General features: G+C 46.0%; 2 long non-coding RNA genes and 1 pseudogene across 2 annotated transcripts; all 3 read right to left on the bottom strand.

Moving 5' to 3' along the window:
* Positions 1–973: 973 nt before the first annotated feature.
* On the bottom strand, positions 974–4,576 carry LOC119959873. The gene is made up of 3 exons (XR_005459310.1): positions 4,259–4,576; positions 3,426–3,518; positions 974–1,031 (listed from the first exon to the last, which is right to left on the bottom strand). It is a non-coding gene; the product is annotated as an uncharacterized LOC119959873 (long non-coding RNA).
* A 15,670-nt stretch (positions 4,577–20,246) lies between these two features.
* LOC119959871 lies at positions 20,247–20,659 on the bottom strand. The gene is made up of 2 exons (XR_005459309.1): positions 20,531–20,659; positions 20,247–20,391 (listed from the first exon to the last, which is right to left on the bottom strand). It is a non-coding gene; the product is annotated as an uncharacterized LOC119959871 (long non-coding RNA).
* An 11,718-nt stretch (positions 20,660–32,377) lies between these two features.
* LOC119959869 lies at positions 32,378–52,680 on the bottom strand (annotated as a pseudogene).
* Between the last annotated feature and the right edge of the window lie 17,904 nt (positions 52,681–70,584).

Below are 70,584 nucleotides of genomic sequence, written 5' to 3'. Positions count from 1 at the left end.
TTTTTTAAAAAATTGGATAGAAACCTGAGAGAAATAAAGCTGTGAGGATACAGAGACAGAGCAGGAGAATGACTCTGACTGGATTGCTCCAGATAATAATAATATTTATTAGTGTCACAAGTAGGCTTACATTAACACTGCAATGAGGTTACTGTGAAAATCCCCAAGTCGTCATACTCCGGCTCCTGTTCGGGTACACAGAGGGAGAATTTAGAATGTCCAATTCACCTAACAAGCACATCTTTCGGGACTTGTGGGAGGAAACCGCAGCACCCGGAGGAAACCCATAACAGACACGGGGAGAACATGCAGACTCCGCACAGACAGCGACCCAAGCCGGGTATCACACCCGGGCCCCTGGCGCTATGAAGCAACAGTGCTAACCATGCTGATTAGAGCTAGCATGGACTCAATGGACCGAATGCCCTTCTCTGCCCTTTTTCTATTTTTTAAAAATAAATTTAAGGTACCCAATTCATTTTTTTCCAATCAAGGGGCAATTCAGTGCAGTCAATCCACCTATCTGCCCATCTTTGGGTTATGGGGGCAAAACACAAGCAAACACGGGGAGAATGTGCAAACTGCACATGGACAGCGACCCAGAGCCGGGATTGAACCTGCGACCTCGGCGCTGTGAGGCAGCAGTGCTACTCACTGCGCCACCGTGCTGACAGCTGACTCTGACATTTCTGTCTAATCTCGCTTTATAATTTAACCCTGGAGAGTTCAGATATCATTAAGGTAAAGCTGTGTTATACTCCCTCCGAGGCCATTCTATCCTTCCTCTGGTTTGTTGTCCAGAACTGAACACAGTTCTCCAGGTTTGGTCTAACCAGGGTTTGTGAATCTCGGACTTTTCCAGTCACACTGAGACCTGAAATCTTCCCTCACAGACAGAACAGACAAACCTTTTACCTTCCACACCCAGATGCTGCTGATATTCAGGTTCTGATGAATCGAGTGACTCTGTCAGATCGCGATGTGACATTTGGTTTGAGTTTCCCGTCTGTTAAACCTCCACTTCCAGTATCCTGTAAATTTACAGAAACCTCACTGTCAGTTTAGGATAGAAATTCACAACATTCTCTCCTCGCCAACTTTGATTAAATGTATTCCTGGAGGTTTGATCACATGACCTGCCCCCATCCTCCAGCCATTAATCAGTCAACACATCCATCCTTGTGACACACTGCCTTCCTCGGCCAATTGGGAAGCAAAAGGTGTCATTACCTCACAGGACAGTGTTTGACTGTCAGCCAAACATCCTTTATCCCAATTTCAATATTTTTATATCCGCTGAAGAGAAATGTTCAAAAGTCTTCTTTCCTGTCCCTATGATTTTCCAGAAATCCAGGTATGAATCTCACCAAGGTAGAAGGTAAAATTTGAATGTGTTGAAAATTTACTGAAGACCATGAAACCATTGTTGGTTGTTGTAAAGACCCATCTAGTTCACTCCTGTCCTTCAGTGAAGGAAATCTGCCATCCTTACCTGGTCTGGCCAAACCACAGCAATGTGGTTGACTCTTTAAATGTCTTCTCATCCAGTGGAAACATCTTCCACTTGTCTATCACATCAAACCTTTTCATAATCTTACAGGATCAGGCCATCCTTTATTCCCCTTTCCAGAGAAAAGTTTATGCCCTGTCCAATCCCTTTTGCCAGGTGTAACTTGCCAGTTCAGGCGTAATTTAAATATATTTGCCCGCATCGTCTCCAGTCCTTCTAGGTCCATTTTGTGATGTGGAGACTTTACTTAATCTGAGCAGCAAACTCACTGTTGTCCTCAAATGCCTGTATGTTGCAGTATTTTAATCATTTTACCATTAGCTGAATGTAAGATGGGACAGAAGAAGCAGATCCAACGAGTCTGTAACACTGTAGAACATCTACAAACTTGCCTCTTCCCCTCACTGCTAAACAGTTGACTTTTTCACTCTTAGCCTGTCAGCTATGGTATTAAGAATAATGTGTCAGAGAAAGACTGGATTTCAGCTCGGTGACACTCGGCCAGACTACATTTTCGTTCACAGGGTTGTGGAGCTAATGTCTCCATGTCATAAAATGGATCTGGAAGGACTGGGAAAGTATTCCAGAATGATGCCTGAACGAGCAGGTTACAGCCAGCAAGAAATGCAGAGGCTCGATGAGCCATATGGTCTCCACCCGCTTCCATTACTTGTGTTATTATGAACATCACTGTAAACATTTCCATGCAGACACAACAGATGCAACAACCACCAGTTCATCGCCTTCCCTCCCACATTCCAGGATTCCAAACACACTTTCCAGGTGACAGTGATTTACTTGTACTTCTTGCTATCCACTGTTGTGTATGCACTGCTCACGACTTGATCTTCCCTACACTGAGGAGATTAAATCTGGATTGGGTGACTGTGGAACATCACCATTCAGTCTGCAAGCATAATCCTGAGCTTCTGATCATTTTAATTCCCCGCCCCATTCCCACTCTGTCCTCAGCCTCCTGCACTGCTCCAATAAAGCTCAAAGGAAACTCGAGGAACAGAACCTCATCCTTGATCAGGCAATTCCTGACCTTCCAGACACAACATTCATTTCAGTAATTTCAGATTATAATCATCACTCCGATATTTTTAGACAGTTGGTGCTGGTAATGGTTCTGCTGTTGCCATTTATACCTCACCTGAACCTGCCTTTTATTCTCTTGTCCTATTAGTTTATTTACTTATCTCATTGTCACCCAGATTTATCTTGCACCATTATCCCCTTTGTCATTTCATCACTTCAGCCTTACATCCTCCCAAACTGCCCCCCTCTGAAATGGCCCAGCAAGCCACTCAGTTCAAGGGCAATTAGGGGTGGGCAACAAATGCCGGCTCAGCCAGCGACACCCACATCCCAAAACACATAAAGGAAAGTTGGCAGCTAGAAAGACAAATGCAATGTTCGCATTCATTTCAAGAGAGCTACAATACAAGACGAATGGGGATGAGAAACATATCAGCCATGATCGAATGGCAGAGCAAACTCCAAAACCTGATGGGCTGAATGGCCTAATTCTGCTTCTCTATCTTTTTTTTCAATGAGGGGATCTCATAGAAACATTTGTAAAAAAATTGTTGGAATCCATCCCAGACCTGGATCCAGATCAATTGATTCTTGGAGGAGACTTCAATTGTGTTCTGGATCCGAAATGGACTGGTCCAAGCTGATTCAACCACAACAAAAACATGAAAAAGGAATGAAACCAGACGGACCACCCGGCATCAACCCAGGCACCAGAAACAACAACGGCAACCCAGCAAAAGATTTTTATAAACTGTTCCCATCAGTAAATTGTGAAAAGGGACACAGATTTAAGATTGTGAACAAGATCTACAGGGGAGACAGGAGGTAGACATTTTATACAGTGAGTGATAACGATATGGAACTCAATGCTTACACACAAAGGTCGACAATCTCCAGGTCCCGGTAACCCGAATTTGATGTGAGGATTGGTTGTGAGTTTCCTGTCTGCGAATCCCTTTCTAAGCCCCTGTGAAAGAAGTTTACAAAGGCATCACTGTCAGTCCAGAAATGTAATTCAGGAAAGATAAACGTTTCGCATGGTTTGAGTTTGCTGTGTGTAAATCCTCCCCTACTAATCCCCTGTAAAAGGAGTTTCCAAAATTAATCACTGTCAGTCCAGGATAGAAATTCACAACATTCTCTCCTCCTGCTCCCGGGTCCAGGATGACTGCTCATGCCCCCCGCTGCACACTGACCCTCGTTGTCAGAGCAGTCCCTTGATTTGACAGTGACATCTACTCGGGGTTGTGAATTTCTACCCTGGGTCTTCATGTGGCTGAACAGGGCCGCAGAACTTTGGACACATGGGGCAGGATGTCCAATGAGACAGTGAAATCCGGAGAGCAGGATTGGCTTCCTTTTCTTTCCATCTCTGCCACCGCTTTGCATCATCAATAAGACATTGGGACTCAAAGACGAATCCAGTTTGATGGACAAGTTGTCTCCATTCTGAACAATGGGGAACAAGCTCCTCCCACTCATTGAAACATCGCCCCGACAAAGATGACAAACGTGCATGCGCCCTGATACACATCCAATAAAGGTGGCGGCCGTTAACCCGAGCCGAACATGAACTACAGCTCCGCTCGATACAAACTGGGTCCCGGAATCTCTTTTCCGAGGTTTGCAGCTTACAACAGCTTTACACAATGTTTCCGCCCACACCCGCGATCTCTCGCTCCCTGTATATTGTTAAACGCCTCTCACCGATTTTGGAATTGATGCAGAACGGAGAATTTGACACTCATCCAAAACTTCATTCACTGCAGCGGTGTGAATGGAGAATTCCGGCCTATGTTTCTGTCAGGATATTGCTGGGGTAAAAGAAAAGTTCGAATTTGAATTGTATTTTTGTGTTTGTATTGAGATCTTCTTTCTCCAATATAATATAGTTAATTTTTCTTTGATTCTTAGTATTAAAAGTTAGGGCAGCACCGCAGCACAGTTGCTTCACAGCTCCAGGTTCGATTCCCGGCTTGGGTAACTGTCTGTACGTCCTCCCCGGGTCTCCGTGGGTTTCATCCGGGTGCTCCGGTTTCCTCCCACAGTCCAAAGATGTGCAGTTTAGGTGGATTGGTCATGATCAATTGCCCTTAGTGTCCAAGCTACTGGGTTACGGGCTTAGGGTGGAGGCGTGGCCTTGAGTTGGGTTCTCTTTCTAAGGGCTGGTGCAGACTCGATGGGCCGAATGGCCTCCTTCAGCACTGTAAATTCTATGATTCTATGAAGAAGCCCTTCGACATTGTCATTACCCAGACTGCGCATGCTTCAATCACGACGGGTCCCGCCCATCATTCACTCCGACTGGTTGGAGGACCAGCTGCCCTCACTCGGTCCTCTAGACCTGCCCCTCCTCTTCCTATTGGTCCGGAGCTGCCGTCAATCACCCGGGCATTGTGACGGTTCCAGATGGTGAGAGCGGCACAGGCTCTGGCTGACTCGCTGATTGTCCAATAATAACAGTGAGAGTCTCAGTGGGACAATCAGACAATAATAGTGGAGATGGGGCCCAGAGGATAAACAGCAAAGGATTTACTCACTTTGAGAGTAACAAACACTGTGTTCTAATAAGAGTCAGGCTACAGTGTGTGAGTGAACATATCATTGGATCCAATGTAGAATCATAGAATCCCTTCAGTGCTGAAGGAGGCCAATCGGCCCAGTGAGTCTGCACCGCCCCTCATTCACTCTGATTGGTTGGAGGACCAGCAGCTCTAGGTCAATTCTCCAGTCCCGCCCCTCCTCTTCCCATTGGTCCAGAGCTGCCGTCAATCACGCGGGCATTGTGACGGTTTCAGGTGGTAAGAACGGTCACAGGCTCAGGCTGACTGGCCAATAATAACAGAGTCTCACCGGGATCCTGAAGCACCGCTAATCAAAGATGGCGGCCGTGGAACTGGGCCTGGCACCCGATAAAAGCTCCGCAGCTGCCAACACGGGACTTATTCCGGCCTTGTGACCAACAGGGGGTGTTTATGAAACCTTCACTCCCTCCCCACCCCGACTCCCGGCTCCCGTCTGCATTCCTCCCTCCGCCTCACCGCCCCAAACAGCCGCTCCCGCACTCGCAGAACTCCAAGCACAGTGGCACTGCGCATGCTCGATTCACCCAGCACTGCGACTGCGCACTGGGTCCTGTGGAGTGATTAGGGCACATTCACAGCCGCAGTGAATGTTGGGTAATAGCCGCACCATTGACACCCCAAACTGTAAATAAAAAATAACTTGGTTACCAATTGATAAAAATAATCAAACAAATTATTGTCAATGGGTAATCTGCTATTCACTATTTTTCAAAATGATTAAATGCTGCTCTCCTGTGGAACAATGCAGAACCTAAGGTTTTATCCCCCAATGGGTCCTTCCTCTCTCCTCCCCAGAAGATGCAAACTCTTACTGGGTTCAATCCCAGAATCAGTAATTCCTCCATCTTCTTCCCTCTTGCTCGTGATACTGAATGTTCAATGTTTTCTAGAATGATCCAGCACAGATGTCACTCGGCACACCATGTCTATACTGACCCTGTACAAGAGCTGCCACATTTCCTGGTTAAATTCCATTTGCCACTGTTCTGCCCATATGACCCACCCATCTGTATCATCGTGTAATTTAAGGCTTTTCTCCTCGCTAGTTACCACACCAACAATTTTCCATCTGCAAACTTATCGATCATACCTTCACATATTTCAAGACATCGATTTTATATATAATTACTATTGGTGACTGAGGATGCACCGGATCTCCATCAGCACCTGAACCTGTGCTTCCTTCCTTCGAGAGCTTTAATAACTCTGGAGAAACAATGCTGAAATAGCTGGGGCGGAATTCTCCGCCACCTGGGAATCAGGGGGGGGGGGGGGCCGGGAATCACACCGCACCAGTTGGCGGGCCCCCCACGGCAATTCTCCAGCCAGCGATGGGCCAAAGTCCCGCCGCTGACAGGCCTCTCCCGCTGACGTGGTTTGAACCACCTCTGATACTGGCGGTAGCAGGTGGTGCAAGCGGGCATGGGGGCCTGGGGAGGTGGACACGGGGCGGTCGAACCCCAGGGGGTACCCCCATGGTGGCCTCGCCCGCGATCAGGGCGCACCGATCGGCGGGCGGGCCAGTGCTGTGGGGGAACTCTTTTTCTTCCGCCGCCGCCACAGCCTCCACCATGGTGGAGGCGGAAGAGACCCCCCTACCTCACATGCGCCAGGATGACATCAGCAGTCGCTGATGCTCCGGCGCACGCGCGGCCTGATGCCGGCCGGCGAAGGCCTTTTGGCCAACCGTTCACTCCGGCTGTCAGAGCGGAAGGCCGTTCGCGGCGGCCGGCGGGGAGCCAAAGGCCGCTCGTGCCTGCCGGCGGAGCAGGAGCCACTCCGGTACGGGCTGAGCCCCTAAAGATGTGGAGAATTCCGCTCCTTTTGGGGAGGCCCGACGCCGGAGTGGTTGGGGCCACTCCGGTACGCCGGGACCCCCTGCCTTGCCGGGTAGGGGAGAATACCACCCCTGGTGTTCTGGTCAAGGCTAATAAGTGAGTGGTGCTTTGCCTGTCTCTGAATTTAGTCCACTCCTGTTCACTCCCCACTTATATAATATGCATTGACCATAATGACTGGGAAGAGTTTAGAACATAGAACGGTACGGCACAGGACAGGCACTTCATCCACGATATTGTGCCGACCATTTCTCCTAATCTAAGATCAACCTGACCTACACCCCTTTAATTTACTGATGTCCATATGCCCAAAGTCCCGAATGACTCTGACTCCACCACCTCTGCTGGCAGTGCATTCCACGCAACCACAACTCTCGGTGTAAAGAACCTACCTCTGACATCACCCCATACCTTCCTCCAATCACCTTAAAATTATGTCACCACTTGATAGCCATTTCCGCCCTGGGGAAAGGTCTCTGGCTATCCACTCTATGCATGCCTCACATCACCTTGTATACCTCTCTCAAGTCACCTCTCTTCCTTCTTCACTCCAGTGAGAAAAGCCCTCGCTCCCTCAACCTTTCTTCATAAGACATGCCCTCCAGTTCAGGCAGCATCCTGGTAAATCTCCTCTCTACCCTCTCCAAAGTATCCACATCCTTCCTATAATGAGGCAACCAGAACTGGACACAATATTCCAAGTGTGTCTAACAAGGGTTTAATAAAGCTGCAGCAAAACATCGCGGCTCTTAAACTCAATTCCCCCTGTTAATGAAAGCCAACACACTATATGCCTTCTTAACAACCCTATCAACCTGGGTGGCAACTTTGAGGGATCTGTGTATGTGGACCCCAAGATCCCTCTGTTCCTCCACACTTCCAAGAATCCTGCCTTTTAACCCTGTATTCTGCATTCCAATTCGACCTTCCAAAATGAATCATTTCACATTTATCTAGTTTGAACTCCATCTGCCACTTCTCAGCCCAGCTCTGCATCCTGTCAATGTCCTGTTGTAACCTGCATCAGCCCCCAACACTATCTACAACTCCCCCAACCTTTGTGTCATCGGCAAACGTACTAACCCGCCTTCCACTTCCTCATCCAAGTCATTTATTAAAAACAACAAAGGGCAGAGGTCCAAGAACAGACCCCTGCAAGACACCACTGGTCATCGACCACCAGGCAGAATACTTTCCATCCACTACCCGCTGTATTCTATTGGCCAGCCAATCCTGTATCCAGATAGCCATATTTCCCTGTATCCCATGCCACCTAACTTTCTGAATGAGCCTACCGTGGGGAATCTTATCAAATGTCTTACTGAAATCCATATACACCACATCCACTGCCCAACCTTCATCAATGTGTCTCGTCACATCCTCAAAGAATTCAATGAGGCTTGTGAGGCATGACTGACTATCTTTAATCAAACTATGGTTTTCTAAGTAATCATAAATCCTATCTATCACAATCCTTTCCAATAATTTGCTCACCACAGACGTAAGACTGATGGGTCTGTAATTCCCAGGGATTTCCCTATTCCCTTTCTTGAACAAGGAAACAATATTTGCCTCCCTCCAAACATCTGGTACTACTCCAGTGGAGAGCGAGGACACAACGATCATCGCCAACGGCGCAGCAATCTCCTCCCTCACTTCCTGTAGTAACCTTGGGTATATCCCGTCAGGCCCAGGGGACTTATCTATCTTGATGCTTTTCAAAATTTCCAGCACATCCTCCTTAATGTCAACCTGTTTGAGTCTATCAACCTGGTTCACACTGCTTTCATGAGCAACAAGGTCCCTCTCTCTCGTGAATACTGAAGCAACATATTCATTTAGGGCCTCGCCCATCTCCTCACACTCGTGGAATGAGTTCCGTCCACTATCCCTGATCAGCCCTACTCTCAGGATATTGGTGCCTAAGATGAACATTTGAACTGTTTCGCACAGTCCTCATATTTCCACACGTTCTCCATGATGCCTGTGTCCTGTGTCTCTCCAGGTTGGATGAGCAGTTGAAGCCTCGTCCACACAGGACACATGCATGGTGTCTCTGTGCTGTGAATGGTGTGATGTCAGGCTGCGTAACTGGTTCCAGTTATTTCCACAGTGTTCACTGGATCAGACAGATGGGTGACTGCTAGGAAGGGCAGGCAGGCAGTGCAGGAATCCCCTATGGCTGTCCCCCTCTCTAACAGGTATACCGTTTTGGATACTGTTTGAAGGGATAGCCAAGTGGGGAAACCAACAACAGCAGCCTGACAGTGGCACCACAACTGGCTCTGTTGCTTAGCAGGGGAGGGCAAAGTGCAGGAGAGCAACTGTTATAGGGGACTCGATAGGAAGGGGCACAAATAGGCGTTTCTGTGGACAGGAAAGAGACTCCAGGATGGGACGTTGCCTACCTGGTGCCAGGGTCCAGGATGTCTCTGAACGAACACAGGACATCCTGAAGGGGGAGGGTGAACAGCCACAGGGATATCTTCCGGGACAGGTGTAACCTGTACAAGAAGGAAGTGTTGCATCTAAACTGGAGTGGCACCAATATCCTGGCTGGGAGGTTTGCTCGAGCCATTCGGGAGGATTTAAACTAGTATGGGGGTGGGAACCAGTGCGCAGAAGGTGTAATAACTGAAGGGGAATTGGAGAACAAAAATAAGAGAACCACATCACCCTGTCTGCTCAAACACAGTGGTCTGAAGAGTATTTGTTTCAATGCCAGAAGTATAGCGGGGAGGCAGATGAACTTTGAGCACTTATTAGTACTTGGAATTACGATGTTGTGGCTATCACAGAGACATGTTTAAATGAAGGGCCGGATTGGCAGCTGAATGTTGGAGGATACAGATGCTTCAGGAAAGATAGAGAGGGATGTTAAAGGGGTGGGGGAGTAGCATTACTGGTTAAAGAGAATATTATAATATTATGAAGGGAAATATACTGTAAATGTCAAAACTCCGAGGAATATAGAAAGTCAGAGAGAGCTGTGTGTGCATGTGCACAGATCTTTGAAGTTGGCAGCACAAATGGACAAGTTACTCAAGAAAGCAGACGGATTGCTTGCCTTCATTGGACAGGGCATCAAGTATAAAAACTGGCAAGTCATGCTGCAGTTGCATAGAACCTTGGTAAGGCCACACTTGGAGTATTGTCCACAATTCTGGTTGCCAGAGTACCAGAAGAATGTGGAGGCTTTGGAGAGGTGCAGATGAGGTTTACCAGAATGTTGCCTCGTCTGGAGGGCGTTAGCTATGTGGAGAGGCTGAATAGACTCGGACTGTTTTCGTTAGAAAGACGGAGGTTGAGGGGTGACCTGAAATAGGTCGACAAGATTATGAGGGGCATGGATAGAGTGGATGGGCAGGCACTCTTTCCCAGGGTGGAGGGGTCAGTCACCAGAGGGCATAGGTTTAAGGTCTCTGGGGCAAAGTTTAGAGGAGATGTGCGAGGCAGGTTTGTTTACGCAGAGGGTGGTGAGTGCCTGGAACGCATTCCCAGGCGAGGTTGTGGAAGCAGATACCTTAATGGCGTTCAAAAGGCATCTTGACAAACACATGGATAGGATGGGGTTAGGGATATGGCACAAGGAAGTGCTGAACGTTTTGCCAACGATTGGTATCATGACCGGTACAGGTTTGGAGGGCCGAAGGGCCTGTTCCTGTGTTGTATTGTTCTTTGTTCAAAGACCCTGTTCAATGTGGGAGAAACAGCTCCCGTGTTCGAAATGTGGATGATGTTTTAGCCGATGGTCTGACCTTTTGAACAATATGTAGTCACACTGGAAGAAACCTTGGAAATTTGGGCACTGTGGAATAGATTTAATCAGAGCTGGAGATTCATCGACATGTTTACACTGAGGAGCGACCATTAATGTTCTCCGTGTGTGGGAAGAGATTCAGTTCACCAGCCTCACTTCATCATGGTCAATCTGTACTGGACCGTTACCAAGTGCAATGTATCTTTCCTGAAATTTGGTGGCCAGTACGGAACACAGTTCATGGAGGAAAAGACAGCAGGAATTTCTCTAATCTGTGATTTACAAGGACACATTCTTGGTTCACAGCAGTTACGTTTCTTCAGTAATTTCTTCATTTTCCCTAAACTACCCTGCCTGTTAATGTTATTATTTCTGATAATTCCATTACTGTAGCTATAAACATCACACATTAGAATTTAATCTGTTCCATTATTCACTCTGGTTTAAGTTTATGTTGAGGTTAATAACAGACAAACTCTGTCCTCTCCCCAATCCGATTACAGTTTCCCATGAGTGGATTCTGTGGAATGGAATGTCTTATCAACGTTTCCATGGTGACCTGTCTGCAATGATGCGCCTGTTTGAGTTTCTAACTCAGACTAAACTTCTCTCTCCCATAACACACACTATATCAGACATTAGATGTCAATGTATTTCAGCCATGTTTTGTTAATTTCTCCAAAACCCTAAAAAGAGTTCAGATACACAAATGTTTAAATGTGGGAGGACAAGTTGATAAAGTGTTTCAAATACACATGGGATCCAAGGTTTTATAATTCTGGGTGTGGAGTACAAAATGACAGATGTCATGTAAACCTGGTACAAATCATTGGTTAGGCTACAGTTGGAATATTAGATCAGGTTTTGGGGATCTTACACTAGGAAGGATGTCAAGGCCATGGATAGGGTGTAGAAGAGATTCACTGAGATGATCCCAGGGAAGAGAGGATTTAGTTACCAGGACAGATTAGAGAAACTGGGGCTCTGTTCATTCAAACAGAGGCTGACTGGAGATCAGAGGGAGGGAGGTTTGATTCCGGCCTCGGGTGACTCTGTAGGGTTTGCACTTCCTCCCCGTGTCTGCGTGGGTTCCTTCTGGGTGCTCCAATTTCCTCCGTCAGTCCAAAGATGCACAGGTTAGGTGGATTGGCCATAATAAGAGACTTCCCCTGAGTGTCCAAAGGTTAGGTGGGGTTCTGGGGATTGGGTGGAGGAGTGGTCCTGAGTGGGGTGCCATATTGGAGGGTCAGTGCAGACCCGATGGGCTGAATGGCCTCCTTCTGCATTGTAGAGATTCTATGGAACAGAAAAAGACACATGAAATATCAAGCAGACTACAACAATGTTCAGGATTCTCACTGCCCCTCTGGGCCTGCAAGGAGGGGGGTGGGGGGGGGGGGGGGGTGGGGGGGGGGGGGGGGAGAGAGAGTGGGGGGACCGGTGATGGTTTCTCTTATCTCTGAATGAAATTTTATTTTTAAAGTGAAGGGTGTCTGTACTGGAGAATCTGAGTACCAAGTGCCAGCTTGAACCATTCTCCAATCAGTTACAGCACAGCTCCCTCTACGTTGCCCCATGAAACACGCCCAAGGCTGATACAAAATGGTGTTAGATACAGAGTAAATCTCCCTCGATGATGTCCCCATCAAAACACTCCCATGATTGGTATAGCACAAGGTTGGGTACAATGTAAATGGTCCTCTGCATTGTCCCCATCAAACAGTCCCAGGACAGGTACAGCATACCTTCTGGAAATCCAGATAAAGCACATCTACAGGTTCCCCTTGTTACTTCCTCAAACATCTTGCTAAATTAGTCAATCACGATTGATTCCCCATTTTCAAACACTGTGTCAAAAGAAAATTCAAATCTCCTCTACCCCTCTGGCTCCTTTGCCAATTACCTTAGACGGACTCACTTTCTGTTAAAGAGCCTGTCAACCCCTCTCACTCACTTTCCCAAAAGTGAACAATTTTAATCAGGAAAAGTCCAACAAATTCAAATATTTTCTGTTTAAAAGTTTATTGATGAAATAGAACATGGTTAAAAAAACTGACGGAAAATTACTTAAGGATCAAAGACAATCAGAGTAACAGGATGTTCACAATGTTCTGGACCCAAATAGTTCCCGTCAGCTCCTCTGTACCCTGTCCCCGTGACTCCCCGCTTTGGACACGGGGGCACTGAACCCTGGGGTCACGTCACTATCAGTCCCGGTCACCCTCTCCCATAAAGGTCAGCAACTTAGAAAAAATCAAACTCCCAGTCAACAAATTAAAGGATCACACGACGGGACTTCAGGTTTTATGAGTTTTAATACAACAAACAAACAAACTAGAAGCTACTTTCAGTCAGAATCCTACACATTAAACTATAAACTAGAACCTTGCCCTTTTTCACAATCTAGAAATACACTCCATGATTATAGTTACTCTGCCTTATAAATCGAAACTTAATTGTCTCAGAACCTGTCCAAAGTGATGATTCATTCCCGAGGTTCATTTACTTCAGTTCTTCAACCAAGACACCGAGGGAAAAAAAAGGGAGAATAGAATAGAATGTGAACTAGCAAAATACATAAAAATGGAGTGTAAAAGTTTCTGTGGCTACGTAAAAAGGACATACTGGTGCTGGAGGGTGTGCAGAGGAGATCCATTACGTTAATTCCAGAGCTGAAGGGGTTGGATTATGAGGAGAGGTTGAGTAGACTGGGACTGTACTCGTTGGAATTTAGAAGGATGAGGGGGGATCTTATAGAAACATTTAAAATTATGAAGGGAATAGATAGGATAGATGCGGGCAGGTTGTTTCCACTGGCAGGTGACAGCAGAACTAGGGGACATAGCCTCAAAATAAGGGGAAGTAGATTTAGGACTGAATTTAGGAGGAACTTCTTCACCCAAAGGGTTGTGAATCTATGGAATTCCTTGCCCAGTGAAGCAGTTGAGGCTCCTCCATTACATGTTTTTAAGGTAAAGATAGATAGTTTTTTGGAGAATAAAGGGATTAAGGGTTATGGTGTTCGGGCCGGAAAGTGGAGCTGAGTCCACAAAAGATCAGCCATGATCTAATTGAATGGCGGAGCAGGCACGAGGGGCCAGATGGCCTACTGCTGCTCCTAGTTCTTATGTTCTTATGTTTGGCTCAAAGGTTTGTCCATTCCAGATAGAGTCAGGAGAAGTTAGAATGAGGAATAGAGATCTCGACAGCCACCTCATTCAACACTCTGGGATGTAGATCATCAGCTTTTGGGGATTTATTCACTTCCATCCCCATTAATTTCTCCAGTGCTACTTTTTCACCACTACTAATCTCTGCCAGTCCCTTGGTTCTCTGGTGTTTTGGGGACAATTTCTGTATCTTCCTCTGTGAAGACAGACACACATTGTTTATTTTCTCTGCCATTTCCTTACTCCCCATTATAAACTGTCCCGTCTCTGCCTGGAATGGGCCCACATTAGTCTTTGCTAATCTTTTCCTTTTCACATTCATGTAGAAGCTTTTCCAGTCGGTTTTTATGTTTCTCACCAGTTTTCTCTCATCAGTTTCTTGGTCCTCCTTTGCTGAATTCTAATGGCTCTCATGGAATCTTTAACTTTTCTTGTTCGCCCACGGTTACATTACTTTTCCTGTTGGGTGTTTGATCCTTAAAGGAATCTATATTTGTTGTATATATGTGAAATACAAATTGCAAAAATCCCACAGGACCATAGGCTGCTCTCCCCTTTGACAGAGAGAGAGCTGACTGGAGGTAATTTAACCCGAGGGTCAGCACACCTCAAGCGACGGGCCTGGTTGAGAAGGGGGGGGGGGGCATTCATGAATAAACTCAGCCAGTACGGGAGTTGAATCCTCACTGTTGGCCTTGCTCTGCATCACCAACCAGTTGTCCAGCCAACTGAGCTAACCATCCCCTGATAAATTAGGTATTCCCTGTACCAATCAGTTTCCCAGTCCACCTCAGCCAACTTGCCCCTCATAACCTGATAGTTTCCTTCTGTGAGGAACACCCAGATAAACAAAAGAACCATGCAACCACCAAGGCCCATCTCCATGGCAACGTGGCACGCTTTGGAGGGTTTGAAACAGAAATGGAAAGAACATATCTTCACACTTGCAAACACCCTTCCACTCTTGTGATCCTTGTGCAATTTGAAGCCAGATATCAGCAACAAGGCTCAAAGAGCATCAGCCCACTGGAGGCAAAGTGGTGAGACTGGCCAGTCCAGCAGAAGGAAACCCTCCGACCATCCCCACTGACCACCTGTCAGAATGAACAAAATGCAGCCCTGGGTGTAGAGCAGAAACAATAACAGCAGAATCCAACCCCTGTAATCGATTGTGAAATTGTTGGTGTCACAGAAGGTCCAATGAAACATGTGATCCTGTCTCACGTTGAGAAGTGGACGGCCTCTCCCCAGTGTGAACTCGCTGGTGTCTCCGCAGGTTGGATAACTGAGTAAATACTTTCCCACACTGAGAGCAGGTGAATGGTCTCTCCCCAGTGTGAACTCGCTGGTGTGTACGCAGGGTGGATAACCGAGTGAATCCCTTCCCACACTGAGAGCAGGTGAATGGCCTCTCCCCAGTGTGAACTCGCTGGTGTGTACGCAGGGTGGATGAATCACTGAAACCCTTCTCACACTGAGAGCACGTGAATGGCCTCTCCCCAGTGTGAATTCGCTGGTGAATCCGCAGATGAGATAACCGAGTGAATCCCTTCCCACACTGAGAGCAGGTGAGTGGCCTCTCCCCAGTGTGAATTCGCTGATGTTTCCGCAGGGTGGATGAATCAATAAATCCCTTCCCACACTGAAAGCAGGTGAATGGCCTTTCCCCAGTGTGAACACGTTTGTGTCTCCGCAGGGTGGATAAGTGTGCAAATCCTTTCCCACACTGAGAGCAGGTGAATGGCCTCTCCCCAGTGTGAACTCGCTGGTGCGACTGCAGGGTGGATAGCCGAGTGAATCCCTTCAAACACTGAGAGCAGGTGAATGGTTTCTCCCCAGTGTGAACTCGCTGATGTATCTGCAAGGTGGTTGAATCACTGAATCGCTTCTCACACTGAGAGCAGGTGAATGGCCTCTCCCCTGTGTGAACTCGCTGGTGTGTCTGCAGGTTGAATAACTGAGTGAATCCCTTCCCACACTTGTAGCAGGTGAACGGCCTGTCCCCAGTGTGACTGCGTCGATGAATCTCCAGCTTAGATGGGAATCTAAATCCCTTCCCACAGTCCTCACATTTCCATGGTTTCTCCATGTTGTGTGTCTCCAGGTTGTACAATCAGTTGAAGCCTTGTCCGCAGATACAACACGAGTATGGTCTCTCCCAGCTGTGAATGTTGTTATGTTTTTCAGGCTGTGTAACTGGTTAAAGCTCTTTCCACAGTCAGTTCACAGGAACACTTTCACTCGGGTGTCTGTTGTGTGGGTCTTGGTGCTTTTCCAGTCACACTGATGGTTGAAATCTTTAGCTGACAGTTCGGAAAAAGGTTTCACCTTCTAGATTCAAAGGTTGGAGATATTCAGGTTCCAAGGAATCGAGTAACTGTCAGATTGAGACGTGACGATTGAGATTTCTGTCTGTAATTCTTCCTCATCTAATATCCTGTAAAAACAATTTACAAAATTCATCACTGTCAGTACAGGATAGAAACTCAGAACAGACAATTCTAGTTTCTATGTGACATTTTTTCCTCTCCCTTATTCCCTGAAAGCTGTAAATCTCCATCCCACACACTCTCCCTCCATTCTCATTCTGGTGTATCGCAGTTGAGTAGCACAGTGGTTAGCACTGTTGCTTCACAATTCTAGGGTCCCAGGTTTGATTCCCGGCTTGGGTCACTGTCTGTGCGGAGTCTGCACAGGTCCCCATGTCTGCGCGGGTTTCCTCCGGTTTCCTCCCACAGTCCGAGGACATGCAGGTTAGGTGGATTGCCCATGCTAAATTGCCCCTTAATTGGACAAAATGAATTGGGCACTCTAAATTTATTTTAAAAAAAGAAAAAAAGTCTCGATGAACCAGAGGAGAGAATCCTGAACGTTCAGCAAGATGCCTCCGTCGAAATTCAATCCTTTGAAAACCAGCCGAGTGGCTGGCGGAGGTACTGGAGGATTTGGAGAACCGAGGGTCAGAGAAAGAACATCTGAGTCATTGGCCTGTCAGAAGGTGTGGAGGTAAGGCTCCCATTAGGGTCTTTGAGGACCGGCTGCCATGCTGGGCGCCATGGTAGCACAATGGCTAGCACTGTTGCTTCACAGCGTCAGGGACCCCGGTTCAATTCCCAGCTTGGGTCACTGTCTGTGCAGAGTCTGTATGTTCTCCCTGTGTCTATGTGGGTTTCCTCCGGGTGTTCCGGTTTCCTCCAACAAGTCCCAAACAAAGACGTGTTTGTTAGGTGAATTGGACATTCTGAATTCTCCCTCTGTCTACCTAAACAGGCGCCGGAATATGGCGACTAGGGGATTTTCACAGTAACTTCATTGCAGTGTTAATGTAAGCCTCCTTGTGAGACTAATAAATGTATAATGAATGGGCCAAAGGCCCTCTTTCCGTGCTGTAAAATTCTACGACTCTAAAGATAGAGGTGGTATAGGGAGGGAGGGAATGACTTTATAGAGAAACTGCCAAAACCAGAACATTCACCAGCTCTAAGGACTCACCTTAGCTCCCTTTCCAATCTGAAAGCAGCCTGAGCTGGATTTACATTCCCCTTAATTCATCATTGCTGGGTGATAATCCTGTACTTCCTTACCTCACACCACTGTGACAGCACCTTCACTACACAGACTGCAGCAACTGACCAAACATCACCTTCCCAGTTATTCCTGAACCTGGCCCCTTGCCTGAGGTGTAGTGATCCTCAGGTCACATCACCGCCGGTCAGCTCTCTGTCCCGGGACCGGGACCAGGCCCTGCTTCACAGCCGCCATCTAGGGGAAGCAGAGCGCATGCGCTGGGGTCTTGGTGACGCAACACCTGGTGGGCGGGACCTGAAGGTTTCTGTTCCCAGCCGGGTCCTAGTGCCCTACGATCGATTATATTGTAACAGGTTGTTTAAATGTTTCACCCACCCCCAGGCTGAAGCTGATGTTTGCAGGCTGGAGGTGCCTCTGGATTACGTAGACATTCAGTGTGAGAGGCTGCAGCTTCTATATAGCTACCTGAAGGGGGGTTTTCAAAGGTTGATTACATTTCGTGGTCATTTTCAGTTAATTATCAGGATGTTTGCGTGATATTTTCTTACCCTCAGTGTTTTTTCTTTATTTAAAATACATTTCAGCCGCAAGCTTAATGGTGATTTTTAACGGATGGAAGGTTATTTATTATCACACCCTTTCCCTGGATATTTGAACATCTCAGTCTCTCGTCTCTTTCACACTCACTGACACATACACAGGAATTAGGTAAAGGTCAAGTTGAAGCTATAATGATGAAAATGAATGTAGACTGCAATCTTTACATCGCTGCAGGCCTGTTGTCTTCTTGTTTAGCTGATCCTTTAGTTGGAGTGAAGCATTTTTAGAAACAAATAATTCTCATGAGGCTCTGAAGCTTCTTGTAGATGAATAGCCAGGAGATTGATTCTCAGATGGACTTGGAAGCTGGAATAAGTTCAGTCCTGTGGCTGCACTGTGAGACATTCAGCTCTGCTGGTCCAGCTGGTTCCTGGTGCTTCAGATGCTTCTCACACACACATTTGCTTTGGTTAGTGTTTATTATACTTCATCCCTGACAATTAACTGTAGGGTTAAAACTCTGAGACCCAGAACACCCCGATACAATAGCAGTTTACGATGCTCACTCATGCGTATCTCTGTCCCAATTCGAGCTCATTCTCCTGTGTTCAATACGGCACTTGGAGATCAACAGTCCTGAGATTTCATATTCCTCAAATGCTTGTTCATCCTGACACAAGGAGACATTTAAACTTCACAGGTGGCTGCAACGTTTCCTTATTCAGGTCCATGTTTAAATAAATATTGGTCACAGAATCGAATATTACCCACAGTTTATTGTCCATAATAACCTGTTAAGTTGCAGCCATCTTGGCAGAGTTTGTGGATCTTAGTCTATCACATCTAGTATCCTTGTGCTGAACGTGACAAACTGAATCTACTCTTGGGTCTTATTAAAACAATACATTGTAGCTGGATGAGGACCTTGGAGCGGTGGGGGGGGGGGGGGGGGTTGTTACTCTGGCTGCCGACTTCAGTTCCGTGGTCTTGTCTATTCCCGATGATGTGGAGATGCCGGCGTTGGACTGGGGTGAGCATGTCTATTCCCAGTGGCCCTACAGAGGCAGCATGCGGTATCCACCGGAACGCTTGATGCCTTCCGCAACCAGTGGCTACCTCAGCGGACAGAGTGTTTCAGAGACACTGGGAACAATATTCTGGTTCAGTTCGGAAGGTTCCCTACACTTTTGTTGGGGCTTCTGGCTGATTTTGGTCTTTTATTTTGACTGGACCACATGCTTGGGGAAAGCAAGAGAGGAAAGAAGGTTTGATAGAAACTAGAATGATCTGTTGTGAATTTCTATCCTATTCTTACAGTGATCATTTTTGTAACCTTCTTTTTCAGGCATTAGAACGGGAGGATTGGCAGCTGGGCAAGTGGAACCAAATATAACATCGAGATCTGACAGTCACTCAATTCATTAGGATCTAAATATCACAAACTGTCAATGTGTTTGTCTGTTCTGACTGAGGGAAGAGATTTCAAACATCAGTGTGACTGGAAAAGCCCGAGACCCACACACACCCCAGTGTGAGTGTTCCAGTGAACTGACTGTGGAAAGAGCTTTAACCAGTTACACAGCCTGAAAAATCACCTTGTTTCCTCTTGTGGGAGAGTCTGGGACCAAAGGGTATAATCTAAGAGTAAGGGGTCTCAAATTTAGGACAGAGATGAGGAGACATTTCTTCCATCAGAGGGTAGTGAATCAGTGGAATTCTTCAGCTGGCATTCTATCTCTGCAGTTTACCATAAATAGGCAGAGGTGAAGTTGGCTTTACCCGGATGGGCCGCTTGGCTCTTTCACTGAGGGGCCTTGCGTTCAGACACATCCCAGACAGGACTGGTGAGAAATATCTGTCTGGGAAAGGGGAGACAACTGTATAATCGGGGGAAAGGATCAGTGCCGATGCACCTTAGAGAAAGGAGTTGAGATTAGTTTTATTTTCTTCATTTTTCATTCAATATTTATTAAAATTTCAGAGAAAATATTACACAAAAGTTTATTTTGAAGTTAACAAAAGGGAACATAACAATTGAGGGTCACAGTGAGAACAGAACACATGCCCTCTGAGCTGCCAAATATATGTACAACTGTAACAGACACAGGAAAGAGAACAGGAGCTCAACATAAAGGGAAGGCAACAGTTACATAAGGAACGAGATAAGATACTTATTTAGACATGACATTGAAAGAAATTATTAGCTACAACTACATTACAGCCAAAATCATCGCGCACATTTCAAACTGAAAACAGAAATATTGTCCATGATTGTCTCAGTTACAGATGCAGAATAATAAACTGAGAGAATTTTACTGTTAGAGTCACCAAGAGGAGATATTGTATTTCTGTCACACACAGATCATAATAAACAGCTGAGGAAAATCTACAGCGTCCGAAAGTCAACTGATCACTCGATCTGTAAAAGAGAGAGAAAATAATAAAGCAGATATTTATGATCGGGGACATTGATGTCAGAGTTTTTAATCAATCAAACATTTAGCGATCTTTAAACGGCTTCTGTCAGTTTGATGTGTGAGTGGATTGAATCTTCTCACCTTCACCAGAGTGACTGCAGCGCTGTAGGAAATGCTCAGGAAGAACAGGGTAATGAATGTGGAAGCGGTTGTCCAGATGTTCCCGTTATCATCCTCATCGCCTTCAGTCCAGGTGTGGTCTGTGGTATCTATGAGGATAGAATCCAATAAATATAATCAGATTGTTTATTAATCCAGGATATATTGTTAATATTCTCATTTAATTTTCTTTATCTGATCATTCATTCTCTAATATATTTTTCATTGCATAGCTACTGTAGAGTTCGTGACGCTCAACAACCGATCTCTGTAACTTTCTTTTTCCAATTTAGGGGCAAGTTAGCGTGGCCAATCCACCTACCCTGTACATCTTTGCATTGTGGAGGTCAAACCCACGGACACGGACAGTCACCCAGGGCCAAGATAGAACCCAGGTCCTCGGCGCCGTGAGGCAGCAGTGCTAACTACTACGCCACCATGCCGCCCCTTGCCTGATATTTGTGTTTGTTCTTTAGCATTTGTGTCTGTGTGGATGAGGATCTCATGTTTTGCTTATTTTGTCTGTCCAGATGTATGTAAAAATGCCATTGTGTGTGTTCATGTGCCAATGAGTACTGATCTGTGTATTTGTGTGTCAGCGCCTGTATGTATACTTTGTTTATCTTCTATCAATGTGTACATGAGTGTCAAAGACCCAATGGAATGTGGGTCATACAGACCAATCTCACTTCTGAACGCGGATGCCAAAATACTGGCCAAGATCCTAGCCAAAAGGATGCCAGAGGTGGTAGCGGAAGACCAGACGGGCTTTGTCAAAGGTAGACAGCTTACTTTGAACATTAGGCGCCTGCTGAACGTGATAATGACCCCATCCGGGGAGAGTACACAAGAGGTGATCGTCTCCCCCGATGCAGAAAAGGCCTTCGACAGAGTCGAATGGAAATACCTCATAGAGGTACTGGAGCGGTTCGGGCTTGGAACAGGATTCACCTCCTGGGTAAAACTCCCATATAGCGCTCCCATGGCGAGTGTACGGACAAACAACACCAACTCCTGATACTTCCAGCTGCACAGGGGCACCAGACAAGGATGCCCATTGTCTCCGCTGCTGTTCGCTCTAGCGATCGAGCCACTAGCAATTGCGCTCAGAGTGGCTAAAAGATGGAGGGGGATCCGACGGGGCGGCAGAGAGCACAGAGTCTCACTCTATGCAGATGATCTGCTCCTCTACATTTCGGACCTACAGAGCAGCATGACAGAATCATTGCACTCCTGAAAGAGTTTGGTGCCTTCTCGGGCTCCAAACTCAATATGAGCAAAAGCGATATCTTCCCGGTACACCCGCAAAGAGGGGGGCAGCACTAACGGGACTGCCATTTAATCAAGCCCGACACAAATTCCGCTACTTGGGGATCCAAATAGCCCATGACTGGAAAGGGATCCACAAATGGAACCTCACCAGCCTGACAGAGGAAGTTAAAAAGGACCTGCAAAGATGGAACACACTCCCACTCACCCTCGCGGGGAGAGTCCAGACGATCAAAATGAACGTGCTGCCCAGGTACCTCTTCCTATTCAGATCCATCCCGATCTACATCCCCAAGGCATTTTTCAAAGCACTAGACAAACTAATCAAGGTGTTTGTATGGGGGGGGGGGGGGGCAGAATGCTAGGATCACAAAGAAGGTCTTCTAAAAAACAAAATCCAGTGGGGGGCTTGCCCTCCCAAACCTACAACTCTACCACTGGGCGGCGACGGCTGAGCTTGTAAGAACAAAGAAAATTACAGCACAGGAACAGGCCCTTCGGCCCTCCCAGCCTGCGCCGATCCAGATCCTTTATCTAAACCTGTCTCCTATTTTCCAAGGTCTACTTCCCTCTGTTCCCGCCTGTTCATATACCTGTCCATATGCCTCTTAAATGATGCTATCATGCCCGCCTCTACCACCTCCGCTGGTAAAGCGTTCCAGGCACCCACCACCCTCTGCGTAAAAAACTTTCCACGCACATCTCCCTTAAACTTTCCCCCTCTCACCTTGAAATCGTGACCCCTTGTAACTGACACACCCAATCTTGGAAAAAGCTTGTTGCTATCCACCCTATCCATACCTCTCATAATTTTGTAGACTTCAATCAGGTCCCCCCTCAACCTACGTCTTTCCAATGAAAACAATCCTAATCTACTCAACCTTTCTTCATAGCTAGCACCCTCCATACCAGGCAACATCCTGGTGAACCTCCTCTGCACCCTCTCCACAGCATCCACATCCTTCTGGTAATGTGGCGACTAGAACTGCACGCAGTATTCCAAATGTGGCCTAACCAAAGTCCTATACAACTGTAACATGACCTGCCGACTCTTGTACTCAATACCCCATCCGATGAAGGCAAGCATGCTGTATGCCTTCTTGACCACTCTATCAATCTGCGTTGCCACCTTCAGGGTACAATGGACCTGAACTCCCAGATCTCTCTGTACATCAATTTTCCCCAGCCCCCTTCCATTGACCATATAGTCCGCTCTTGAATTTGATCTTCCAAAATGCATCACCTCGCATTTGCCTGGATTGAACTCCATCTGCCATTTCTCTGCCCAACTCTCCAATCTATCTATATTTTGTTGTATTCCCTGACAGTCCTCCTCGCTATCTGCAACTCCACCAATCTTCGTATCATCTGCAAACTTGCTAATCAGACCACCTATACCTTCCTCCAGGTCATTTATGTAGGTCACAAACAACAGGGGTCCGAGCACGGATTCCTGTGGAACACTACTAGTCACCCTTCTCCATTTTCAGACACTCCCTTCCACCACTACTCTCTGTCTCCTGTTGCCCAGCCAGTTCTTTATCCATCTAGCTAGTACACCCTGAACCCCTTACAACTTCACTTTTTCCATCAACCTGCCATGGGAAACCTTATCAAACGCCTTACTAAAGTCCATGTATATGACATCAACAGCCCTTCCCTCATCAATTAACGTTGTGACTTCCTCAAAGAATTCTACTAGGTTTGTAAGACATGACCTTCCCTGCACAAAACCATGCTGCCTATCACTAATAAGTCTATTTTCTTCCAGATGTGAATAGATCCTATCCCTCAGTATCTTCTCCAACAGTTTGCCTACCACTGACGTCAAGCGCACAGGTCTATAATTCCCTGGATTTTCCCTGCTACCCTTCTTAAACAAAGGGACAACATTAGCAATTCTCCAATCCTCCGGGACCTCACCCGTGCTCAAGGATGCTGCAAAGATATCTATTAAGGCCCCAGCTATTTCGAACCTCGCTTCCCTCACTAACCTGGGATAGACCTCATCCGGTCCTCGGGACTTGTCCACCTTAATGTCTTTTAGAATACCCAAAATTTCCCCCATCCGTATGACAACTTGACCAAGAGTATTTAAACATCCATCCCGAGCCTCAACATCTGTCTTGTCCCTCTCCTTTGTGAATACCGATGCAAAGTACTCATTAAGAATCTCACCCATTTCCTCTGAGTCGACGCATAAATTCCCTCTTTTGTCTTTGAGTGGGCCTATCCTTTCTCTCGTTACTCTCTTGCTCCTTACATACGAATAAAAGGCTTTGGGATTTACCTTAACCCTGTTAGCCAAAGATATTTCATGACCCCTTTTAGCCCTCTTTATTGCGCGCTTGAGATTCGTCCTACTTTCCCGATATTCCTCCAAAGCTTCATCAGTTTTGAGTTGCCTCGATCCTATGTATGCTTCCTTTTCATCTTAGCTAGTCTCACAATTTGACCCATCATCCATGGTTCCCTAATCTTGCCATTTCTGTCTCTCATTTTCACAGGAACATGTCTGTCCTGCACTCTAATCAACCTTTCCTTAAAAGACTCCCACATTTTAAATGTGGATTTACCCTTAAACAGCTGCTCCCAATCCACATTCCCTAGCTCCTGCCGAATTTTGTTATATTCTGCCTTTCCCCAATTAAGCACTCTTCCTTTCGGACCACTCTTGTCCTTGTCCATGAGTATTCTAAAACTTATGGAATTGTGATCGCTATTCCCAAAGTAATCACCGACTGAAAGGGGATGGATCAAAGAGCCAGAAGCCGAGTGGGTGCGCGCGGAGGAGACCTCCTGCAGGGGGACCTCACTCCGGGCCCTCGCCACGGTAGCACTCCCATCCCCACACAAACTACACTCCAGCAGCCCGGTGGTAATAGCCACCCTCCAATCCTGGAACCAACTACGGCAGCAATTTGGCCTGACTAAAATGTCAGGTAAAGCTCCCATCTGCAACAACCATAGGTTCACGCCAGCGCTGACTGACGCCACCTTCAAAAGGTGAGGGCAGGACGGAGGGATACTGACAGTTATGGACCTATATACGGACGGCAGGATCACAACACTGGGCGAACTGACAGAGAAATTCAAGCTAGCCAGGGTGAACGAGCTAAGGTAGCTGCAATTAAAAAACTTCCGACGAAAGGAGACAAGGACATACCCACAACCACCACGACAGACACTACTGGAAGAGTCACTAGACACAAGCATACTAGACAAAGGAAACTGTAGCGACATGTACGACCGACTGGTAGAAGGGACTGACACCGTACTGGACGCAACAAGAAGGAAGTGGGAGGAGGACCTGGGGATCGAAAGAGGCTGGGAAACTCTGGAGCGAAGCACTCCATAGGGTCAACTCCACCTCCACGTGCGCAAGGCTCAGCCTGACGCAATTAAAAGTGGTACATAGAGCCCACTTAACAAGAACCCGTATGAGTAGGTTCTTCCCGGAGGTGGAGGACAGAGGTGAACGGTGCCAAAGAGGCCCGGCCAACCACGCCCACATGTTCTGGTCTTGCCCCAGACTTGTGGAGTACTGGACAGCCTTCTTCGAGGCCATGTCCAAAGTGGTGGGGGTGAGGGTGGAGCCATGCCCGAAAGTGGCGGTCTTCGGGGTTTCAGACCAGACAGATCTATTCCTAGGGAGGAGGGCGGATGCCCTTGACTTTGCCTCCCTGATTGCCCGCCATAGAATCCAGTTCAGCTGGCGGTCAGCAGCGCCACCCAAAGCTGCAGACCGGCTTCCGACCTCTCGGAATCTCTCCAAATGGAGAAAATCAAATTCGCCATCCGAGGGTCAGATGACGACTTCCACAGAACGTGGGAGCCGTTCACCCAATTGTTCCCAGACCTGTTCGAGCCAACAAACAAGCAGAAGAATAGCCAGGTAGCCAAGAATCGGGAAAGTAGCCAAAGCATGAGAGGGAGAGATAGACCGGGAGGGGGGGGGGGGGGGGGGACAGCTAAATCTAAGAATAAGGAAAGGCGAACCACAGGGCTGGGGGAGGGGTGGGGGGAGGGCAGAAGCAGGGAGAGGGGGGCAGAGGGGAGAGACCAGGAACAATAGAGGAGAGCCAGGGAAGGGGAGGGGGGAGACAGGGAAACGTTAACAAACTTGGCATCCACAGGAACAGAGAAAATGGGGAAGACGGGAGGGCCGCAGAAGCGGAAGTGCGCACGAGACGACAACGTCAGCGAAATCCGTCCAGAAGAAGCAAGGGACAACCACGAACTAATGCCTACATATGCGTGTAAATAACTTTGCCAAGGGTACAGAGCTGCCGCTGTTGAGCGGGGGCACAATACCGTCTGCTGGCTTCGCGGGGAAAATTAACACTTCAGCAGCAGCAGCGATCCATGGGGGGGGGGGGGGGGGGGGAGTGCCCCGATGGGAGGGGGTTGGAGGATTGAGGCACGTCGGGTAACGTCTAATGGATTGCTGATGTATACTCTCTTTATGCACTAGGTTAATGTTTACTAAGTTGCTGTGTTAAGATTATTACTATTTGATATGGAAAATTTTGCAAAACCTTATTTAAAAAAAAACAGCAGCAGCAACCGGGGGGGGGGGGGGGGCGATTTATTTTCCTTTTTGTAAGGGGCGCATGCTCTATCCTGTTTTGAATTTACTGTTAATTTGCCAAACTGTTTATCGTTTAGAGGGTTAAGTTGTTCTTTTCTGTTGGCATGTTGACCTTTCTTTGTATTATTTTCCTTTTTGGAGGGTTTTATAAACTTACTGAAAACTCTGAATAAACTTTGAAAAAAAATGTGTACAGGAGTGTGTTATTTATTTTTTTCATAAATTTAGTGTACAGAATTCATTTTTGTCCAATTAAGACGCAATTTAGTGTGTCCAATCCACCTAGCCTGCACATAATTTGGGTTCTGGGGGAAAACCCACGCAAACACGGGTAGAATGTGCAAACTCCACACGGACAGTGACCCAGAGCCGGGATCGGACATGTGATCTCGGCGCTATGAGGCAGCAGGGCTAATCCACTGCGCCACCATGCTGCCTTAATATGAGTCTGTTATTGAGTATACTTATGTGTTGAAGTCTATGTTTATATATTAATGCCTGTGTTAATATGTGTTTGTACTTTCCTGCCTAGTAATATGTGTTATTGTGGCCTTTTGCGTTCAACATGCATGTCAGTGTCTTAATGTTTGTGTCTGGATAAGCGCGTTTGTGCATGTATATGTGTGAGTGTTTCATCATAGAATCATCATCATAGAATCCCTACAGTGCAGAACGAGGCCATTTGGCTCATCGAGTCTGCACCGACCCTCTGAAAGAGCACCCTACCGAGGTGCACGCCCCCGCCCCACCCTCATAACCACATAACCTCACTTAACCTTTTGGATACTAAGGGGCAATGGAGCCAATTCACCTAACCTGCTCATCTTTGGACTGTGGGAGGAAACGGGAGCACCCGGAAGAAACCCATGCAGACACAGGAGAACGTGCAAACTCCACACAGTCACCCAAGGCTGGAATTGAACCCGGCCTTTGGCACTGGGAGACAGCAGTGCTGTGTATGCGTTGCTGAAAAAAAAATGAAAATCGCTTATTGTCACGAGTAGGCTTCAAATGAAGTTACTGTGAAAAGTCCCTAGTCGCCACATTCCAGCGCCTGTTTGGGGAGGCTGTTACGGGAATTGAATCGTGCTGCTGGCCTCCTTGGTCTGCTTGCAAAGCCAGCGATTTAGCCCGGTGCTAAATGATGGTTGTTTATAACTATGAATTACTTGTGTATTGATGTCTCCATGTGCACTCATGTATATTCGTGTTAACATGTGTACGAGTCTGCTGACATATGTCTACGTGTACCCCTAATTGTGGTAATATGGATTATTGTCTCTGTCCTTAATTCTATACTTCTGTCATTGTGAAATTGTGCGATTGAATATGTTATTGGTTACATTTGTGTTTCATATTCTGATGTTAGTCTACTTGTTTGGTTTTATATGTTTGCGTTTGCACCTTTGTGTATCTGTGTGGACATCTGGGTATATGCGTATGTTTGTGTGTGCTTGTGTGCCTGATTGTGTACGTATATTTGTGTGTGTATGCGCCAATGTGTCTGTGTGAGTATAAACGTGTGTTTTTTTGGGTTTGTGTGCATGTTTGTGCATTTCTGTACACGCTCGCGTGCGTTCTTGTGTCAATATATGTGTGGTTCGTCGTGCCTGGGTGTATGTTTATGTATGTGTTTCTGTGTGTGTGTGTCTATGTGTGTGTTTGTGTCCATGTGTGCATGTGTATATGTTTGTGGGAGAGGGGTGTATGTATGTGTTGTGTTTAAGTCTGTTTAACTGTGTGTCTGTGTATTTGTATCAGCTACCTGTAGCTTTGCCAGTTGTGGGTATTATTGGCACCGTTGTAGAATATGTTGAACTTTCTGCATATAAATGTGTTTTGTGTGAGATGCAAACTGACCCAATCCAAAAATACAAGGAGGTGCCTCAGGAGAGAACAGTGGAAACCCAGGGAGAATTCAGTCACCAGTCTGGATTTGGATAATGGGGAATCAGTTTTAGCATATGGGTAAGAGGAACTAGAGTGGAAAAAAAAGTAACATTCTGTTGCATAAATAGATATTTAAAGAACATCGTTATTATGATGATCTTTTCACATCTTCAGGCAGTAAACTACAAGCCGACTTGTAATGTCAGTAACTGAATCCTCAGAGTAGAGACCCGTCCGCTCTCAAACTCCCTGCTTGGGGATTGGGAGGACAGTGAGCTAATCATCTCTGGATAAAAGCAAATTACTGCGGATGCTGGAATCTGCTGAGAGTTTCCAGCATTTTCTCTTTGGAGTGAATAATCTCTCTCTCTCTGGTCAACTCAACAAATTCTCTTTGGGTTTCCCCCTGCTGAGGAGGTGGAGATACAGAGAGTCCACTCATCACCTTCCTCCTCTTTTCATCGGGAACGTGGAGGTGGAATGGGTTAATATTGCCCATTTCTCTTTTTCTTGTGGAAGTGGGTGTACAGTGGATTAACTAATGCCCCTCCCACTCTCTTTGTTGGGGAAGCGGATGTACAGTGGATTAAATAATTCCCTCCCCTCTCTGTTGTTGAATTGGTGGTACAGTGGATTAATTAATGCTTCTCCCCCTCTATGTTCGGGATGTGGGGGTAGAGTGGATTGACTAATGCCCCTCCTCCTCTCTGTTCGGGATGTGGGGGTACAGTGCATTAACTAATGCCCCTTCCCTCTCTGTTGTTGGAGTGGGGGTACAGTGGATTAATTAATGTGCCTCCTGGTGGTGGATGGCAAATATTCAGCCTGGAGCCCAGTTACCAGTGACGTACCGTAGGGATCAGTTCTGGGTCCTCTACTGTTTGTGATTTTCATTAATGACTTGGATGAGGGAGTTGAATGGTGGGTCAGTAAATTTGCGGATGGAGTTGTGGATAGTGAGTAGGGTTGTTGTCGGCTGCAAAAAGACATAGATAGAATGCAGAGCTGGGCTGAGAAGTGGCAGATGGAGTTTAACCATGAGAAGTGTGAGGTTGTCCATTCTGGAAGGACAAATATGAATGCGGAATACAGGGTTAAAGGTAGGGTTCTTGGAAATGTGGAGGAGCAGAGAGATCTTGGGGTCTATGTTCATAGATCTTTGAAAGTTGCCACTCAAGTGGATGAGCTCTGCAGAAGGCCTATGGCGTGCCAGCGTTCATTATCAGAGGGATTGAATTTAAGAGCCGTGAGGTGATGATGCAGCTGTACAAATCGTTGGTCAGGCCACAGTTGGAGTACTCTGTGCAGTTTTGGTTGCCTCATTTTAGGAAGGATGTGGAAGCTTTGGAAAAGGTGCAAAGGAGATTTACCAGGATGTTGCCTGAAATGGAGAGTAGGTCTTACGAGGAAAGGTTGAGGGTGCTAGGCCTTTTCTCATTAGAACGGAGAAGGATGAGGGGCGACTTGATAGAGGTTTATAAGATGACCAGAGGAATAGATAGAGCAGACAGTCAGGGACATTTTCCTCGGGTGGAACAAACCATTACAAGGGGACATACGTTTAAGGTGAATGGTGGAAGATATAGGGGGGATGTCAGAGGTAGGTTCTTTACCCAGAGAGTAGTGGGAGCATGGAATGCACTGCCTGTGGAAGTAGTTCAGTCGGAAACATTGGGTACCCTCAAGCGGCTATTGGATAGGTACATGGATTATGGTAGAATGCTGGGGTGTAGATTGATTTGTTCTTAATCGAGGACAAAGGTTTGGCACAACATTGTGGGCCGAAGGGCCTGTTCTGTGCTGAATTTTCTATGTTTCTATGTTTCTCTCTGTTGTCGAAGTGGGGGGTACAGTGATTAACTAACGCCCCTCACCCTCTCTCTGTTGGGAAAGTGTGTTAACAAACTCCCCTCCTTTATTGGTAGGGAATTAGGGATACAGTGTATTAAATACTGCAACCCTACCCCCCCCCCCCCCACGCATTGGTGTGGAAGTGGGGTCACAGTGGATTAACTAATGTCCCTTCCGCGTTGTTAGGGAGTTGGGGTGCAGGGCATTTCCGAATGCCTCTTACCCTCTCTTTTTTGGGTAAATGGGGACACAGTGGATTAACTACTGCCCCTTCCGCCTCTCTGTTGGTGAAGTGAGGGTACAGTGGATTAACTAATGTCCCCCTCTCTATTCGGGATGTGGGGGTACAGTGCATTAACTAATGCCCCTCCCCTCTCTCTGTTCGGGATATGGGGGTACAGTGGATTAACTAATGTCCCCCTCTCTATTCGGGATGTGGGGGTACAGTGCATTAACTAATGCCCCTCCCCTCTCTCTGTTCGGGATGTGGGGGTACAGTGGGTTAACTAATGTCCCTCCCCCTCTCTGTTCGGGATGTGGGGGTACAGTGCATTAAATAATGCCCCTCCCTCCTCTCTCTGTTGGGAAAGTGTGGTACACTGAGTTAACAAACTCCCCTCCTTTATTTGATGGCGAATTGGGGATACAGTGTATTAAATATTTCACCTCCCACGCATTGGTGTGGAAGTGGGGTCACAGTGGGTTAACTAATAGCCCTTCCTCTTTGTTAGGGAGTTGGGATGCAGGGCATTTCTGAATGCCTCTTCCCCTCTCTTTTTTGTGTAAATGGGGACAGAGTGGATTAACTACTGCCCCTTCCTCCTCTCTCTGTTGGGAAAGTAGGGGTACAGTGGATTAACTAATTTCCCTCCCCTCTCTGATTTTGAAGAAGTGAGCACACAGAGGATAAAGGAATGCCCCTCCCCATCTCTCTGTCGGGAAAGTGGGTGTACAGTGGACGAACAAAAGACCCTCCCCCTCTATCTGTTGGGGAAGTAGGGGTACAGTGGATTAACCAAAGGTCCTCCCACTCTCTTTGTTGTGGAAGTGGGGGTACAGTGGATTAACCAAAGGCCCTCCCGCTCTCTTTGTTGTAGAAGTGGGGTACAGTGGATTAACTAAAGACCCTCCACCTCTCTCTGTGGGGAGAGTGGGGGTACAGTGCATTAACTAAAGGCACTCCGCCTATCTCTTTCCAGGGGAAGTGGGTGTACAGTGTGTTAACTGATGCCCCTCCCAGTCTCCTTTTTTGTGGAAGTCGCGTACTATGGATTAACTAAAGGCCCCCCGCCTCTCTCTGTTGTTGAAGTGGGGGTACAGTGGATTAAATAATTCACCTCCCCTCTCTCTCTTTTGAGGAAGTGAGCACATAGAGGATAAAGGAATGCCCCTCCTCCTCTCTCTGTTGGGAAAGTAGGGGTGTAGTGGATTAACTACAGTGAGTGGGTTAATCATTTCCCTTTCCCCTCTCTTTGACTGGGGATTGTTGTCCATGTTTCTGTGTGACCCTCAATTCAGTTCCCAGTGGGTCTGATGCAGCAACTTAAAGCTGACATTAATTTTAAAGGGATGGACAATGAGAGAAGCAGGAACACCGAGATCTAAAGGTGATGGGTTTGTTTGTCTGAAATGGGGAATTGTCCGATTTCTCCTCAGCGGAAGGAAAGTCAATGAAGATATTTTGCTGAATCCTGGAATGAATGAGATTTACTCTGTCTCTAACCCAGGGTGTATCTGAGCTGGGAGCACTGGTTGTATCAGACTTGGGGCTGAGACCTGTAGAAATCCGGGTCTCATTGAACAGATCTAATATCAGCAAAGTGGAAGCTCCATTAATTAAGCGGCTGTGTATTTAAATCACAATTGGAGGAAATAAAACCTTTATTATTTTTATTTTAGTTCAAAATATAACCAATAGATTCTCATTGACATGAATTAACGGTGTCCATCAGAGCGAGGGAAATGTTCACAAAACTGGGTTTACCGCTGGATTTATCAACCGTTCTGTTGATGATCTTCAAGGGGATGGCTTCATGTCCCACCACACAGGAGTAAGAAGCGCCGCTGGCCCACTCCTCCGCTGCAATGGATAACAGGCTGTACATGAAGAAGGAGCTATTGCCGTTCTCCGCCATCACCTCGGTGTTCTTGTAGTTCCCGGGATTCACCGGCTTGTCATTGACGGTCCACTTGACGAAGATCTCTCGGGGGGAGAAACCTCTCACTAAGCAGCTGAGGGAGACGAATCTCTGAGCGGAGACATCTTCAGCCGAGGGCAGGAGGACAGAGACGGACGGTTCCCGCGGATTGGGATCTGCAGAAAATGTACAATAAATGTCAATAAAATGGGGAATTCCGGAGACAATGGAACCGTGGGTTAGATGTGGGAGAAATGTGTTTTGTGTTGGATTTTAAAGGTTTCCATTTTCCACTTTGGGATCTGTCCGGTTTCCCAGCTCGGAGCAGAGGTGGACACAATCCTTTTCCCTGAGAATTTACGGATGTTGGATTCGTAAGTTTCAGAAAGTGTACAGCAGGGAAACAGGCCATTCGGCCCAACTGTTCTGTGCTGGTGTATAAACTCCACACTAGGCTCCTCCCACCTTACTCCCAGAGGATTGGAAAACTGCCAAAAGGAAGGGAGTCAAAAACAGGGCACTATAGGCCAGCGACTTTATTAGCTGAGCATTTAAGCAGACAGAATATAATCAAGCAGGGTCTGCACGGCTTCGTGAAGGGTAAATCATGCCTGACAATTTATTGCAATTCTTTGAGGTGATAACGAGAAGGCTAGAGAGAGGGGGGCAGTAGATGTAATATACAGGAATTTCAAAACTGTGTTTAATAAGTGGATGTACTATTGCCATGGCTGGAGATACAAATATAGAAAATGGTGAGGATTACAGAAAATCTAGAGAGGGACAGAGACAGCTTAAGTTACTGAGCAAAAACTTCGCAGATGGAACATAATATTCGAAAATGAGAGGTTAGCCACTTTGGTAGGAGGAAGAACATAACGGAATATTATTTAGATGGAGAAAGACTGTAGAAAGCTGAAGTAACGGGGGAATTGGGGGTCCTCGTGCTGAAGCCACAAAACGCAAGTTCTGCAGGTAATATGGAGACAAATTGAATGTTGACATTTTATTTCATAGGGAATAGAATATAAACATGGGAAAGTCGAGCTAAAACTATGCAAGGCATTCCCGTACAGGCCTCCCCAAACAGGTGCCAGAAAGTTGCGACTGGGGGCTTTTCACAGTAACTTCATTGAAGCCTACTTGTGACAATAGTGATTATTATTATTTACAGCACCAGGTTAAAGTCCAACAGGTTTGTTTCAAACACTAGCTTTCGGAGCACAGCTCCTTCCTCATTCACCTGAGGAAGGAGCAGTGCTCCGAAAGCTAGTGTTTGAAACAAATCTGTTAGACTTTAACCTGGTGCTGTCAGACTTCTCACCCCAGTCCAATGCCGGCATCTCCACATCATTATTATTATTTACTTAGACTACATCTGATACACTTTGAATAGTTTTGGTGCCCGTATCAAAGGAAGACAGATTGGTTTTGAAGGCAGTCCAGAGAAGGATCATGAGGTTGATCCCGAGTATGGAGGGATTTTCTTTTGGGGAGAGGGTATTAAGGTTGGGCTGTACTAATAGGGGTTGTTTAGCACACTGGGCTAAATTGCTGGCTTTGAAAGCACATCAAGGCAGGCCTTCGATCGTGGTTCATGGTTCGATTCCTGTAACAGCCTCCCCGAACAAGCGCTGGAATGTGGCACTATGGGCTTTTCACAGTAACTTCATTGAAGCCTACTCGTGACAATAAGTGTTTTTCATTATTGGGGTTTAGAGTAATAAAGGCGGCCTAATTGAGATATTCTCCGGGAGCTTCGTAGGATAAACGCTGATGGGTTGTTTTCCCCTGTGGGAGGGTCTAGGAGCAGAGTGCAGGATCACAAAATGAGGGTTCTCCCATTTAAGACAGAGATGAGAAGGAATTTCCTGTCTCAGAGGGTAGTGAAGCTGTGGAATTATTTAACGCAGGGGACTGTAGATTCTGGGTTGTTCAGTATGTTCAAGGTTGAGAGAGACACATTTTAAATCAGTAAAGGAGTCAAGAGATAGGGGGATAAGGCGGGAAAGAGGAGTGGAAGATCATCATAGCAGATCAGTCATGATCTCACTGAAGGTTGGACCAGTGTTGATGGGCCCAATGGCCTACATCTGATCCTAAGTCTTCTGGTCTATGGTCTCGCTCCATCTAAACCTAATATCACTGTTGGGTTTCATTGTTCATTCTGCTAGATATCAATTTCCCCCTTAAACTCTAAATGACCAGAGTATTTTGTTAGTGGAATTACCAATCAGTATGGACCATAAATACACTGAATGCTAAATACTGACCGCTGCACTGACACTGGAAATAGACACAATGATTCACTTATTGCTTCAATCTCACCGCTCACCTATTTTTTTGTGAATTGAAATTCTTAAAGGAGTTGGCAGGTCCTGATGGCTCGCCACACAGTCAAACACAGCCCCGCTCAGCCAGGCTTGTGTGGAGATGTTTAATTTGCTGACCACGCTCTCAGTATCTGCCCCAGGCTGGTCGGCAATCTCTGATTTCAGCGGCTTCTTCGCTTCACTCCAGGACACGGTGACTCCATAAGGAGCATTCGAAATGACGCAGGTTAAGGTTACAGTCGCCTCCAGTAAGACCTGTTCTATTGGTGGTGGCAGTATTGTTACTGAGGCATCAGTGCGAACGGAAGAATCTGTGATTGAAAAAGGTCGAAATCAACCCAAGTTTCATCTTCAGAATTAGGACAGCAGGATTCAGCCTTCACTCACTCAATGGGAATCAATCAACTCCGAAACATCAACCTCCATGGGGCTGGTTTAGCTCACAAGGCTAAATCGCTGGCTTTTAAAGCAGACCAAGTAGGCCAGCAGCACGGTTTGATTCCCGTACCAGCCTCCCCGGACAGGCGCCGGAATGTGGCGACTAGGGGTTTTTCACAGTAGCTTCATTGAAGCCTACTCGTGACAATAAGCGATTTTCATTTCATTTCCAATTATCGTCTTTAATCTTCTACACACAATGGAAAACCAGTTTGGTTTGTGAAAACTATTCTCATTTTGAAATACAGTCAGCCCCGATACCATTCTAATGAATCAGTATTGCAGCATTGCCAATACAAATATTCCAGTCCTGATCTCAGAAACCTAATGCTGAAGGCTGATTTATAAATAGGTTGGATAAACATTCCAAAATCTTCGTCCCGAGCTGGTTTCAGTAAAGGGTTCCAGACAGCCATTGCCTCTGCAATTTAATCAGCTGTCTCAGGATAAAGCTAATATCAAATCCACCTCATTCCCTAAATTACTTCAAATTAGAGGGAAACATTTATTTCTATACTGATCAAATCCTGAATGGTGAGCAATCCTAATGCAGGTCTTACATCAGAATGAAACACAAACTACATGGCAGTAAATTAGAAGTTGTTCTGTGCTTTGTACTAACTCCAGTAAATTCCTGATTTTGATTAACATCAGAATGCAGGATCATTTATTGTTTCCTCTGTTTGTGTCTCTTACCAGACGCGGTGATGTTGAGACTTTGGGTGACCTCTTGATGAGTGACCTGGCAGGTGTAGACCGCTTTGCTGAACCATTCCCCAGCGGAGACTGTCAGCCGACTGCTCGCTGAGAAATTCCCGTTCACTTCACAGGCGGGAGAGGTGATAATTCCTGAATCCATAGGTTGTCCATTCTTCAGCCATTTCACCGTGATTGACTTTGGACTGAAATCGTTGATTGAACAGACGATGGTTACAAATTTCTTGCTTGTGATTTCTTCACTGGAACTCACGGTGAGGAGAACATTTGGATGGATGTCAGGTGGAGGACCTTCAAGAAACACAAGTTAGACATTTCTTGAAGAAGATGTTGTGACGAATAAAATGTTTAATTATATTTTAACAGTTTCTCTGTGATCACTATTTCTCGCAGGAATCAGAACTGTGCAGAGAACCATCAATGTGTTATGACCAAAGATTTAAATAAAGTAATCAAACGTCTGTTTCTCACAGTTTCTACAACACTTACATTTAATTTCAATGCTCTTGTCTGAGCCGCTGTGTCGAACCTCACAGCTGATTTTGTTGCATTCCCCCTCTGACTCGGTGATGGTTAACTGGCTGCTCAGGGTGTAGGTTCCCTTTTTGTTTCTCACTGACGGGTATTTCTTAACTCCAGTGGTGATCAGCTGCCCATCTTTCTTCCAGGTGAGGCTGGTGATTTCTGGGGAGTAGTCCATCGCTAAACAGCCAACGGTTACGGAGCCGTCGGTGTTGTGTTGCTGACAGGAGGAGACCAGGCTGTAGAGAGTGGGCGGAGACAGTGTCGCTGGGAGAGAATGGCCCATTCAACAAGTTAGACTCTGGGATTGTATTTATTAAGCAACCAAACATTTCTAAAATTCACGAGAATGATGCGTTTATTCCAACATTTTCCCAACAAATGCTCCATCCACATTTCAGCTTCTATTAGTTCTATCATTTGAGAATCACCACCTGTTTGGCCACTCATTGGAAACTTACATATTTTTCTCAGTCCATATCACCTGGCAAAAAAACAACATTTTGATGTAATCAGAATGATGTAAATTTCATTGGATTGAAAGCGAAGAGCGGATGATTTTTCCCATTATTTTAGCCATCATGTTCTCCAAAATGTAAAACCCCGCCATAGTCCTGGGGTTCTTTATGAATACCCTCAGCCGGTGCAGCAATTGAACCCGCGCTGCTGGGATCGCTCTTCATCACGAACCAGCCGTCCAGCTAACTGAGCCGTGTACGTCATAATCCAGCTAACTGAGCTGTGTACGTCATAATCCAGCTAACTGAGCTGTGTACGTCACAATCCAGCTAACTGAGCTGTGTACGGCACAATCCAGCTAACTGAGCTGTAACGTCACAATCCAGCTAACTGAGCTGTGTACGTCACAATCCAGCAAACTGAGCTGTGCACGTCACAATCCAGCTAACTGAGCTGTGCACGTCACAATCCAGCGAACTGAGCTGTGTACGTCACAATCAACAGCCTTCCGCCTGTCACTGAGACCGGGCTGGCTGCAATCCCCCCGCACCCCGCCCCGCGCTCTCTGTTCGTTCCCCCGTCTCTCTGCCATTCCGCTGGATCTCTGCACCTTTCACCTGCTCCCTTCACTTTATTTCAGCTGTCTGCTCTTTTAGACGGCTTTCCCCGACATCTCTGCCTTTTCCTGTGTCTCTCCGCACTTTCCTCCATCTCGTTCTGCTTTGTCCATGCGTTCTTCACTTTTCCCGTTCTTTGCAGTTTGCCCCGGTTCCTGGTACTTTCCGCGGTTCTTTCAGTTTTTGCCATTATTATGCGCGGAATCTTACCGCTTATCGCCCACTCTTTGCTGAGTTTCTTCCCGATCACTGCAATTCTCTCAGCTCTCTGCACCTTCCACCGGCTCTCGGCACCTTTCCCCTGCTCTCTCCGCTTTCTTCCAGCTCTCTGTCCTTTGCGACGGCTCCCTGAGCTTCCGCAGAATCTCTCCCCTGGCTCCCACATCTCTGTGCTTGCCCCCTCCTCCCCCTTTCCTGCCCTTTCCCTGCCTCCTGGCTCTTTTTCCGGCTCCGGCGCTTTCTCCCGGCTCCGGCGCTTTCTCCCGGCTCTCTGAACTATCCCCCGGCTCTCCCCAATCCCGGGCCAACAGACACACGTGGGCACCTCTCGTGCTCATGTCTCGCCACAGTTCTCTCTTTCTCTCTCGTTCCAGACATTCCCTCGCTGATTTAGGGACCGTGAATAAGAGAGAATGAAGAGAGTGACTGAGTAACTGAGTAAGGGTAGGAGAGTGAGTGAGTAACTGAGTGAGGGTAGGAGAGTGAGTGTGGGTGAGTGAGTAACTGAGTGAGGGTAGGAGAGTGAGTGTGGGTGAGTGAGTAACTGAGTGAGGGTAGGAGAGTGAGTGCGGGTGAGTGAGTAACTGAGTGAGGGTAGGAGAATGAGTGCGGGTGAGGGAGTAACTGAGTGAGGGTAGAAGAGTGAGTGTGGGTGAGTGAGTACCTGAGTGAGGGTAGGAGAGTGAGTGCGGGTGAGTGAGTAACTGAGTGAGGGTAGTGGAGTGAGTGCGGGTGAGTGAGTAACTGAGTGAGGGTAGGAGAGTGAGTGTGGGTGAGTGAGTAACTGAGTGACGGTAGGAGAGTGAGTGTGGGTGAGCGAGTAACTGAGTGAGGGTAGGAGAGTGAGTGCGGGTGAGTGAGTAACTGAGTGAGGGTGGGAGAGTGAGTGCGGGTGAGTGAGTTGGGTGATTGAGGATATGAGAGTGTGGATGAGTGGGAGAGAATGGGGGTTTGACTAAGTGAGGGTAATTGGGTGAGGGTGTGTCACTGAGGGTGAGTGAGTCATGATGGGTGAGGGACAGTGAGTCAGAGGTGGAAAATAAGTGAGGATGGGTGAGTGAAGCCTGGAGGGCGAGTTTGTGAGTGAAGTTGTGTGGTGTAGGTGAGTGGGTGAGGGTGGGTGAGGCAGGATTGGTAACTGCGGGTGAGTGAATGGGGAGGGTGAGTGAACGAAGGTCAATGCGTGAGGGTGAATGAGTGAGAGTGAATGAGTGAGGGTGGTTAAGGCTGTATGAGTGTGGCTGTGAACGAGGTTTGTAACATAATTAGTGGGTGAACTTGGGTGAGTGAGGGTGTATGAGCGGCGGCGCATGGGTGTGGGTGGGTGAGCGAGGGTATGTGATAGTGGTTGAGTGAGTAAGGGTGAATGAGAGAATAAGTGTGGATGGGTGAGAATGAGGGAGTGAATGAGAGTGGGTGCATGAGTGAGTGAGGGTGAGAGGCGAGGGTGATTTAATGAGGTTGGGTGAGTGATGGTGAGTGAGTTAATGAGAGTGTGTGAGTGATGGTGAGTGAGTGTGTGTAAGTGACGGTGACTGAGAGCGGGTGAAAAAGTGTGGGTGCATGAGTGTGTGTAAGTAAGGGTGGCTGAGGGAGGATGTAAGAGGGAACATGGGTGAGTGAGGGTGTGTGAATGAGGATGGGTGAGATTGTGAGTGAAAGTGCATGGGAAATGGTGGGTGAGAGACGCCTTGTGAGTGAGGCTGTGTGAGTGAGGGTAGTGAGTCAGGGTAGTGGGTCAGGGTGGGTGAGTGAGGGTAGTGAGTCAGGGTAGTGGGTCAGGGTGGGTGAGTGAGGGTAGTGAGTCAGGGTGGGCGAATGCGAGAGGATGGGGGAGTGATGGTGGGTGTGATGTTGAGTGAGTGGGGCTGAGTTAGGGTAGTTTACTGAGGGTAGGTGAGTGGGTGAGTATGAGTGAGAGAGTGAGTGAGTGAGGTGAGTGATTGTGGGCGTCAGTGAGGTCGAGTGAATGAGAGTGGGTGAGTGAGAGTGGGTGTGTTAGTGAATGTGGGTGAGTAAGTGAGGACAGTGTGAGGGTGGGTGGGTGAGGATAAGTGAATGAGGGTGAGTGTGTGAGGTAGTGTGACTGAGCGTGGGTAAGTGAGGGTGGGTGGGTTAGTGAGTGTAAGTGGATGAGAGTGAGTGTGTTAGGGTGTGTGACTGAGCGTGGGTAAGTGAGGGTGGGTGGGTGAGTTAGTGAGGGTGAGTGTGTGAGGATGGGTGATTGATTGAGCTGAGTGATTGGATGAGGATGAGTGAGGGTGGGTGTGTGACTGAGCGTGAGTAAATGAGGGTGGGTGGATGAGTGAGGGGGAGTGAGTGAGGATGGGTGATTGATTGAGCTGAGTGATTGGATGAGGATGAGTGAGGGTGGGTGGATGAGTGAGGGGGAGTGAGTGAGGATGGGTGGGTGAGTGAGTGAGGGTGAGTGAGTGAGGATGGGTGATTGATTGAGCTGAGAGACTGAAGGAGGATATGTGAGGGTGGGTGTGTGAGGCTGAATGAGGTTGGGTGCGTAGGTGGGTTACTGAATGAAGGTGAGTGAGGGTCGGTAGGTGAGTGAATGAGGCTGAGAGAGTGAGAGTGGGTGAGTGAATAAAGCTGGGTGAACGAGGAAGAATGAGTGAGGGTGTGTGAGTGAGTGAAGATGATTGAGGGTGAGTAATGAGGGTAGTGTGAAGGTGTGTGACTGAGGCTGAATGAGTGAGGGTGGACTGAGTGAGGTTGTGTGACTGAGGGTTAGTGAGGATGCGTGAGGGTGGGTGTGTGAGGCTGAGTCAGTGAGGGTGGGTGAGTGAATCAGTGTCAGTGACTAAGGTGGAGTGAGGGTGTGTGAATGAGTGTGGCTGAATGAGATTGAGCAATTTAGGTTGGGCTAGCAAGTGTGAGTCAATGAGTGTGAGAGAGGGATGGTGAGTGAGGGTGTTATAGTGAGTGAGGCTGTTTGAGTGAGTGAGGGTGGGCAAGGGAGAGTAGGTGCGTGAGGGAGATTCAGGAAGTGTCATGAGTACATCTGAGTGAGTGTGTGTGAGTGAGGATGTGTGAGTGAGGATGTGTGAGTGAGGGTGGATGAGTGAGGGTGGATGAGTCAGTGAGGGGTGAGGGTGTGTGAGTGAGGGTGTGTGAGTGAGGGGTGTGAGTGAGTGAGGGTGTGTGGGTGAGGGTGTGTGAGTGAGTGATGGTTTGTGAGTGAGGGTGTGTGAGTGAGTGAGGGTGGGCATGGGAGTGTAGGAGAGTGAGGGAGATTCAAGGAGGATGGTGAGTGCGTGTGAGTGAGGATGTGTGAGTGAGGGTGGATGAGTGAGGGTGGGTGGGTCAGTGAGGGGTGTGAGTGAGTGAGGGTCTGTGAGTGAGGGGTGTGAGTGAATGAGGGTGTGTGAGTGAAGGTGTGTGAGTGAGGGTGAGTGATTGAGGGTGTGTGAGTGAGGGCGTGTGAGTGAGGGTGTGTGAGTGAGGATGTGTGAGTGAGGGTGTGGGAGTGAGTGAGGGTGTGTGAGTGAGTGAGGGTGGGTGAGGGAGTGTAGGAGAGTGAGGGAGATTCAGGGAGGATGGCGAGTGCGTGTGAGTATGTGTGAGTGAGGATGTGTGAGTGAGGGTGTGTGAGTGAGGATGTGTGAGTGAGGGTGTGGGAGTGAGTGAGGGTGTGTGAGTGAGTGAGGGTGGGCGAGGGAGTGTAGGAGAGTGAGGGAGATTCAGGGAGGGTGGCGAGTGCGTGTGAGTATGTGTGAGTGAGGATGTGTGAGTGAGGGTGTGGGAGTGAGTGAGGGCGTGTGAGTGAGGGTGTGTGAGTGAGGGTGTTGAGTGAGGGTGTGGGAGCGAGTGAGGGTGTGGAAATGAGAGTCAGTGAATGAGGGAGATTCAGGGAGGGTGGTGAGTGTGTGCGAGTGAGGGTGGGTGTGTGAGGGTGGATCAGTGAAGATGTGTGAGTGAGGGTGGATAAGTGAGGGTTGGTGAATGAGGGTGTGTGAGTGGGGTGGGTCAGTGTGTCAGGGTGGGTGAGTGAGGGTGTGTGAGTGAGTGAAGGCATGTGAGTGAGGGAGTGTGCATTAGTGTGTGAGGATGTGTGAGTGCGGGTGTGTGAGTGAGGTTGGGTGTGAGTGAGTGAGTGGGTGAGTGAGTGAGGGTGTGTGAGGATGTGTGTGTGAGTGAGTGAGGCTGTGTGAGTGAGGGTGGATGAGTCAGTGAGGGGTGTGAGTGAGTGAGGGTGGGTGAGTGAGGGTGTGTGAGTGAGGGGTGTGAGTGAGTGAGGGTGGGCGAGGGAGTGTACGAGAGTGAGGGAGATTCAGGGAGGGTGGCGAGTGTGTGCGAGTATGTGTGAGTGAGGATGTGTGAGTGAGGGTGTGTGAGTGAGGATGTGTGAGTGAGGGTGTGGGAGTGAGGATGTGTGAGTGAGGGTGTGTGAGCGAGTGAGGGTGTGTGAGTGAGGGTGTGGGAGTGAGTGAGGGTGTGTGAGTGAGTGAGGTTGGCGAGGGAGTGTAGGAGAGTGAGGGAGATTCAGGGAGCGTGGCGAGTGCGTGTGAGTATGTGTGAGTGAGGATGTGTGAATGAGGGTGTAGGAGTCAGTGAGGGCGTGTGAGTGAGGGTGTGTGATTGAGGGTGTGTGAGTGAGGGTGTGTGACTGAGGGTGTGTGAGTGAGGGGGTGTGAGTGAGGGTGTGTGAGTGATGGTGTGTGAATGAGTGAGGGAGTGTGAGTGAGTGAGGGTGGGCGGGGGAGTGTAGGAGTGTGAGGGAGATTCAGGGAGGGTGGTGAGTGCGTGTGAGTGAGGATATGTGAGTGAGGGTGGATGAGGGTGGGTGGGTCAGTGACAGGTGTGAGTGAGTGAGGGTGTGTGAGTGAGTGTGTGAGTGAATGAGGGTGTGTGAGTGAGGGTGTGTGAGTGAGGATGAGTGAGTGAGTGAGTGAGGCTGTGTGAGTGAGGGTGGATGAGTCAGTGAGGGGTGTGAGTGAGTGAGGGTGGGTGAGTGAGGGTGTGTGAGTGAGGGGTGTGAGTGAGTGAGGGTGGGCGAGGGAGTGTACGAGAGTGAGGGAGATTCAGGGAGGGTGGCGAGTGTGTGCGAGTATGTGTGAGTGAGGATGTGTGAGTGAGGGTGTGTGAGTGAGGATGTGTGAGTGAGGGTGTGGGAGTGAGGATGTGTGAGTGAGGGTGTGTGAGCGAGTGAGGGTGTGTGAGTGAGGGTGTGGGAGTGAGTGAGGGTGTGTGAGTGAGTGAGGTTGGCGAGGGAGTGTAGGAGAGTGAGGGAGATTCAGGGAGCGTGGCGAGTGCGTGTGAGTATGTGTGAGTGAGGATGTGTGAATGAGGGTGTAGGAGTCAGTGAGGGCGTGTGAGTGAGGGTGTGTGATTGAGGGTGTGTGAGTGAGGGTGTGTGACTGAGGGTGTGTGAGTGAGGGGGTGTGAGTGAGGGTGTGTGAGTGATGGTGTGTGAATGAGTGAGGGAGTGTGAGTGAGTGAGGGTGGGCGGGGGAGTGTAGGAGTGTGAGGGAGATTCAGGGAGGGTGGTGAGTGCGTGTGAGTGAGGATATGTGAGTGAGGGTGGATGAGGGTGGGTGGGTCAGTGACAGGTGTGAGTGAGTGAGGGTGTGTGAGTGAGTGTGTGAGTGAATGAGGGTGTGTGAGTGAGGGTGTGTGAGTGAGGATGAGTGAGTGAGTGAGGGTGTGAAAGTGAGTGAGGGTGGGCGAGGGAGTGTAGGAGAGTGAGGGAGATTCAGGGAGGGTGGCGAGTGTGTGTGAGTATGTAAGAGTGAGGATGTGTGAGTGAGGGTGTGGGAGTGAGGATGTGTGAGTGAGGGTGTGGGATTGAGTGAGGGTGTGTGAGTGAGTGAGGGTGGCGAGGGAGTGTAGGAGAGTAAGGGTGATTCAGGGAGCGTGGCAAGTGCGTGTGAGGGTATGTGAGTGAGGGTGTGTGAGTGAGGGTGTGGGAGTCAGTGAGGGTATGTGAGTGAGGGTGTGTGAGTGATGGTGCTGAGTGAGTGTGTGGGAGTGAGTGAGTGTGTGGAAATGAGAGTCTGTGAATGAGGGAGATTCAGGGAGGGTGGTGAGTGCGTGTAAGTGAAGGTGGGTGAGTGAGTGTGTGTGAGTGAGGGTGGGTGTGTGAGGGTGGATGAGTGAAGATGTGTGAGTGAGGGTGGATAAGTGAGGGTTGGTGAATGAGGGTGTGTGAGTGGGGGTGGGTGAGTGTGTCAGGGTGGGTGAGTGAGGGTGTGTGAGTGAGTGAAGGCGTGTGAGTGAGGGAGTGTGCATTAGTGTGTGAGGATGAGTGAGTGAGGGTGTGTGAGTGAGGGTCGGTGTGAGTGAGTGAGTGGGTGAGTGAGTGAGGGTGTGTGAGGATGTGTGTGTGAGTGAGTGAGCCTGTGTGAGTGAGGCTGGGTGAGTGAGGGTGGGTGAGTGAGGGGTGTGAGTGAGTGAGGATGTGTGAGTGAGGGTGTGTGAGTGAGTGAGGGTGTGTGAGTGAGGGTATGTGAGGATGTGTGTGTGAGTGAGTGAGGCTGTGTGAGTGAGGGTGGATGAGTCAGTGAGGGTTGTGAGTGAGTAAGAGTGGGTGAGCGAGTGTGGGTGTGTGAGGATGTGTGAGTGAGTGAGTGAGGCTGTGTGAGTGAGGGTGGATGAGCCAGTGAGGGGTGTGGGTGAGTGAGGGTGTGTGAGTGAGGGTGTGTGAGTGAGGCTGTGTGAGTGAGGGTGTGTGAGTGAGGGTGTGTGAGTGAGGCTGTGTGAGTGAGGGTGTGTGAGTGAGGGTGTGTGAGTGAGGGTGTGTGAGTGAGGGTGTGTGAGTGAGGGTGTGTGAGTGAGGCTGTGTGAGTGATGGTGTGTGAGTGATGGTGTGTGAGTGAGGCTGTGTGAGTGAGGGTGTGTGAGTGAGGGTGTGTGAGTGAGGGTGTGTGAGTGAGGGTGTGTGAGTGAGTGAGGGTGGGCGAGGGAGTGTAGGAGAGTGAGGGAGATTCAGGGAGGGTGGCGAGTGTGTGTGAGTATGTGTAAGTGAGGATGTGTGAGTGAGGGTGTGTGAGTGAGGATGTGTGAGTGAGGGTGTGGGAGTGGATGAGGGTGTGTGAGTGAGTGAGGGTGGCGAGGGAGTGTAGGAGAGTGAGGGAGATTCAGGGAGGGTGGCGAGTGTGTGTGAGTATGTGTGAGTGAGGATGTGTGAGTGAGGGTGTGTGAGTGAGTGAGGGTGTGTGAGTGAGGGTGTGGGAGTGAGTGAGGGTGTGTGAGTGAGTGAGGGTGGCGAGGGAGTGTAGGAGAGTGAGGGAGATTCAGGGAGCGTGGCGAGTGCGTGTGAGTATGTGTGAGTGAGGATGTGTGAGTGAGGGTGTGGGAGTCAGTGAGGGTGTGTGAGTGAGGGTGTGTGAGTGAGGGTGCTGAGTGAGGGTGTGGGAGTAAGTGAGGGTGTGGAAATGAGAGTCTGTGAATGAGGGAGATTCAGGGAGGGTGGTGAGTGCGTGTAAGTGAAGGTGGGTGAGTGTGTGTGTGAGTGAGGGTGGGTGTGTGAGGGTGGATGAGTGAAGATGTGTGAGTGAGGGTGGATAAGTGAGGGTTGGTGAATGAGGGTGTGTGAGTGGGGGTGGGTGAGTGTGTCAGGGTGGGTGAGTGAGGGTGTGTGAGTGAGTGAAGGCGTGTGAGTGAGGGAGTGTGCATTAGTGTGTGAGGATGTGTGAGTGAGGGTGTGTGAGTGAGGGTGGGTGTGAGTGAGTGAGTGGGTGAGTGAGGGTGTGTGAGGATGTGTGTGTGAGTGAGTGAGGCTGTGTGAGTGAGTGACAGTGGGTAAGTGTGTGTGAAGGAGTGAGTGAAAGGGCAGCATGGTGGTGCAGTGGTAGCCCTGCTGCCTCACAGCGTCCAGGTCCCAGGTTCGATTCGGGCTCTGGGTCACTGTCCATGTGGAGTTTGCACATTCTCCCTGTGTTTGCATGGGTTTCATCCCCACAACCCGAAGATGTGCAGGGTAGGTGGATTGGCCACGCTAAATTGCCCCTTAATTAGAAAAAATGGATTGGGTACTCCAAATTTATTTTTAAAAAGGAGTGAGTGAGGATTGTGAGTGAGGGTGTGGGAGTGAGTGAGTGAGTGAGTGAGTGAGTGACCGTGGCTGAGTGATGATTCACAGGTACTCCCAGCCATTAGGACGATGTGTCTCTGGATGATTTTCCGCTCAGACTCAGCTTCCTTTTGTCTTGTCCACAGCCGAGCTGGGGCTCCACCGACTCTTCCTCTCCATCCATCCTGTCCTGATTCTCCACATTGATCAGCTTTCAGTAACACCGGCTGTGTAAAGTCAGACAGCAGTGTAGATCACTGGGCAGCTGCTTTAATACTTTCAGAAACTGAACAGACCACACTCCGACAGAGTACGTGTATGTATGTGAGATAGGTGTTAGAGGGAGAATAAATTAATTTGCAAGGGAGAATTTCTGTGTGAGTGTGTGTGTGGGGATGTGTGTGTGTGAGATTTTGTGTGTGAGTTCGAGATAGTGTGTGTATGATTGAGTGTGTGTGAGAGATTAGAGAACATGTGGGTGTGTACCTCAGACAGTGAGAGAGAGAGACCACGTGTGTCAGAGAGAGACAGATTGTGCGGCCGAGTTTGTGTGTTTATGAGAGAACCTGTGAGAGTGTGCCAAAGAACATGTCTGTGTTTGAGTGAAAGAAAGTGTGTTTACGAGATATGTATGTACCAGTGTTTGTGTGTGTGAGAGAAATAAGTGTTTGTGTGAGTATGTGTGTGTTTGTGTATGAGTGTGCAGGTGCGAAAGAGAGAGATTGTGTGAGAGAGACACGTGACACTGTGCATGAGAGAGAGCAGGTGAGAGAATATATGTGTGTGACAGGGTGCGTGTGTGTGTCTGTGGAAGTGTGTGTGAGAGAAAGGGAGAGAGATAGTATGTTTGAGATTGTGTGTGTGAAAGAAGGAATGATTCTGTTTGAAGAGCGATTATGGATGTCAGACTGTGTGTGGGAGAGAGAGATCTGTGTGTCTGAGATAGTGTGTCTGTGATCGAGAGGGAGTGTATGAGAGAATGAATGCGAGTGTGAGAGAGTGTGTGTCAGAGAGAGAGAGAATGTGAGAGAGAGGGTGTGAGATACTGCATGCCTGAAAGAGATAGATTGTGTGTCAGAGAGAGAATGAGACAGTGTCCATGAGAGAGAGAGAGGGCATGTGCCAGGGTGCGCGTGTGAGAGTGCGCGAGAGCGAGAGAGTGAGAGAGTAATAATGTGTTGGCGAGTTTGTGTGCGTCTGAGATATTGTATATGTATATAAGAGGGAATGTGTGTGTGAGAGAGCCTGAAAGAAAAAATGCTACGTTTGAAGAGCGATTATGCATGTATGTGAGGGAGAGGGTCTGTTTGTTTGAGAGTGGGTGTGAGAGTGAGGCAAGGTGTGTCAGAGATTTGGTGAAAGAGAGTGCGTGTGAGATAGAGCGTGTGTGAGTGAGAGAGCGTGTGAGTGAATGTGTGAGTGAGAGATCATCACAGTGTGTCTGAAAGTGAGATTGTGAGTGTGTGATTGCATGTGAGGCACAGTGTGTATGTTTGAAAGAAGTATTGTGATTATGTGCGTGCGTGAGAGAATTAGTTTGTGTGAGGATGTGAGAGAAAATGCGTGTGAGAGAGCGAGAGTATGTGTGCGTTTGTATCGATGCATGGGTGCACCAAAACCTGCAAGTTCCCTTCCAAGACACTCACCATCCTGATTTGGAAATATACTGCCAATCCTTCACTGTCGCCGACTCAAAATTCTGGAACTCCCTCCCTGACAATATTGCAGATATACCTCCGCCACATGGACTGCAGCTATTCAAGGATGCTCCCAAGAACCCTTAGGCATACATAATAAAATCTAGCCTTGCCAGCGCCTCCAGAATCCTAGGATAGGATGACAAATAAAATGCAAAGGGGTTTCTCCGCTGCACTGACGCATTAAATAGATCAAGGACGGCCATAGCACGGAATGTAACCCAATAAATCGCTCTCTGCATTACCGAATCGAAAATTCCCAAGACCGATATATCGCTGCTTAAAAATCAACCAAATCTCCTTCTCCAGCCTGTCTGGCGTTGCTGAATTCTTTCTGACTGTCACAATCTGGGTTTGGAATCCCCTTTCTGAGTCGCCTGGTCAAACATCAAGTACAATTTCCACATTCCACACATATACAAGTTTTATTGAAGGACTTGCTCAAATTGCACTCCCTGAAATACTGGAAAATGAATTAGAAGATTTACAACCAGTCAGGAAGATTCATGGTCCCAGCACAGTGACCGCACGCACAGAAACTGAACAGACACAAATGACAACAATCGAGTTCCAGCAGATAGATCTGTTCAATCTGTCAGTTTCATGAAACTGTTTGATTCTAATTTATCAATGGCCAACTTCCGACAACAATAATTCAGTAATTTATTTGAAATTAAACTGACATTAATTTCAAAACTGCATTCGGTTTTTAACTATTTCTCTCTGTCTATCTCAAAACTCGACAATTGGGCAAAAAGTAGTTTTGCTGAAAATGAGCAGATTAAATATTACAGATTCAGGGTAGATTAATGACTTAACAGAGACACAGTGACAGGGCAATAATTAAACAAACCAGAAAATATTCACATTACCCACTAATATGATCTAAAAACAGAACTAAATATAATCAGCAAAATAATCAGGGCAAAAGAATGTAATCAGCAAAAGAACTGAGCTGCACACAGCAGTGTAAAGAAATGTATTGTTTCCTAAATTAATTACAGATATTATTAAAACTCTTTAAAACCTTTGAGATATTGCACGCCAGGATACAACTCAATTGTAGGAGGTAATTTATGCTGAATTAGTTCTCACTGATATTGTACTGTAAGTTAATGTTAATTGTCAGCTAATTCTTTATTCGATTATCTGTACTATAATAATAAATATGATAAAAATAGCATTCAATAATCCCCAATTTGTTTTTACCCAGAGCTTTGTGAAATAATTGGGATTTAATTAAAACAACCTAACAATCAAACAATGTTGAACAATAAACTCCAAATTACTCGATGAAAACATCTTAACATTTAGTTGACTCTATTCACATTTTATTTTATTTTTTACTCCAATTGCTCTATTCGACCTACAAATGTGTAAAATCTGCGCCTTTCTGAACACATTGATAAATCATAAACTCCATCTATTCCCAGAAAGTAATGAATATAACGAGAACAGCTCAGTAATATTTATTCAAATCATTTGCAAAACTGACCCATTATGAGCAAGTGGAGTGGAAAATTTGTTGTTGAATTTAGCATTGAATAAAATTTAAGCCTAAAGCTAAGATATAATCATTCTTTCTTTCCTATCATCTGTTCTTCCTATAATTCTATCGTGTGTGGAGCACAGCGTGGGAGACAGGATGTCATTATAAAATGCAAAGGTACTGTTAACCTTTTGTAAATAAATAAATCGGTTTGACATTCAAGCTTTTACTTTTCAATCTAATGCCATATGCAATCTGAACTTTCCTACAATATAAATAAAATCATCGGAACAATTCATTGATTGGCAGCGACTTCCACATCTCAGAAAACTGTTTCAGGTTCGATTAGTGATAATTCCCTCGCTATCCAACTACGCATTACAGTGAAGGAATAATATGGTTGCAGCGGCACTGAAATAATAGAATAACTGGAACTACAAAGTATTTCCAGCCTAGAAACCTTTCCGGCCATGTCAACCTCGTGCAGAACACAGCAGGATTGTGAAAGGTGATTAATGATGAATTATATTAATCTAAAATAACCCTTGGTTAATATAGAGTTGTATCACCGCATTGCAATTGTTTGAATTATATAAATGTTACTATGTTTTGTATGGGCGTTTCAGTCACTATTTCGTTCAATCTGGAAGCACCAGTTAAAATTACAAAATGCATCAATATATCTTTATTCGATTATTTTCTTAAGCCTGGCTGTTTTCTGCGGACAATCGCCCTTCAAGCATTTTCAAACGCGGAGACTGTTTGCATTCAACCAGAAAACGTGTAACCGCTCAGTGTCACCGAGTTTAAACAATGCAGAAACAATGCAGAAACGTTGAACCGTTTGACAGATCTGAATAATTTAAAGTCACCCAGATACACAATCTCCTCAGCAGAACAAAACACTAAATCACATCAATGAAGGACTGAACCCCGTTTATGGAGAAGCAGCTCAATTCTACATCGAACAGGATCAAACTTAACATTGCAAGAAAATATCAATATCCAGCAAACCAGCTGGTCACCAAATGTATGAATTATTAAACTAAACAGAAATGTGGAATAACATTGCGAGGTGCTCGAATATTAACAACAATTAAATATTGAAACTTAACCATTTTTTTCATACTGAGTCATTTTTCAAACACATTTAAATGCTTTTAATGTGTGCAGTTGATGGTAAAAGGTGCAACCATCAGATGCCACCGAGATTAAACTTTGCACAAACGGCAAACTGTGATTGCAGCAACAACCTGAGCTCTGAAAGGCTTTGTGGTAAAACGTGGCTTAGATTAATTTGCAATTTTCAGTTTTTTTCAAGATGCAGAAACAGCCTCCCTGATCTCTGCCGACAATCCAGCGACAAGCAGTTTCCAACACGTATACCCTTTACATTCAATCACAAACCGTGCAACCGCTCAGTGTCACCGCTCAGTGTCAACGAGTTGATACAATACAGACACACCAAACCTTTTCACAAACTTTCCTACACAAAGTCACCCAAAAAATTCCTCAGCAGGAAAACACCAAATCACATCACTGAAACATCATAGAGAAGCAGCTCAATTCTACAAAACACTTCCAAAAGAATCGAATGTAACATTGCAAAAAATCTCAATTTAGAATGCACCAAACCTTCATGTCATCAAATGAATGAACAGGTAAACTAAACAGAAAACTTGAATAATATCATCAGCACTTTCAGTAAGCAGAACATGTTCAATAAGATAGTACAGAAACTTTAGCACATTTTGTCAATGTTGGGATCGATCTCACACACTTGTGCGGTGGACGGTACAAACTGTAGACATTGGATAGAGCCGAGATTAAACATCGTACAAACAGACGTTTTGTATTTAAAGTAACCGAACCACACAGTATCCTCAGCAAATAAACATCAGATCAGAGCAAACAGGGACTGAATCCCTCAGCAGCATCTTTCTGTCAAGAAACCGCGGGATTCTATATCCCCCTTTCAGCAGAATCAAATGAAACATTGCAACAACATCCCAATACATGATCCACCAAAACACATTTCAGTGAACGCATGGATTTTGAAAATGCAGAAAAATATAAAACAAATACAGTAGCACAGTTGGTAAATGACGGAATGGTTCTTACCTGCAGTCACCGTCACCATGGTGCCTTGTCCCCAGTGGCCCATGGCGTCACAGTGTCACATTCCCTGGGCAGCTCCATACAATAACCGCACCTGCATAAAATAGACAGAAATCCACCATTATTTTAAATATTCACAAACCAACGGCAAAGAAAATTCACGATTAATTTTCAGGAAATTATATTAATATTTGTGGTACCGTTCTCTCTTCATAAATGACCGAATGTTTTACATTTCACAGACATGGAAATGTTATTGAAAATACCAACTGTGACTAAATAACGACCACCAATTTTCCACATTAATTCTTATTATTTTCTCATTGCTGGAATCAAATAATGCTTCACTGTGAATAAAGTTGGATTGTAAAAGCGAGCACTGAGCCAGCCTCAGTGAATTAGTGCTGAGGGGCTTTTTGTATTGACAGTAACTGCTGTGCCCCAGTTATCACAGTGAGACACAGCGTGTCAAATACTGCGGCAGACTGTTAACTATAAAATACAGATATTTAATTTCACTGCTCCCTCAAAAACTAACTCTGTCTCTTCCGAGAGCGAATGGGTGAGTTATTTCAGCTTCTCCTGGTCATTACATTTATAAAGAGGATCGGGACACTTTTAAACCCTCTGTGCAGATTTAGCGAGTCGGTCAACAGAGATAAAGTGGAAGATTTTTATACCTTTTTGCAAACTAATATTACTTCCAAACTTTGTTTTATTTAAAACTCATTTACTTTGACGATCCTGCTGTGGCGCTGATCACCAATTTGAACAAGCTCTTTCTCTGAGGTTTTTGTATGAGGATGTCGCTGTGCACAGCACTGTGACCCACTGTAGTCACAGTGACAGACACCCGCACAAAAACTGCACTCACTCTCTGTTCAGTCCTGCCGCTCAATATTCACTTCAAATACACGTTTACTTCTGATCTAATTTACAATTTAGACAGTAGTTTATCAAACCCAATGTACATAGATTTTCCCAAGTATCGGAAATAATAAAGCTAGGAATATAGCCAAGCCTCTCATTGATGAAACTGTTAACAGTAAATATAATCAGACAAAAGCTCATCCTATTATATCGATTGGTGTGTTCAGTTTTACTGTTTAATTTTCTCTGTGTTAGTTATGTAAGAAGCAGCGTATGCAATGACTCTGATCACTGACATTAATATTACATTTGAATCAAGTACTGACCTTCAGGTTAAGGAGCAAGTTGCTGAATTCCCTCTCGAGCTGTTCTTGTGCGGGTCCAGCCCTGATTCCTCTCGCTGTGGGCCTACTGCACAGTAATAGATGGCGGTGTCTTCGGTCTTCAGGCTCCTCATGGCCAAAGAGAAGATGTTGTTTGAAGTGTCTTTGGACGCAGTGAATCGATCTTTAATTGCTGGGGCGTAGTAGTTGCTGGATGAATTATAGTACCGAAGCAGCCACTCCAGCCCCTGTCCGGGAACCTGCCGGACCCAGTGCATGTAAGCGGTGCCGAGATTTAAGCCGCTGGTTTTACAGGTCAGTGTCAGGGAGCCTCCGGGACGCCCGGTCTCTGCCTCTGGCTGAGTCAACACAATATCCGACTGGACACCTGTAAAAATATATCAAAAAGCCCGAGGATTAATGCTGGTGAAATGATTGGTGACTCTGGAACATTCCAGAGAGAGACTAACACTGAGACAGTAACAGTGAGAGACTTGGACAATAAAAACTACTCACGGGATAAGAAAGTCAGCAACAAACTGAGAGAAATGGCCCACCTCATCCTTCTGGTCATTTGGGGGAAATGGTTGTGTCAGGAACTCAGTGAACAAACCAGCTCCTGGACTGTTGGATTCGGGTCCCAGTGAGCGGCATTTAAATACCCGGCAGAAGGGGGCGGCTTTCCAGGCGCCGCCTGTTGATTCCCTGGTGGAGGCGGTGACTGGATCCACGTCCCACCTTCCACACACCCAACAGAATGGACACAGAGATTTACTATAGGGTATACCACCATGCTACCCTGCTGCCTATTAAAAATACATTAGATCGGTATAATTGTTTGGCTGAATTGATTCATTGTAATGTCTATCCTCATCCGAAAGGAAAATTATATTTGAACATCTCTAAGTAAAATCTAATTCCATTATATATTAAGTCTCTTTATTTCTACACTCCAATATAAAGGGATGAACACAAGCAGATCAAATTACATTATCGGGGAATAAATCGTCTGTCAGTTAGATTGGCAGTACTCCGGGACTCTATCCCATTACAACAATAAAGTATAATTTATCAGACATAATGTAACTAAATGAGGGAATGAATGACGTGATTGCATTTGCAGTGCGGATGGCTAACACTGTACAATGTGGGTCTGCAGACAAAAAGAAACTCTAACATTACACAATGTCTCTCTTTACATTTCTCGATTTGCCCCTGAGCCTCAGACAGTCCTGTGAACATTAGCGGTAAAAGAAGCCGCTTGCCTGATAATTCAACAGTGAGTTGACAGCGAAACATAAAATTCACACCAGCTTTTGACAAGAAGTTAATGAATCAGAACGGACGCGGCGATCAGCAAAGTTATCCTTCAGCATCCAAATCATTGCCGCTAATTTTACTGACCACCGGCTGTTTAACATTCACTGGTGTTGGGAACACCGGTTATCAGGACTTTGAGGCATATTACACAATATCACAGGAATAAATGTTTTATTCTCCACTAAAGCAGGTCATGGACTGGTCATTTCTCCATTCATTGGCAGCAATAAGAGGGACTGTTAAACAATTGAAATCCAGACAAATTAAACTGTACATAACACGGTATTAATCGGGTATAAGAGATGACTCCCTTTAAAGGAGATCAAGAGTTCGGAGAATATTCTAGGAACCCCCGCGAATTCAATGCAGTTTATTTATTTTTAATTCATTTTATTTTATGTTTTGTAATTGAAGTCATCTTATTGAACTTGTGGATTGGGTCCATCAACACCACTCACTCCTACGTCATTAGGTTCTTAACAAACGGACTTTAATAACTAGAGTGATCTTTACTCAGAACTAATATAAATTAATTAGCATCTGGTCAGGTTACTATTTTACGATTGTGTTTAATCTCATTGTGAACAAAACATTCAATGAATATATTTCTTTGCATGGAACACTATTTAAAACGTTTACTTCATGTGCGTCTAAACATTTATTGTTTGAATGGATAAATCCCATTTAATCCATTCATATTCAGGCTAATCTGCCCCACACAGTATTTGGCAGCAATCCAGCCGCCTGCAGTCAGGGAGGCTCGAATGTTCAATGTTGTTTACAGGAAGCATCTGGATTTTTGTTTCAAAGATCTGTTTGCTCAGTACTGACCGCTTGGCTGCAAGCCAACTTCAAACTCTTAACATTGTCAACGAGGACTATTTATAAACAAATCTACCCAGCAACAGTACTGGAGATCATTTTATGTTTTAAATTGCGAACTTATTTGAACTGTTCCCATCTCTAAGGAAAGGAGAGTTATCCAGCTTTTCTAGCCTCTCTTAACAACACTAACCGGCTGGAGGATCTCTCCCACACCTCATAACATTGTGATGATGGATAGAAATACAATCAGACTATCAGACAGGGGATACATTTTGTAATAGATAAACATGTGCATTGATGTTTTTTTCCCTTTATTCTTCCATGGAATGTGGGACTCACTGGCAAGACCACCATGTGTTCCCTGTCCCTAATTGCTGTTGAACTGAGTGGGCCAGCTCAGAAGGAACTGAAGAGTCAGACATGTTGATGTCTGACTGGAGCCACATGTAGGTGAGACCAGGGAGGGATGTCAGATTTCCTTCATTGATGATGCAGAGGGGATTTCATGGTCACCATTATTATGTATTCCAGATTTATTAATTGAATTCAAACTCCACCACTGACCATAGTGGGATTTGTACCTGAGTCCCCACAGAATTAGCCTGGGCCTTTGGATTACTGGTACAATAACATTAATACTACACCACCACCTGCCAAAAGATAAAGGGATGACTATGTTTATGTAGGGATGGATGTTGGTTGTCTGCCTGAATATTTTTTATTAAGGAAGTAATGAATGTGGTTGACGGATGCATGGATAGATGGTCTGAAAGATGTTGTTCTACATTCTTAATTTTGCGCTTGATAAATTAAAGCAGGTCCTTCATAATTTGTGGCAGTCTAATAAATTCGGTGGTTCCAGTTTTTCTGGGTGAGTTCCATCCCCAGACTATCGGGAACTGACGAGCTGGACGTCACTAAGAGGAAACTGGAGATATTCCTGCGGTCCTGGCGATTCTTCTCCGCTGATGGTGAATCTTCATCTCAAAGACAGAAAGCGGGAACATGATTACAGTGAGGATGGACGGGTGGAATATTGTGGGCATGAGGTCATTTCATGTACAATAATTCACTCCAGATGTCCCAACCCAAATTAATGAAGACACCAGACTGAAAACAGAAATCCTGTAAAACTCAGTGGACAGCTGCAGACGTTGAATTACTTTCCAAAACAGTGTAATAACAAATCGGGATTTAAGGATTAATTAACGTCACATAAGGTACAGGTATTTTAATTTTTACCGACACTTCAAAAATTATCTCACACTCCAGTCCGGCGATTCTGTTTGACGATGAGGTGATTACTGACCAATACAGCGCAGAGGCTGCTGGGTAGCTGCACATTATCCTCGGTGTGGTTTAATTCTATTTCACATTGAATTCTGATGCAGATGTTACTTGTTGGTGACAGAATGGTCAATGCTATCTCAATGAAGTTTAATCTCAATAAATTATAGGAACATAGGAATTAGGAGCAGAATTCGGAAATTCAGCCCTTTGAGCCTGCTCCGCCATTCAATCATCATGGCTGATCTCTTCCTGGTCTCAAAGCCACCTCCCTTAAATGAATTGCATTTACATTTTGTAAAACCAAATGCCGAAAGTAATTGGTGAATGCAACTATTTATGTTGTGAGTTGATCATAATTGATTAATATAATTATTTAACTTTGTGAATTGTGACAATTGGTGACATTCGCCACGGAAGTCCTAAAGAATGACCATCTTCAGCAAAATAGAATCTAACAAACTCTCCCTAACATTCAGTGATATTGCTATCGCTGAATACTCCATTATCAATACCCTGGGGTTACCATTGACCAGAAGCTGTCCTGGAATGACCATATAAATGCTGAGGCGACATGATCTGGTCAGGGTCTAAGAAGCCTGCGGCGAGCAACTCACCTCCTGACTCCCAAAGCCTGTTCACCATCTACAAGGCACAAGTCAGGAGTGTAATTGAATACTCTCCAGTTGCCTGGCTGGGTGCAGCTCCAACAACATTGAAAAAGCTTGACACCATCCAGGCCAAAGCAGCCCGTTTGATTGTCATCCTATGTGCAAACACTCTTATGAGGGACATGGATAGAATGGATGGGCAGGAACGCATTTCCAGCGTGGAGAGGTCTGTCACCAGGGAGCATAGGTTTAAGGTCCGTGGGGCAAAGTTTAGAGGAGATGTGCGAGGCAAGGTTCCATCCACTACCGATGAACAATGACAATAATGTCCCATCCGCAAGATGCACCGCAGAAACCCATCAAGCCTCATTTGAAAAGCCTTCTCAACCGTGGCACATTACCTTCTAGAAGGAAAAGGCAGCTGACACATGGGAAGGTCACCACCTGGAAATTCCCCTCCAACTCACTCACTATCCTGACTTGGAAATATATCGCATAATTTTCGCTGTCGCTAGTTCAAACGACTAGAACTCCCTCCCTAACAGCACCATCGGTGTACCGACACCAGAGTGACTGTGGAGGTTTAAATAGGTAGGGCACCACCACTTTGTGAAAGACAATTAGTGATGGACAATAAATCATGGCCTAGCTAGCGACACCCGCACCATATAACTTAATTTAAAACTGTACCAATTTTTGTGAAACTACATAATTGGTGAAGTTAATTATTTATATTCACAATTGAATGAAGATTGATGAATATAATTACTATGTTTCTGAACATTTGTGACCTTCTTATCTGCTGGAAGATATAAACCATCCCACAGGAGATTCATGAAGCAAAATCATAACCAATATCTGAAAACAAAGTGGACAGAGGAAACTGCAGCAACTATTGACATATCTCACTCATAGCAGCACTGGAAAGGCCTTTGCTGGCTTCACACTTTAAACACTTCATCTGCTTGCAGACCGAATATAGCTGGAAGCACGGTGTGGTGTTTGTGTCGCAAGATTTACTCTGGACATGATCTGCTCCCTCTGCCTCTTCACCTTACTTACATCAATCAAAATAAACATTCAACACCATCAGCAGAGGAGGGACTATAAGATTTGTGGATAATTGGCTGTCTGCTAAAGCTCCCCTGTCTCATTCACTTCTTCCATGCCAGAATGCACTGTATTGCACAGATTGATGATTCCACTTCCGACAGATTCTAAGTGAATAGTTGAGTGAAAGAGGACTGTGTCATTGACCCAACTCTATTCAGGACCTTCCTCTTCAAGGTCTAGGGCAGCACGGTAGCATTGTGGATAGCACAATCGCTTCACAGCTCTAGGGTCCCAGGTTCGATTCCGGCTTGGGTCACTGTCTGTGCGGAGTCTGCACATCCTCCCTGTGTGTGCGTGGGTTTCCTCCGGGTGCTCCGGTTTCCTCCCACAGTCCAAAGATGTGCAGGTTAGGTGGATTGGCCATGATAAATTACCCTTAGTGTCCAAAATTGCCCTTAGTGTCGGGTAGGGTTACTGGGATATGGGGATAGGGTGGAGGTGTTGACCTTGGTTAGGGTGCTCTTTCCAAGAGCCGATGCAGACTCGATGGGCTGAATGGCCTCCTTCTGCACTGTAAATTCTATGATCTGTAAATTCTATGATCTAAGCTGCTGATCTCGCCTTCCCTGAAGATAAGGATGAAATCCACTAGCACACTCGGTCAGGCTGCAACCTCTGCAACCTCTCAGTCATGAAAACTGAGCCATAATCACAATACATCCTCATCAGAGAATTCCTCTACGTTGAAAATTGGATCATCCATACAAAGCATCATCTGCAGAGACTCATGGACTCTGACCACAAGCATGAGGAAAACAGTGGTCTTGGGACAAGGTGTTGCACTTTCGTCAATGGCCACACTAATTAAGAGCCAGTGAGCAGATTCTGCTCCCAAGTTTTAATGTTGAAAGATTGCCTTGATGTAGAACTTGATGCTGACATAGGGAAAGCAGGTACTACCTTTGTTTGACTCAGAAAAATGTCCATGGAATAACATCAAGCTTTGGAACGAGCTGATGGTTTATAAGGCCTAAACTCTCAGAACCTTAGGTCAACAAGGTCGTACAATGGTTAGCACAGTTGCTTCACAGCTTCAGGGTCCCCGGTTCGATTTCCACATTGGGTCACTGTTTGTGCGGAGTCTGCACATTCTCCCCGTATCTGCGTGGGTTCCTCCAGCTGCTCCGGTTTCCTACCACAGTCCAAAGATGTGCTGGACAGGTGGATTGGCTATGCTAAATGGCTATTAGTATCCAAAAAAGGTCAGATGGGGTTACGGAGATAGGGTGGAGATGTGGGGATAGGGTGGAGGTACGGGTTAGGTAGGATGCTCTCTTGATGGGCCGAATGGCTTCCTTTTGCACTGTAAATTCTATGATTCTATGAATCTTGTTGTGTGTCTGTGAAACAAGGAACACTTGCAGCAGTCAAGAAAAATAGCTCAAAAAATGTCATCTTTGTTGTCCGCAGTGCATTATGGATATTTACTGGTGGGACTAAATCCACCACTAAATCCCTGTGTCTGAGTGGCTTTCCTCCAGGTGCTCCGGTTTCCTCCCATAGTCCGAATACGTACAGGTTAGGTGGATTGGCCATTCAAAATTGCCCCTCGGTGTCCAAGGATGCATAGGTCATGGTGCAAGGGCGGGGGATTGAGGAGGGTGATATTTCAGAGGTTGGTGCAGATGCAATGGGCCGAGTGGCCTTCTGCCTTGTAGGGATTCTGTATTTGATCCTGATTCTAGCCTACTTTTTCCGAGACCTGCGCATTTTTATTAATGCACTGAATGGTACCTCTGCTTTTTACTGTGGGCGCATTATTGCAGATGTCTTTGAGATGGAAAGCTAATATAATAATACATATTTTGGACGATAAATCAGTATATGGTAGCAACGGATGTATAGTGTATACAGTGTATGCTATGCAACATTTGATATACATTTTCAATGCAGTCAGCAGAATTAAATTTAAGATATAATTTCCTCTTTGCTGGTGCCCAAGACCAATTCCTACCCCAGAGAGTTGTATGTGTAGGAGGATGCAGAGTATTGTGTTCCCATGTGATTGTTGCCCTTGTGATTCTCGGGTATGGAAGGTGCTGTTGAAGAAATCTTGGCGAGTTGCTGCAGTGCATCCCGTCGATGTTACACAATGCAGCTACTGTGTGCCTGCTGTGAAGAGAATGAAGTTGCTGTAACATCAGCTTCTGTCTCAGTTAATTATTTAATTGTCCTTTGTTTATGTTACACAATTACAACTATTCCATTCCCTTAGTTTATTACATTAGGCCCAGGCAATAGAAGTTCAGCTGTACAATTTGAAGTGGCTGCAAGAAGATCAGAGAGATCTGTGGTTGTACGTACACACATCTAGGGTGCTGACAAGACAGACGATGACGTTTATCTGGACATAGATCAACATTGCTCTCTAAAGAATTTTAGACTATCACTGTTCCCTCAGTTTTTTTTAATCTTCACAATTTCCACCTCAGCCATTTTCCAAATTACTGTGCATGGTCTACCGCAGCAATTACTGAGGCCGGGTAATATGAAGAGACATGGCCCAGCGCAGAACTGAGGCTGTATCTAATGTAATACAAACAGAGACAGGTTTAAATTACTAGAAACGGAGTCAGGTTCTAGGTTAATGTAAAGAGAGACAAACAGGGTCCCTAAGTCCAAAACATGGAGGAGCGGAATTAGGCCATTCAACACATCGCGACTGCTCCGCCATTAAATCATGGCCAATATGTTCTTAATCCCCATTCTCCTGCCTTCTCCCAATAACTCCTGAATGCCTCGTTGATCAAGACATGTCCTCTAATTGGTGGCCTAGTTTAATATGAACAAAGATAAATACGCTCTTATTTAATATAAACTGACAAAGGTACAAGGTAGTATAACATAAACAGAGACGGGCTCACGGCCTGGTACAAAACAACGGCAGGGCCTAGTGTCCCTTCAAATACTAGCAGGACAGGGGCATCACAGGTTGGAGACAAAGAGAAACTCCCTGACACTGTCCCCATCAAACATTCTCAGAGCAGCTGCAGATTGTTTAGATATAGAATGAAATTCCCTCTACATAACTCGCTCAAACACATTAAAGGCCGAAAAACCAAAGGTTCTATATCAGGTAAAACCTCTTCTGCCCTCTTCCTTCAGAGATCTCCAACACAGGTTGACAGTGGGGTTAGTTACAGGGTAAATAAACCTCTGCATTTTCCCATCAAACTCACCCAGGTCAGGTACAGCACTGTTCAGATACGGAGTAAATCTCCCTAAGCACAGTGAGATCAAACACTCACAGGGCAGGTTCAGTGCACGTTACATGCAAGTAAACTTGCTCTACACTCTTCAGTCAAATGCTCCAAGGTCTCGGCAGCTGGATAAAGTGCAAGGAAAGATTCTTCTGCCCTGCCACATCAAATCCTCAACCACCACGTGCAGCCCAGATCAGATATAGAGGAAACTTGTCTCTACAGTTCTCATTAAACACCCCAAGATAATTGAATACTCCAACCTCATTTTAGCATAGAACTCCCTCGCCGGATTCCAATACATTGGATTCGGTGCATTTAGTTGGAAGTCAACGGGGTGAGTTCACGCTGAGAGGGCTGGTTTAGCTCAGTGGGCTAGACAGCTGGTTTGTGATGCAGAACAAGACCAGCAGCGCGCGTTCAATTCCCGTTCCAGCTTACCGGAACAGGCGCCAGAATGTGACGACATGGGGCTTTTCACAGTAAAATTGTTATTATTGTTGCCACATGTCGATTAAAGACAATGACCCTTCGTGGAGAGACATGAGATAGAACCAGATATGAGAAAGACATAGAGAGAGATAGGATACAGGAAAATTCTACGATCACACTTGCATGCTCTTATATTTAGAGATTAGAGGGGATCTTTCCTAATTATGAACATGGATATCATAATGACATTTTTCTCATATAACTGATTCATAAAAAAATGTCGAAAAATAAACACTACTGGAATCCGTTGATCTATTTCCATCTTTGGCTCTATTTCTGTGCTGTGTTGGTGGGGAAACGTTTGTTTCTCTTTTCTCAGTCCGCAATCTGATCTGGAACTTCTATTTCTGTGTTTATTTACATAAACACTTCACTGGTCACAATGAAATGTTCATGTCAGCAAAACGAGATAAACACATTCACATATTGATCAGTTTTACCTCAAAATAACGGTTTATTTTAGGAATATTGACAGTTGGTTAAAATGAATAGAAACTTCCATTAGAACAGATGTTACTTAATTGAAATAAAAAAATACTTTAAATTAAGTATTCATTCTGAAAGTTCTGATGCCTCAATTAATAATGCATCTTTAACCGGCTACTTTTCCACTGAATGTTAATTTGATTGAAATATTAACCGATTTAAAGTAGATAGATTAAAACATCAGGCAGAAGAGTGATCTATAGTCACATTAATCTCTGATCAGTCGACATATTACAACTTGCATTTTAAAATGTTAACGTTTGGAAAGAGCTTGCTTTTGTAAAACACTTTACCCGACCTCAGGTCATCCCAACGCCCTTAAAACTCACTGATATATTTTTGCTGAATTTAGTCACCACTGTAATGTCGGAAACGGAGCAGGGAATTTGTGCACAGCAAGCTCCCACAAACTGAGATGTGATAAGTGACCAGCTAATTTGTGATTTTAGATGAAGAATGGATATTGGTCCAAGATACTGGGAAAAGCAGCTCTGCCCTTTAGAATTATATCAGTGAGGTAATCCACTTGAACTGTGAATCTGTTTCTCTCTCTGCTGATGCCCACTGTCCTGCTCCTCAGTCTTTTTTGTTGTTTTTTTTTAGATTTCCAGAATCTGCAGCACTTTGCACAGTTTTATATTCATTCTCGCCATATAGCCATCATTAACTGTCCATCCTGAGAAGCCGGATGTGAACTACCTTTTTGATAAGGTGCACTTCGAGCGATTTTATTCACATTTGACTTTCAGTAGCAGCTTCCCTTCAACTGACTTGCTTGCTCGGCAATATTAAAGATAGTTAATAGTCAACCACATCACTGTTGAACTAGAGTCACTTATAGGCCAGACAGAGTAAGGAAGGAAGCTTTCTTCTCCTGAAGGACGCTGGTGAACCTGCTGGGCGTTGCGAAATTTCGATTGCTTCGGAAGTATTATAAATGACGCGACGATTTTTGGCTGATTGATTAAGTCATTCAATAGAAAGTCTCTACAGCTGCCACAAAACCATAAGATTTGCAGCAGAACTTGGCCATTCGGCTCATGTAATATGATCCGCCATTCAATGAAATCGTGGCAAATCTGGTAAAATCCTCAACTCCACATTTTCACTTTATCCCCATAACCCTTGATTCGCTTACTGATTAAAAATCTGTCTGTCTCAGCCTTGAACATATTTATTGACCAGGCGAACTCTCTACAGCAAATGATTCTATAGAGGCACTATGCTCTGAGAGAAGAAATTCCTCTTCATCCTCGTCTGAAATGAGTGGCACCTTACTCTGTGATTGTGTCCTATGGTCCTAAACTCTCCCAAAAGTGGGAACAATCTCCAGCATCTACACTGTCAAGCCCCCTGAGAATACTATATATCTCAGTAACTTCGCCTCTGATTCTTCTAAACTCCAATTCGTGTAGGCCTAACCCACTTAAGCTCTCCCCATTTCAGTCTCTGTGGTCACAGTAAGAAGTCTTACAACACCAGGTTAAACTCCCTCCTCAGGTGGGAGCATTGCTCTGAGAGCTAGTGTTTGAAACAAACCTGTTGGACTTTAACCTGGTGTTGTAAGGCTTCTTACTGTGTTCACCCCAGTCCAATGCCAGCATCTCCACATCATGGCCACAGTCTCCATGGTGCAATTGGTCAGCGTGTTTGGCTGTTTATCGCAAGGTCTGTGTTTCAAGGCCGGATTCTTTTTTATTTGCTGACAGGTAGAGTAACGATGGGCCGAGGAGACTCTTTCTGTGCTGTGAAATGCTACCTACCGGGTGAGATTGCGCTGAGAGATTATATTCGGCACATGTTGACTTCATAGAACATAGAACATAGAAAGGTACAGCACAGAACAGGCCCTTCGGCCCTCGATGTTGTGCCGAGCAATGATCACCCTACTCAAACCCACGAATCCACCCTATACCCGTAACCCAACAACCCCCCCCCCCCCTTAACCTTACTTTTTAGGACACTATGGGCAATTTAGCATGGCCAATCCACCTAACCCGCACACCTTTGGACTGTGGGAGGAAACCGGAGCACCCGGAGGAAACCCACGCACACACTGGGAGGATGTGCAGACTCCACGCAGTTGTCGATTGTCATGTTGTCGATTAAAGGCAATGACCCATTGTGGAGAGACATGAGACAGAACCAGTTAGGAAAAAGGGACAGGTATCAGATGCAGGAGAACTGGAAAACTTTATGAACATATTTTGCATGTAACTATATTTCGAGATTAGAGGGAATCTTTCCTAATTCTGAACATGGATATCATGATGACCTTTTTCTCATATAACTGATGAAGAATCAAATGTCAAAAACAATCATTACTGGAATCCGTTGATCTATTTGCGTGTTTGCCTCTATTTATGTGCTGTGTCGGTGGGGAAATAGTTGCTGTGCTTTTGTCAGTGTATAATCTAATCTGAGACTGCTATTTCTGTGTTTATTTACATAAACGCCTCACTGGTTACAATGAAGTGTTTGCATCAACAAAACGAGATAAACAGTCATTTATTGATTAGATTCAACTTAAAATAGCGGTTTATTTTAAGAATATTGACAGTTGGTTGAAACGTATAGAAACATCCATTAGAACAGGTGTTACTTAATTGAAATGAAAAAATAAATTTAAATTAAGTATTAATTCTGAAAGTTCTGATGCCTCAATTAATAAATCATCTTTAACCAGGCTGTTATTCCACTGAATATTAATTTAATTGAAACATTAACCGATTTAAAGGAGATAAATTAAAACATCTGGCAGAGGAGTGACCCATAGTCACGTTAATCTCAGATCTTTCAACATATTGCAACCTGCATTTTAAAATGTAAACGTTTGAAAAGAGCTTGCTTTTGTAAAACGCTTTACCCGACTTCAGGTCACCCCAACGCCCTTAAAACTCACTGATGTATTTTAGTTGAATTTAGTCACTGCTGTAATGTCGGAAACAGAGCGGAGAATTTGCGCACAGCAAGCTCCCACAAACTGAGATGTGATAAGTGACCAGCTAATCTGTGATTTTAGTTCAAGAACGGATGTTGGTCCAAGATACTGGGAAAAGCTGCTCTACTCTTTACAATTATGCCTGAAATGTGAATCTGTTCCTCTCTCTGCTCACTGACCTGCTGAGCAGCCTTTTGTTTTGTTTTTGTTTTACATTTCCGGAATCTGCAGCACTTTGCACAGTTTTTAACATTCATTCTCGGAATATAGCCCTCACTGGCAAAGTCAGCATTAACTGTCCATCCTGAGAAGCCGGATGTGAACCACCTTTTAGATAAGGTGCACTTAGAACATAGAACATAGAACTATACAGCGCAGTACAGGCCCTTCGGCCCTTGATGTTGCACCAACATGGAAAAAACTAAAGGCCATCTAACCTACACTATGCCCTTATCATCCATGTGCTTATCCAGTAAACTTTTAAATGCCCCCAATGTTGGCGAGTTCACTACTGTTGCAGGTAGGGCATTCCACGGCCTCACCACTCTTTGCGTAAAAAACCCACCTCTGACCTCTGTCATATACCTATTACCCCTCAATTTAAGGCTATGTCCCCTCGTGCTAGCCACCTCCATCCGCGGGAGAAGGCTCTCGCTGTCCACCCAATCTAACCCTCTGATCATTTTGTATGCCTCTATTAAGTCACCTCTTAACCTTCTTCTCTCTAACGAAAACAACCTCAAGTCCATCAGCCATACCAGGCAACATCCTTGTAAATCTCCTCTGCACCCGTTCCAAAGCTTCCACGTCCTTCCTATAATGAGGCGACCAGAACTGTACGCAATACTCCAAATGCGGCCGTACTAGAGTTTTGTACAACTGCAACATGACCTCATGGCTCCGGAACTCAATCCCTCTACCAATAAAGGCCAACACACCATAGGCCTTCTTCATAACCCTATCAACCTGGGTGGCAACTTTCAGGGATCTATGTACATGGACACCGAGATCCCTCTGCTCATCCACACTACCAAGAATTTTACCATTAGCCAAATATTCCTCATTCCTGTTATTCTTTCCAAAGTGAATCACCGCACACTTCTCCACATCAAACTCCATTTGCCACCTCTCAGCCCAGCTCTGCAGCTTATCTATGTCCCTCTGTAACCTGCAACATCCTTCCGCACTGTCTACAACTCCACCGACTTTAGTGTCGTCTGCAAATTTACTCACCCATCCTTCTCCGCCCTCCTCTAGGTCATTTATAAAAATGACAAACAGCAACGGCCCCAGAACAGATCCTTGTGGTACGCCAGTCATAACTGAACTCCATTCTGAACATTTCCCATTAACCACCACTCTCTGTCTTCTTTCAACTAGCAAATTTCTGATCCACATCTCTAAATCACCCTCAATCCCCAGCCTCCGTATTTTCTGCAATAGCTGACCGTGGGGAACCTTATCAAACGCTTTACTGAAATCCATATACACCACATCAACTGCTCTACCCTCATCCACCTGTTCAGTCACCTTCTCAAAGAACTGGATAAGGTTTATGAGGCATGACCTACCCTTCACAAAACCATGCTGACTATCCCTAATCATATTATTCCTATCTAGATGATTATAAATCGTATCTTTTATAATCCTCTCCAAGACTTTACCCAACACAGACGTTAGGCTCACTGGCCTATAGTTACCGGGGTTATCTCTACTCCCCTTCTTGAACAAAGGGACCACATTTGCTATCCTCCAGTCCTCTGGCACTATTCCTGTAGCCAATGATGACCTAAAAATCAAAGCCAAGGGCTCAGCAATCTCTTCGCTGGCTTCCCAGAGAATCCTAGGATAAATCCCACCAGGCCCCGGGGACTTATCTATTTTCACCTTGTCCAGAATTGCCAACACTTCTTCCCTACGCACCTCAATGCCATCTATTCTAATAGCCTGGGTCTCAGCATTCTCCTCCACAATATTATCTTCTCCTGAGTGAATACTGACGAAAAGTATTCATTTAGTATCTCGCTTATCTCCTCAGCCTCCACACACAACTTCCCACCACTGTCCTTGACTGGCCCTACTCTTCCCCTAGTCATTCTTTTATTCCTGACATACCTATAGAAAGCTTTTGGGTTTTCCTTGATCCTACCTGCCAAAGACTTCTCATGTCCCCTCCTTGCTCGTCTTAGCTCTCTCTTTAGATCCTTCCTCGCTTCCCTGTAACTATCAAGCGCCCCAACTGAAACTTCACGCCTCATCTTCACATAGGCTTCCTTTTTCCTCTTAACAAGAGATTCCACTTCTTTGGTAAACCACGGTTCCCTCGCTCTACCCTTTCCTCCCTGTCTGACTGGTACGTACTGATCAAGAACACGCAATAGCTGTTCCTTGAACAAGCTCCACATATGCAGTGTGCCCAACCCTTGCACCCTACTTCTCCAACCTACACATCCTAAGTCATGTCTAATGGCATCATAATTGCCCTTCCCCCAGCTATAACTCTTGCCCTGTGGGGTATACTTATCCCTTTCCATCACTAATGTAAAGGTCACCGAATTGTGGTCACTGTCTCCAAAGTGTTCACCTACCTCCAGATCTAACACCTGGCCTGGTTCATTACCCAAAATCAAATCCAAAGTGGCCTCACCTTTTGTTGGCCTGTCAACATATTGTGTCAGATAACCCTCCTGCACACATTGTACAAAGAACGACCCATCCAATGTACTCGAACTATATCTTTTCCAGTCAATATTTGCTATCATGTGGGCAATATTGAGTTGAATATTTTACCAACATCCCAGTAATGAATTGATCTTGTGAGACAGGTCTACATGTGAACACCGGTGCACTGCAATTCCCAAAATTTCGTGGAAATCTCTGTTTTGTTCAAAATGATGAATTTACTCTTGTGTTATACTCTATCGATTGGAAAGTTTTTTTTCATGATGATCATTGTTTTCCTGCCTCGATTTATATTTACCGATCACCTGATGCACTGGCAGAGTTAGACAGAACCGTGTTCTCACAGTATCGCCACGATGGTAATGGTGGGCACCCATAGGAGAAATGTCCACCCAATCATAAAACACTCATCTGGTTAAGAAGAGCAACTAAAATCGCTGCAAAAGCGTATTGGCCGTTTGTGTAGGTATGCATGTGAAACATTTTTCTTAATTTTTGCAACTCCAATCGATCAAGGCGTATTGCTATCTTCAGAATTATTTGGTTGATTTTGCGATATCTTCATATGTCTCGGTCCTCAGCTCTGGTATTCATTCCCTACACCTCGTTACCTCAATTCCCTTATTAAAATCATCCCATAACCGGCCTCATCAACCACATTTTTAATCATCTGGCCTAATAACTCTGTACACGTATATTAATCCAGACCTTGACCAGGAATGACTGCAATTGACCCTGCCTCAGTTTATAATATTCTAGATACTGTATGAGTAATCACTGCTTTAGATCCTATCTCATTTAAGTTAATGAAACTTTGTATCGGCAATCGCTGCACTAGAACCTGTCTCGGTTTATGTTAATCTAGACCCTGTATCAGTAATCACTGCACGGGATCCAGGGGCTGGTTTAGCTCACTGGGCTAAATCGCTGGCTTTTGAAGCAGACCAAGCAGGCCAGCAGCACGGTTCGATTCCCGTGCCAGCCTCCCCAGACAGGCGCAGGAATGTGGCGACTAGGGGCTTTTCACAGTAACTTCATTGAAGCCTACTCGTGATAATAAGCGATTTTCATTTCATTTCATTTCAATCTCAATTTAGGTTAACCTACACCCTGTACCCCTGAAGGATAGGATCTATTCACATTTGGAAGAAAATAGACTTATCAGTGACAGGCAGCATGGTTTTGTGCAGGGAAGGCCATGTCTTACAAACCTAATAGAATTCTTTGAGGAAGTGACAAAGTTAATTAATGAGGGAAGGGCTGTAGATGTCATATACAGGGACTTCAGTAAGGCGTTTGATAAAGTTTCCCATGGCAGGTTGATGGAAAAAGTGAAGTATGCGGTTCAGGGTGTACTAGCTAGATGGATAAAGAACTGGCTGGGCAACAGGAGACAGAGAGTAGCGTTGGAAGGGAGTGTCTCAAAATGGAGAAAGGTGACTAGTGGTGTTCCACAGGGATCCGTGCTCAGACCACTGTTGTTTTTGATACACACCTGGGCGAAGGTATAGGTGGTCTGATGAGCATGTTTGCAGATGATACTAAGATTGGTGGAGTTGCAGATAGCGAGGAGGACTGTCAGAGAATACAGCAAAATATTGATAGATTGGAGAGTTGGGCAGAGAAATGGCAGATCGAGTTCAATCCAGGAAAATGCGAGGTGATGCATTTTGGAACATCTAATTCAAGAGCGGACTATATGGTAAATGGAAGAGTCCTGGGGAAAATTGATGTACAGAGAGATCTGGGAGTTCAGGTCCATTGTACCCTGAAGATGGCAACGCAGGTCGATAGAGTGGTCAAGAAGGCATACAGCATGCTTGCCTTCATCCGATGGGGTATTGAGTACAAGAGTCGGCAGGTCATGTTACAGTTGTATAGGACTTTGGTGAGGCCACGTTTGGAATACTGCGTGCAGTTCTGGTCGCCACATTACCAGAAGGGTGTGGATGCTTTAGAGAGGGTGCAGAGGAGGTTCACCGGAATGTTGCTTGGTATGGAGGGTGCAAGCTATGAAGATAGGTTGAGTAGATTAGGATTGTTTTCGTTGGAAAGACGGAGGTTGAGGGGGGACCTGATTGAGGTCTACAAAATTATGAGAGGTATGGACAGGGTGGATAGCAACAAGCTTTTTCCAAAAGTGGGGGTGTCAATTACAAGGGGTCACGATTTCAAGGTGAGAGGGGGAAAGTTTAAGGGAGATGTGCGTGGAACTTTTTTACGCAGAGGGTGCCTGGAATGCTTTGCCAGCGGAGGTGGTCGAGGCGGGCACTTTAGCATCATTTAAGATGCATCTAGACAGGTATATGAACGGGCGGGGAACGGAGGGAAGTAGATCCGTGGGAAATAGGCGACAGGTTTAGATAAAGGATCTGGATCGGCGCAGGCTGGGAGGGCCGAAGGGCCTGTTCCTGTGCTGTAATTTTCTTTGTTCTTTGTATTAGTGATCATTGCTTTAGACTCTGCCATAGGGTCATGGAGCCTGAGAGCTTTACAGTATAGAAAGATGCCCTTCCACCGATCATTTCTGCGGCGACAATCAAGCACCTATCTATTCTAATATCGTCCATAGATTGTCTTCCTGCCATAAAATCATAAAACATCGAAGCAGAACCCGGCCTTTTAGTCCATCGAGTCTGCTCCACATTGAATCATGACTGTTATGTTTCTAATCCTCATTCTCTCGCCTTCTCCCCATAATCCCTGATCCCCTTATTAATCAATAACCTGTCTGCCTCTATCTTATAGGCACTCAGTGATTTGGCCTCCACAGCCTTCTGCGGGAATGAGTTCCACAGATTCAAGACCCCGTGGTTGAATAAAGTTATCCTCTTCTCAGTTGTGAAGGATTGTCCCTTAAATCTGAAGCTGTGCCCTCGGGTTCTCGTTTCACCTACTAGGCCTCTCACTATTCTGAAAGTTTCAATGTGACCCCACTCCCACACACCGCCCCGTGGCCCACTCCGCTCACGACGCCTCATCCTTCTAAATTCTATCCAGCACAGACCCAGAGTCCTCAACCGCTCCTCATATGACAAGTCCGTCATTCCGAGGATCAGTCTTGTGAATCTCCTCTGGAGCTTCTCCAAGGCCAGCACGTTGTGTCTTAGATAAGACGACCAAAACTGCTCACAATATTCCAAATGGGGTCTGACCAGAGTCTTATAGAGCCGCAACAGTTACATCCCTGCTCTTGTAATCTAGCCCTCGCGACATGAATGCTAACATTGTATTTGTCTTCCCAGCTGCCAACTGAACTTGCATGTTAACCTTAAGAGAATCGTCAACTAGAATTCCTAAGTGCATTTGAGCTTCTGATTTCCTAAGCCCTACTCCAATTAGAAAATACTCTATGTTTCCTCCAAAATGCAGAACTTTACACTTTTCTACATTGTATTCCATCTTCCACTGCTTTGCACACTCTCTTAGCCTGACCAAGTCTTTCTGCAGCCTCTCTGCTTCCTCAGCACAACCTGTCCCTCTACGTATCTGAGCATCATCTGAAAACGTAGCAT

The sequence above is a fragment of the Scyliorhinus canicula genome, unplaced genomic scaffold (genome assembly GCF_902713615.1).
Source record: "Scyliorhinus canicula unplaced genomic scaffold, sScyCan1.1, whole genome shotgun sequence".
Classification (NCBI taxonomy): Eukaryota; Metazoa; Chordata; class Chondrichthyes; order Carcharhiniformes; family Scyliorhinidae; genus Scyliorhinus; species Scyliorhinus canicula.
The sequence above is the reverse complement of the archived record's forward strand: the minus strand, read 5'-3'. Positions and strand labels throughout refer to the sequence as shown.